Source organism: Tachysurus fulvidraco, chromosome 12, assembly GCF_022655615.1.
Source record: "Tachysurus fulvidraco isolate hzauxx_2018 chromosome 12, HZAU_PFXX_2.0, whole genome shotgun sequence".
NCBI classification, from domain to species: domain Eukaryota; kingdom Metazoa; phylum Chordata; class Actinopteri; order Siluriformes; family Bagridae; genus Tachysurus; species Tachysurus fulvidraco.
Genome location: NC_062529.1, coordinates 17,756,576 through 17,828,664, shown reverse-complemented (window position 1 = coordinate 17,828,664; position 72,089 = coordinate 17,756,576). Strand labels below are relative to the sequence as shown.

At 35.6% G+C, this 72,089-nt stretch overlaps 2 long non-coding RNA genes and 15 gene segments (V, D, J or C); all 17 read left to right on the top strand.

Annotated features, from left to right (window-relative positions):
* Positions 1–13,236: 13,236 nt before the first annotated feature.
* On the top strand, positions 13,237–13,866 carry LOC125146029. The segment is given in 2 exon segments: positions 13,237–13,294; positions 13,406–13,866. Coding segments are annotated over 2 exon segments (507 nt in total).
* Positions 13,867–14,722: 856 nt separating this feature from the next.
* On the top strand, positions 14,723–15,281 carry LOC125146074. The segment is given in 2 exon segments: positions 14,723–14,800; positions 14,906–15,281. Coding segments are annotated over 2 exon segments (369 nt in total).
* A 1,865-nt stretch (positions 15,282–17,146) lies between these two features.
* LOC125146028 lies at positions 17,147–21,060 on the top strand. The segment is given in 3 exon segments: positions 17,147–17,231; positions 17,343–17,672; positions 20,945–21,060. Coding segments are annotated over 3 exon segments (492 nt in total).
* Positions 21,061–22,032: 972 nt separating this feature from the next.
* LOC125146075 lies at positions 22,033–22,803 on the top strand. The segment is given in 2 exon segments: positions 22,033–22,163; positions 22,279–22,803. Coding segments are annotated over 2 exon segments (351 nt in total).
* A 116-nt stretch (positions 22,804–22,919) lies between these two features.
* LOC113659282 lies at positions 22,920–23,442 on the top strand. The segment is given in 2 exon segments: positions 22,920–22,992; positions 23,098–23,442. Coding segments are annotated over 2 exon segments (369 nt in total).
* A 6,231-nt stretch (positions 23,443–29,673) lies between these two features.
* Positions 29,674–30,307, top strand: LOC125146087. The segment is given in 2 exon segments: positions 29,674–29,784; positions 29,900–30,307. Coding segments are annotated over 2 exon segments (351 nt in total).
* Positions 30,308–30,698: 391 nt separating this feature from the next.
* LOC113659484 lies at positions 30,699–31,269 on the top strand. The segment is given in 2 exon segments: positions 30,699–30,765; positions 30,899–31,269. Coding segments are annotated over 2 exon segments (417 nt in total).
* A 1,984-nt stretch (positions 31,270–33,253) lies between these two features.
* On the top strand, positions 33,254–33,889 carry LOC113659483. The segment is given in 2 exon segments: positions 33,254–33,376; positions 33,517–33,889. Coding segments are annotated over 2 exon segments (387 nt in total).
* Positions 33,890–33,965: 76 nt separating this feature from the next.
* On the top strand, positions 33,966–34,608 carry LOC113659625. The segment is given in 2 exon segments: positions 33,966–34,114; positions 34,208–34,608. Coding segments are annotated over 2 exon segments (351 nt in total).
* A 3,287-nt stretch (positions 34,609–37,895) lies between these two features.
* LOC113659482 lies at positions 37,896–38,425 on the top strand. The segment is given in 2 exon segments: positions 37,896–37,974; positions 38,079–38,425. Coding segments are annotated over 2 exon segments (396 nt in total).
* A 10,423-nt stretch (positions 38,426–48,848) lies between these two features.
* LOC125145986 lies at positions 48,849–49,657 on the top strand. The gene is made up of 2 exons (XR_007144469.1): positions 48,849–49,431; positions 49,553–49,657. It is a non-coding gene; the product is annotated as an uncharacterized LOC125145986 (long non-coding RNA).
* Positions 49,658–49,990: 333 nt separating this feature from the next.
* LOC113659481 lies at positions 49,991–51,288 on the top strand. The segment is given in 2 exon segments: positions 49,991–50,087; positions 50,895–51,288. Coding segments are annotated over 2 exon segments (390 nt in total).
* A 7,513-nt stretch (positions 51,289–58,801) lies between these two features.
* On the top strand, positions 58,802–59,569 carry LOC113659480. The segment is given in 2 exon segments: positions 58,802–58,908; positions 58,998–59,569. Coding segments are annotated over 2 exon segments (438 nt in total).
* Positions 59,570–59,580: 11 nt separating this feature from the next.
* Positions 59,581–61,617, top strand: LOC113659615. Its single transcript, XR_007144471.1, has 3 exons — positions 59,581–59,737; positions 60,578–60,753; positions 60,842–61,617. It is a non-coding gene; the product is annotated as an uncharacterized LOC113659615 (long non-coding RNA).
* Positions 61,618–62,088: 471 nt separating this feature from the next.
* Positions 62,089–62,701, top strand: LOC113659479. The segment is given in 2 exon segments: positions 62,089–62,187; positions 62,270–62,701. Coding segments are annotated over 2 exon segments (384 nt in total).
* A 169-nt stretch (positions 62,702–62,870) lies between these two features.
* LOC125145985 lies at positions 62,871–63,821 on the top strand. The segment is given in 2 exon segments: positions 62,871–63,027; positions 63,116–63,821. Coding segments are annotated over 2 exon segments (447 nt in total).
* A 2,715-nt stretch (positions 63,822–66,536) lies between these two features.
* LOC125138325 lies at positions 66,537–67,220 on the top strand. The segment is given in 2 exon segments: positions 66,537–66,639; positions 66,729–67,220. Coding segments are annotated over 2 exon segments (486 nt in total).
* The last annotated feature ends 4,869 nt before the right edge of the window (positions 67,221–72,089 follow it).

Genomic DNA, 72,089 nt, shown 5'->3' with positions numbered 1-72,089 from the left:
CTATATATTTGGTGATCATTGTTGAAGGCAAAGGATGGAAATTCTCTCTCTCTCTCTCTCTCTCTCTCTCTCTCTCTCTCTCTCTCTCTCTCTCTCTCTCTCTCTCTCTCTCTCTCTCTCACACACACACACACACACACACACACACAGAACTTCATACAATAACACACACTGAACTTCATACAATAAAATGCAACCAGCTCTTTGTATTATTAAAGAATTTTAAATAATATCTTACAAAGACAGTCTTACTTAATAAACAGAGGTAAGTTGCAAAGTAATTAAACAGAAAAAAACTTCAATAACGCTACAACTTTGAGAGAGACGGCGGACTCTAATTACAAGCCTGTCACATGTGCGCTGTAACACCGGGACTGATGCTATCATTAGAGAGGACCATCCTTTTGAGCTAGTAACTCTTTTAACTTCCCCTATTTTCAACTGCATGCCAGCCAACAGGTGTTTTCACAAGATTGTTTAAACTTCATTAAAATCAAACGAGCGTCTACGCTCTCTAGTCGCCCTACAACCTACAGAACTAATGAACACTTCCAGATGGAACATGTGAATGCTAGATGCTTTCATTTCTAGTCACACAGAGAAAAATCGGGTGAGCATTAACAAGGACTTATTGGATGTGTGTGCATCAGAAGAATCATATTGATCTGAAAGCCTTTACCTCTAGACTCAGGATAACACCATCATACTATGGCATCAGGAGCTCAGAAGTTAAGTGACAACTAAGGCACAATATCTAATGCAAAAAATAGGTTGTCCTTCATAAATGATTGCAGTAATATCGTGTGACCTGGATTATAATGCAGATCTGAAAATTTAATACATCTTCAAGAGAAACACTTTGGGTAACATCTTGTACCATAATCATATGAATTTCTTGTACCAAAGACAGGAATGTAAATTGAATATGTCAGAAATATTTTCTGTCCCATAATATTATTGACTCTGTTATTAATATTAATAAATTAATAACAATTAATAATAATAATACAAATAAATACATTCACAAACAACTCATCTTGAAGTGGTTTTAAGATTTGACAATAAGTTCAAATTGCACCTTGACATTTCACTACACCGTACAAAATGCAGTGAATTTTCACGACTGTCCGTGTATAAGAAAAACTGAGATAGAGTCAACCTTGAAATATAGATTTTTATATTCAAAACAGAAAAAAGTTAAATAAAATTAGATCAATTAAAATAAACTGAGGTAATATTAGAAATATAGGAAGTGAATACAATGATGTTGTTAAGAATGAAATAAATATGAATATAGTATTGAAATAAAGTGCAAAGTGTGTGCAATTGGTGTGCATGATACAATCATGAGACAAGTTTCTATTATAACTTAAGTCATAGCAGTCATCTTTTATAAACAGTAATCTTCTGATAAGTTTGCTCAGCTGCTTGTCATGTTACAGAGAAGCCAGTAAGCACAAATCCCTTCGTCTATCAGATTCTCATCTGGCACAAAACTCACAGTCATTTACTGCTAAACCTTCCGTAAATGTTAAATATACAACACGCTTCACCATGTTAACAATTATATTGTTTTCCTTTGTTGAATATGAAATAATAGAATAAAAACATATTTCTTTTTTCATATAAATCTTTCTTTGTTGCCTTGGATGAATATGGGATTGTAAAATTTATCCATCATTATGGAGAAAAAAGAAAAACTTTTACCAGAAGGTAGATTGATGTTTATTGTCTTGCACAAGTTAGGAAATGTCGATGAAAAATGAGCTGAAATTGAGAATTTCCCAGGAATTGGAAAACGTTTTATGTGTTATATTTTGGTTAAGAAATAGCTGTTGGGACTTTTAAAAAACACAACAACCCTAATTAGTGGTTTAAAATAATAATCTAAGTTGTACAAGCCACAAAGGCGCCATCAGGTTTGAGGTGTTTGTTTTTTTTTTTTAAATTTTATCAAAACACCCTAAATGGTATAAAAGCTTTTCAAAAGAACTTTCGTCCATAACATTTTCAGTAGCAAATTGATATGAAGCTTTTATGTGTATGTGTTACAAAATGGTGACGCTGTGCAAGCATGTGTGTGAGGAGTGAAAGAGATTTTGAGTCGTCATGATATCTAATATAATGTAATATCTAATATCTAATCATATAACTGTCACATGAATCGTGTGTCATATATCTGGAACTATATAGTGTTGTTGTGTGTTAGACATACTGTAACAATCACACACAACAGACTGAACAAATACATATATTCAAGTGTATGTTTTGTATCCCAGAGAAGTTTCAGTCTGTTGTGTGTGACTGTTTGGATCTGAATTTTTACCACAGAGAAGCAACGAGTAACTTTATTCCAGTTGTCCACACAGAGGCAGTAGAGGCTTTGTACTGTAGTGTCAGAGCCAACACACTGTGTCTCATATCAGTGCTCACCAAGCACATGTCTCGAAGAATAATGTCTTTAACCAATTATTCAGGAAATTCGGTAACAACACCATAAGGCATTGTAAGTAAAATACCTACAGGATGATGAGACAAAACTGACAGTATATTTACTTTGGATCTCAAGGCCACATGGATAATCAGGAATGTTTTACCTTCTCAAGGACTCTAAAGTCAAATTTTAATCTTGTGTGCAGGCAAGAAATTATATTTTTGTTCTCTTACAAATGGTAGAATTTGATGACACAATTGGACCAAGTTTTTGGTTTTATGCTTTAAATTTACCTTGACCAGCATAAATCAGACACTTAAAAGGAATGAATGAATGGGTGGATGGAGGGATAGATGAATGAATGGATGGATAGATGAATGGATGGATGGATGGATGGATGGATGGATGGATAGATGAATGAATGGATGGATAGATGAATGTATGGATGGATAGCTCGTTGGATAGATTCTCTTGGTTTCGCTGATGATCTCAGCTGTAGAAATGTTTATGTTCTTCTGGGTCCAGAACATAAATTTTTCAGTAAAATAAAATTTCACAGTAGTGAGGATCTACAAAACAATATCTTTAGAAAGCAGAGCCACTGAACAGAGCTGAGCAAAATAAAACTTTATCATTCATTGATCCAGGTCCAGAAAGCTTTTTATCTTCTTTAGGGTGATCTCTGGACATCTGGGCATTAAGTTGGAATACAGCAGGCACACATTTGTGGGAATAATCAATGCATCGAGCATGTTTTAGTGAGGGAGGCGGAAACTAGAGAACCCAAAGGAAACCAGATGGAGAGTCACTGGGAGAACATGCAGTTGCCCACAAAGACAGTGACCTGAGGTCAGGATTAAATCAAGGACCCTGGAGCTGTGAGGGAGCAGCGCTTCCTGCTTCACCACCAGGCTGCTCAGTAAAACAATACTGAATAAATAAATAGATAAATAGTAATAAATAAATGTATTACTAAAATATACAATAATATAAAGCATAAATTCTCGATTTTTTTTCAGACATTTTGCGATTAAATATGTTTTCAGTGGAAATTCATCTGTGGAAATCCGATCTGTAATGATGAAGTTTGTTGTATAGCCCAGACTCCAGTATTTGGGTCAAAAACAACCCAAGACTCATAAAAATTAAGGAGGCATCTTCTATTTAAAAGTGCTAATATATTCCCATGCTTAATTATTTCTTAATATTGGCATTCCTAATTAAGCACCATAATTGGAAATCCAGTACCAGCAGTTACCATTACAGCTGTGTATGATTAATTCATACAAAAATTATTAATGAACACGGTCTATTTTAATTGCTATGTAACCACATTTATAATTGCTCACACCTCCTCCCCTGAAGTGACACGATAACAAATAGAAGTGTCATCTCAGTGTTTTAGCAGCTCATGTCCTTCCATCAAAGGAAACCTCATTGAACCTCATAGCCAATCTCGTTGCAACCGTGTTCAACACAAAAGAAATTAAGCCAGCATTTCATTTTCGATCTTAATTAATGCATCTGTTATCAAGGTTATCTTTTACTGGGACTGTCATAAAGAAACTTCAGGAAAAAAGCATGGGGAGGAGGAAACACATAAACAGCAGGTCACATTGTATTTTGCTTATCGAGCATTTAGGGGAAAGTAATTAAAGTATAAAACTTGCTGAAAACTCTTCCCAAATGAAATTATTACAGTAATGTTTCTGCTGTTTGTTGGATAATCTAACGTTTCTCACTTTTCTCATGCTGGCCAAACCTTCGCTCCGTCTGGCCTGTAATCGGTGCTGAAGTTTTATATTCTTTAAGGTCTTTTATCTTTTTAAAAGAACCACAGCATCTTTTGAAAGTTGTATGAGTTCACAGAGGTTGTCTGAAGGAGACTATAATTAATGTTTTCAGGGAGTGTAGAAAACTCCCCGAGTGCACTCCAACCTCTGCTACCGTTAAAGTAAGCTAAGTGCAACTCAACCTGAGACTAAACCTGACACCCAGCGTCAACTATAATAAGAAGGTCTCAGATTTTACCTCTGTGTTTCAACACAGCGTGCATCTATCAGGCTGTGCAAAAAAATATGCTTGACTTTCTCTGAAAATCTAACGGGCATCTAAACTAATAACAACAGGTCTGCTGGTTCTGCATGATAAGAGCAATCACTGGATAGAATAAAATACAAGAATGGATTCAGTAAAAAAGCATAAGTCACATCTAAGTCACAAATAAAGGCAATGTGGTAAATCTTACACAAGAGTCTTATAAACCTCAAATGTGAAATTTACAGCATTTTAAGACATAATGTATGTCTCACATTTGGATTAGATTCATCCGTACGCTTTCTGAGCCGCTTATCCTGCACAGTGTTAAAGGGAGCCTGGAGTGTATCCCAGGGGGCATGGGGTACAAGACATGGGACATCCTGAATGGGGTGGAAAGCCATCACAAGGCACAATAATGCACACACACACACACACACACACACACACACACACACACACACACACACACACACACACATGAATGCATGATTTTTGTAATGATTCTTCATCTTCAGGTAAACTCTGAAAATTTATTTTGCACATGCTATATTACCATAATTTGTTTTTGCATGTAATTTTCACAACAATTGATTATTTTTTAAGACATGATTAATTTAACTTCATGTGTGATTTTAACAATGATTCAAATATATTTACATGACATTAATTTTTAGTTGTTTTTTCTAATGGCTTGTTTATTTTCACCTCTGATGGATCTAATACGTTGTTGATTTATATATTTTTATTTCCCTATGATTCATTTACTTTCATATAAGATTGATCCAATAATACAATTATTTTCCCACAGGATTTTTTTTTTTATCCCACATGATTTATAATTAATCTTCACACGATTTCTTTCACTGATTTATTTTTCCCATCGGAAATTTCGAATTATTCATTTATTATTATTATTATTATTATTATTATTATTATTATTATTATTATTATTATTATTATTATTATTACTTATATAACGGTTATATTTTCACACTTACATAGTTTATGAAAATTATTCATTTATGATCGTTCAAATGCCATTTTCACCAATCACTCCTTCATTTCCTCATGTAACCTTTCCATCAACTTTAATCTGATTCTTTTATTTTCAGTTGCAAATTTTCACGTGATCACTCACTTTTCAAACGTTATTATGTGTAATTAAGTACGCATGGAATTTCAGGGAATAACATGCTGTAATGCACCTTTATGTTTTTTCCACATGATCACAATACTTACATATACAATCCCATGTGAAACAGGTGTTAATTTTCTGACCTAATCACAGCAGAGGAACTGTATTTAAAGAAGTCCTTGTGTTCTATTTCCATTCGTCTCTCTCTCTTTTAACACGATATGTGAAAACGTGTTACCATTCTGTTAACTGGATTTTCTAACATTGCGTAAATCATCTGCTGTAGAAAAATTTCACATGTCTTATGAAACTTTGGTCAGATTTGAAATGCACACAGTGCTTTTTCTACTAGCACTGGTTAAAAAAATAAAAAATAAAAGCAGGTGAAAACATGCAGCAAGCAAGGAGAGAAAATGATGAGCTTTCAGCCTGGCCTCTTTTGCATGCAAATCATATCTGAATTTCTCATTAGCATAAATGCATGAGCAACTCTAAATGCTTTTAATTTCCAATCTCAGAGAGCGGAGGAGTAATTTGTCACTGTCAGGACAAAAATCTAGAAGGGGGAGAGAACTGAAGGCAGCCAAGGACTCCACACCAAATTGGAATCATAGGCACATTTCTGATTTGTTAATTGACTGATGTGCAGTTCAAGCAAGCTGCCTTGAAGGTATAAATAATCACATGAATGTTCAAATCCAAAAAAAAAAGCTTTACATGCACTCTTACTCCAAGACATTATCTGCACAGCATTCTGCAAAATCAGACATTAAAAAAAAATCCTCATCTGAAGCATCATTGTCTCAAAGCACCTTTACAGAAGCATAGAAACAGAATAAAAATTTTAATTACTAACTATTATCTCTAACATTTATCCCCAATGAACAAGCCTGAGGCAATGGTGGCAAAGAAAAACTCCCTGAGATGATATGAGAAACAAAACCTTGAAAGGAACCAGACTCAGAAGAGAACCTCATCCTCATTTGAATGACACTAAATAATGTAATGTAATGTAAATAATGTCTTTTCTACAGCATTTTATAATTCCTTCCTGTCATTAATTTTTGGGCAAAAACTCTTATTTGATTACTTAATAATGCAATTTATATTAAAACTTTATTTTAAATATTTAAAGCGTTTAATTGTGTTTTTAAGTTGAGCATGATGCTAAAATTGTAGTTATAAGCTTTTATTACTTCTAAGTTACATGAGTACAAAACTAACAAAGCAGACTTGTGACACCAGACACATCTTAACAAACAGACAATTATGTATAAATTTAATTTTTGCCAGAATTTGTCAGTTCAGATTTCGATTTACCTCCAAGTAAGGCTCGATTTTAAAAAATGCAGAAGGTCTTAACATACATGTAGTAGTATATGCAGTTGCCCTGAGCTTCCTTGCAGATGATGAAGTCTTCTTTAAGTTCTTCTTATGCCGCAAATGTCAGCAACACCAGCAGCTCACACGTGGGCGCATGTAAAAACATTCAAAAAACAATTTCACAATTTTATGTAAGAAAACACAGCTGTGCAAAACAACACTAAACATGTAAAGTCAGTATCTGGTGTTATAACACTTTTTCTTTAAAAATACATCATTAGTCTCAGGTACCTTTTGTACACTTATAAAAGGAAAGTGACTAGCAAGTTTTTCCATGAATTTTGCCACATTTCATTTGAGGTAAAAGGGGAAAAGGTAGTCTATTATTTAATATGTTAACTTCTTTTCTGACAAACAAACATTTGGAAAGAGAATGTGTATTTTTTTAATTACTTAACGTTTAACATTTAACACAGTTAAAAACAACAGAGTTGTGAGCATCACAATTAAGAAATTAAAAAATAGCAAAATGGCAAATACTATCAACACAAATAAACACCCTAACAGCATATAAACTGCAACAAATCTGCAAATACAAAGTGCAATCAATATCAGAAGAAATATTCCACTATACTACACTATTCAATGTTCCCATAGTACTGGTTGGGCCAAGCGAATATAAAAAAGGAGGAAATTATTTCATAGTTTAAATAAATAGAAAGTCCGATCTCTATTTGACAGAGAGGCAGCAAGAAAAGTTTTTAGGACTCAAAGTCCTAAAATATAATGTGGATTTTTATAATGATATATAACACGATTGTGCAGTGCTTTAATAACAAGATCTTAAAATAAAGAGAAAAAATCAGTGTTTAAAACCTTAAGAATTTTGACAGTACTGTATCTTATTTATTTTAGACTCAATCTGAGCAGCGATTAGTGTCTCATAAACGCCTCCATTTTATCACACTTTTTTAATTAAGAAATTAAAAAAAACAAAACCCGTAAAGGGCTGCCTAACAAAAATATACCTGTATTTCTATGTACATCTATATGTGTTGCAATGCCATGTACAGAGATTTAACAGACAAATATAAAACATATTTTCTGCAATAATGCAATAATTCAAGCTTATTATTATATTATATTATTCTTTATGTTATGCTAAACAAACAAACATACAACAATTTTAAGCTTGATTCCCACTGTGGTTACCTCTTAAATTATGGCACGACCCAGACAAAGAACTTAAGTGTAGAACAACACTGCCTTCAAGTGGTTTATATGTCCATTACATATCCAGAAACTTTTAAACTTGCATATGACTCGCATGGGAGAAACTCAAACACAATGACAAGGCACATTATACATTATACATTAAATGCTGCAAAGGTTTTCATATATTAAGGTGTCTTCCTTAATGCATGATAAAATCTTAAATAGATATGATATCTGGTCTTATGCATGTAATTGGATTTCCTATAATGATATTAGTGCTGTATCTTTTACTGTCCTTCTTTTGATAAAAAAAAATAACATTTGTTCAAAGCATTTGGCAGAAAGCCTTATCCAGAGTGACACATTATACAACTGAGCAATTCAGGGTTGAGGGCCTTGTTCAGGGGCCCAGCAATGGAAGCTTGTTGAACCTGAGATTCAAGTTCACAACCTTTTAATTGGTAGTCCAAGACCTTAGTTGCTAGGCTACCACATCCCCATTCTTAAAGGCTATCTGAAAGAAATATGTATTATAAACTAAACATGAAAATGTTTGGAAGACATTTTGGTAAAAAGTGTTTATTTCCTGTATGTACTGTATGGAAACTTCTAGTACACCCTGGATATTTGTGGAGTCTTTGTGACTATTGGTGTAGATTGTAACATGGAGTAGAGTAACACTAATGTAGATCATGGTTAGGTTTGAGTGAATAAAGAGGTGAATGCTTTGGTGGTGCAGTGACAGTGCAGCCTCTTAGCTTCAAGGTCCCTGAGAGTTCCCTATTCTCTGTTTTTACTATCTGTGTCACATTTTGCATGCTCTCCACACACCCATGTGGGTTTCTTCAAAGATCTTCAGTTCCCTTTCGAGGGAATTCGACGCTGGGAATGACGTTTCAGAATGCTTCTTTGAGGAAGTGATGTCTGAAGCTCTGTGTGTTCACACGCCAATTAGGTGGCTCAGGATGGACATGTGATTAAGTGTTTACGTGCCAGCAAGTACATATAAGGGCATCTACTTCACATTACGCCAGCTTTTTTGTTTTCTGTAAGCGCAATGTGTATGTTGGTGTCTATTGTCTGCCTTATTGTCGAAGACTAGTGCAAAAGAAGATATAAATACTAGGGACTTTTCTTCCTTAATAAACAATCTTGAGGGATCCCATCGGGTGCATTATGAGCGATTGCTTTTTGCAATCTCCGCTCTCACTGGCTGCATTCCAGGTTGGAGTTAGGCATCTGTCGAGGCAACGCATCATCTTCGATCATGGAGGTTGCAGGTTAAGTTAGTGGTAAAGGAAAGAGAGAAGGGTGAGCCCTTTTTCTCGTCCTCTCTGATAACTCTGATATCTTCGCTTTGACTCTTGGAGCTCACTTTGCAATTTCTCCTGATTTAAACGAAGAACTATTATCACGCGTTGTCGTTAAGCTCAACCCATGCTTAGTTGGCTGTACTCCAATGAGCAAATGATTTTCGCAATCTCTGGTCTAAAATTAAAAGCGTGGTAGATTTGCAGGCATCACCCGCCTAGAATTTGCACCTGGCATGTCCAAGGTTATCCTGCACACCAGGGTGGGATATGTCCATAAGCGCCAAGGATGGCGGGTTTTCCAGTCATCCAGCAGGCCTACTGTCCTCCACCCCATGAGTCGGCAGGAGAGTCTGCATTTGCTTTGCCCAGTAAGGGTCTTGAGGACTTTTGTCCACTGCTCAAGCTCGTAGTGTAGCTCCACCTCCCTGTTTGTCTGTTTTGCCAGCTGGGAGGGGTAATCCAGTTTATAAACAGCACCTGGCACACTGCATAGTGGAGGGGTGTTCCCCTCGAAGATGTTTGTGTTGCGGCAGGTTGGTCCTCTCCGCATTTATCAGGTTCTATAACCTGGACTTCGACCCCAGTCCAGTGTCCCAGGTCCTGTTGGGCTATTGATGTTCTGTTTCCAGTCTTGAAGGGAAACTACAAGAGGTTACTGTGCTGGCCTTGCGCCCGACATCCACTCATGCTTCCTTCAGACAAATAGAAGCTGGAGTAATGTGACATAGATGCTCTTATATGGACTCGTACAGTATATGCTTCCTCAAAGAAGGTTTTCCATAGCGTCAGCCCTGATGCAGCATCTCGTTCCCTTCTCAGGTCACAGGTATCTTCCCCTTAAAAGGGCAATATCCTGAACTGACTTTTTTTAATCAGTGCAAAGTAAGAACACAATAATGTAATTCAATTTAATTAGGATTTGGATGAAGCACATTCAGTCAATAGATACGTAGGCTTACTGCTGAAGTAGAGCCGTATTAAATGATACTTTGTCAATATGGAACAACTTAACAATCCAAAAGAGTGCATTAAAACAATCTAAATGTCCAATCTATCAGCCTGAACTGAAAATGTTTCTAAAATATAAAGTTCAAATCAACTTTTTTTAATTTAAAGTTGACCCCATTATATTTTAAGTTGACAGTTTTTATTTAAAGTCGATTCTTTTTTTATTCAAAGTTGACTCTCTTTATTTAAAAGCAATTTTTATTTAAAATAGACTCTTTAATTTAAAGATGAATTTAGGAATAGTGAAGTTTGTGGGGGCACGGTGGCTTAGTGGTTAGCGCGTTCGCCTCACACCTCCAGGGTTGGGGGTTCTATTCCCACCTCCGCCTTTTGTGTGTGGAGTTTGCATGTTCTCCCCGTGCCTCGGGGTTTCCTCCGGGTACTCCGGTTTCCTGGAAGGTTGATTGGCATCTCTGGAAAAATTGTCTGTAGTGTGTAAGTGAATGAGAGTGTGTGTGTGCCCTGCGATGGGTTGGCACTCCGTCCAGGGTGTATCCTGCCTTGTTGCCCGATGAACCCTGAGATAGGCACAGGCTCCCAGCGGGTAGTTCAGATAAGCGGTAAAAATGAATGAATGAATGACTGAAAAGTCTGTTTGGTTGTACAGACATTGTATCTTTTACTAGATTTCGAGATTTATTAATACACACTAACCCTGACTGATGATTTGTAAAGAAATCAAACTTGTAAAGTATGAAATACAACACAGTTTATGCTGTTAAAGGAAGAATCAGTGTTTTATTCCATACTTTACAAGTTATATCACTTTTCAAATATTCAGTCAGTATTAATTGAATTGTTAATGACATCTTCATGGTTTTGATCAATATTATTGTGTAACACTTATTGTGTATATTACGTGTCATTTAACTGTGGAATTTATTTTATTAGTGCCAGCTGATGTGCTGTATTTGCCCATCCCCTACATCATATTGTACATTTCTTCTCATCACTAGCATCTAATAAACAAACCCTAATATTCAGTATCTGTTCATCAACATCCTGATTTTATTCGTTTGTTTGTGTAATTTTTTTTCTGGCACTTTTTTGGTCTTATTTAACTAATCCCATGAGACCTTTGGAGGTACAAACAAACTCAAATCACAAAGTTTCAGTACATGGGATATCTTGTTAGATCACACCTTAGCTGGAGACTGAATTCAGGAATATAGTTACTTTGACAGGAAATGGATACACTAACGGTGCATTAACCATAAAATCCTTAACACCGATACAGAATAATTCTGTGCAACATTTACACGTTGCTAGATATCTCATTCCTATTAAAAAAAAACACTCTCAAATAAACTGATGTTTTTAACCACATCTTAAAGGCTTATCAGTTTCCGCACACCTGCATTTAGACAAATTTACTGCAAGAGAAAAATGAAGTTTTTTAAACCTATTAGTGTCTTGTGCATTAGGCTAAACTGTCAAGTGTCTGGTGAATGTATTGCCATCTTTTGTGTTATTTACCCAAAAGAGTTAATTGCATTTTACATGCTGGCTTCTATAATATGAATCATTTTCACTTAGAATGAATACTGTTGTTAATGCACTGTGCTCACAAAGATATGTTTCATGGTCAATGTCTGTAATGGCCACTTGTCCAAATCATTATAGTCCTCACATTAACCATTAGTAATACACAGCAGCAGAAATAGTCAAACGTTTTACTGTGTATCATGCAGTCAGCTAGAGAATGGGAACGAGAGAGTGAGTGGGTGAGAGAGAGAGAGAGAGAGAGAGAGAGAGAGAGAGAGAGAGAGAGAGAGAGAGAGAGAGAGAGAGAGAGAGAGACCCTTTATTTAAAACGGTAAGGTGACAATTAAATGCCTCAGACAGGAAGAAAAAAAGAAGCGACACACAAGAACGTTGTTTTTAATTAAAGCACATCTGCATGCACAGCACTGAGTCAACATGGTTAGAGATCTCATCATATATCCTGCCACAGTACTGTCTCTCACAGCTAATAGCACAGCACATGCAAGTAATATTTTGAGCTCAAACCTGCAAGGACATTGCTTATATTTTTGTAAGCAGTGCAGTTTGTTTTTAAAATACACCGGTTGCAGATCTTCAATTAAATAAAAAATAATATTTTCTTGCTGGCGTGAATAATAACATTACCTGGGTTTGCTCCTGCATTCAAATACAAATTCAAATCGTACTGGTCACATACATGACTATTCACAGAATGACATGTACTGAAATAATGTATTCAACTGTTTGTGTCATAAAATAAACTAAAAAATAGATTTACAATAATGAATTCTATAAATTTACCTGTACAGGTGGCAAAGGGCAAATATAAATATAAAACCTTATATATGGATATAAATGGTGCATGTATAACGTGTTATGTTGCTTTACATGTTATGTTTGTACATTTGGTTCATCATCTTGTTGAAAATAAGATCTATCTATGTCCAAGGTGTGAAACTTCTGGCAGAGGCAACCATATAAACTTATTTCACCAAAAAGGCCACAAAACAGCTCTAAAGCATCAATAAAACACAGTTTCCCTCCATTATTGACACGATAAAAGGTTTTTATTTAAAAAAAGTGTTAAGAATGAGCAACATTATATATTTCTCAATAATATCTGTGCAAATACATTTTCAACAACCTAAACATGTATCTGCCCATGTGCTTTTCATGTGCTGTTACTTGAGGAATTCAAATGCAAACTGTATGAATATGTGGGTGGAGTTATGATGTGACATGTGAATAACTTTACACACTATTAGTTCAGTCTGTAACCTAAGTCAAGAGTCACTATGATCAGAGTTCTAGTCATTTTTCAGTCACTCTACTGGATTCAAGGTAACTAAAATACTTTACAAAGCACCTGAATGATTATCGGTGTAATAATATAACTGCTGTATAGGCCTAGAAACCAAAATAAAACAATAAACAATTTATATTTGTCTTCAGGAATCTCAGGGGCGAATGATGTCTCTCAGCCCAGCGCACTCTGGGTTACAATGGGTCAATCAGCCACGATAAACTGCACACAGACTAAGGGCTCAGGTTACAATCGGATGTACTGGTTCCGTCAGCATCATGGACAGAGCATGGAGCTTATTGTGTACTCTCCCACATACGGCACTCCAGATTTCGGAAACCACAGCCAAAGTAAATTCTCAGTCATTAAAACCGTCACTGAGAGCGGCTCATTTACAGTGAAAGATGTGGATCATAATGACAGAGGTGTGTATTTCTGTGCCGTGAGTGAACACAGTGTTATAACCAAAAGGCAGAGCTGTACAAAAACACACTGTGGGACTCAGCCAAGAGGACAAGTAAATGAACAAAGGGGGCAGTATGACACAAGAAAACTTCATAGCTCTGTGTTATTAAACGCCTACAAAATTGACAAATCAACATATCGCTAGTACTCCACAGAATGAAAGAAAAAGAGGAGTGATACATTTTGTTGGCTCTTAGCTTAGTGCACACTCACACACACACACACACACACACACACACACACACACACACACACACACACACACACACACACACACACACATATGATCAATGTACTCATCATCATATTTTCTGCCACAGTTTGTGTCTTGCGGGTAAATATTTCACAATTGTAACTGTTTATAAAATCTGGAAGCTACCAATTCTGTCATCCAGAATCCTCCTGATCTCAAAAAATATCAAGATGAGTTTGCTGTGATCAAAAGTCTACACACTGTAAATAACTATAATCGCATTCTATGGTACTAACACGGTCAGGACACAGGATTCAAATACATGGGGTACATTTATACTGTTTCTTTAAAGGCAGAGGCAGAATTTGAACCGAAAATCAAACTGAGTGGTGATGGGAGAAACAACGCTTCTTTAAACATTAACAGTGTTTCAGTGCTGTGTATTTATGTGCAGCTTATTACACAGTGCTGTAGATCAGCTAACTTAATTACAAAAGCCTTTATCTGATCCACGTTACCAACAAACCACAACACCTGCAGCTGTGGCTGGATTCGAATTAATGCCAGTAAACAACAAATAGACGCTTAGCTTTGAAGTCAATATTATTATTTGAATTTCATACAGTAATCACACAAGAGCTTTTATATCTCATAATAACAAATGTAAAGTAGATTCTTACATAATGTATACAGTAATACATAATGGTGTAATGGTGGATGGTGTATTTTTAGACCGTCTCTGTGGGTGGAGTTATGATGTCACATTCTTACATCACTGACCAGAATCTGAATAATCTTACAGTCTTAGTTCAGTCTGTAGTCTCATCATCAAGAGTCACTATGATCAGAGTTCTAGTCATTTTTCAGTCTCTCTACTGGATTCAAGGTAACTAAAATACTTTACAAAGCACCTGCATGATTATCGGTGTAATAATATAACTGCTGTACATGCCTATAAATGAAAATAAGACAATTTGTTATGTATCTACAGGAGTCTCAGGGGTGAATGATGTCTCTCAGTCCAGTACACTATGGGTTGCAATGGGTCAATCAGCCACAATAAACTGCTCGCACAGCATGGGTGTATCGTACGATCGGATGTACTGGTTTCGTCAGCGTCATGGACAGAGCATGGAGCTCGTTGTGTACTCTCCCACATACAGCGCTCCAGATTTCGGAAACTTCAACCAAAGTAAATTCTCAGTCATTAAATCCACCAGTGAACGCGGCTCATTTACAGTGAAAGATGTGGACTATAATGACAGAGGTGTGTATTTCTGTGCTGTGAGTGAACACAGTGTTATAACCACATGACAGAGCTGTACAAAAACACACTGTGTGTCAAGATGTAATAGAGATGCTCCAAGGGGGCAGTATGACACAACAAATCAGTCTGTTAAGGCGTTAAGGACTTTGCTTTCTGTTTTCTGAATGTAGAGCAATGCAGGATCATTGACAATGACATTGACCATGACTTCTTTGTGTTAGCGCTTTCCCAAAAACTTTTTACTTTTTAGAATTTTTAGTCAGCTAATGGCAATAATAACAACTTCTGATATTAAACTGATAACACTGATGAGATAAAATTTTACTGTACATCATGCAGTCAAAACAACAATGGTTCATAATACGAGGTCCAGAAATCCTCATAGTGGTGAAAGAGAGCCGGAGCTAAAGGTTAATAATGAACAGCATCAAAAGACTAAAACTGTAAGTAGAAACAAAACAGGAAAAACATCAGGCTACGAGCAAGACTATGGCAAACAAGGCTTCAATCAAACACAACATGAACAAAAGCAGGACAAGGTGCATACAGACACCAGAATAAAAACAGAGGTGTGGGTGACTGGGATATATGTCATGGGGATGATGGGATTTGTAGTCAGGTGATGATACGGCATAACCATGACAAGCACATCCCAAGAGTCTGGGATTTTTCTGTTTTGTTTTGTTTCTGTTTTAGAAATCACAAGCATATTAAAGTTATTACCTCTTATATTTAATAGTCTATTTGACTTTATTTTAATAGGTTTGTTTAAAAAACCCTTTATCTGATGCACATTTCCTTTAAACCAGAGCACCTGCAGCTTTGGGGTGGATTTAATTCATTCCCATAAGCAAGGAACTTTTTAGTCAATATTATTTTTCACTTATTTCCAGTAATCATATTAGGAGACTGATATTGCTGATAATATAGAGTTTGGGAATTCACTAAAAGGTGGAAATGGCAGAGTTGGCACAAGCTGTGACATTTTATTTAATTGTTTCTTGTAGACAGTGTAATGATTTAAACTTAAATCATAGAGGTTTTGTTTAATTCTGTCAAACTGTCCGAGACATACCGTAAATAAACACCTATTTTTGATAAAAAAAATTCATCAAACAATTTGAAACATCATTGTGAAAGATTTATTATGCATGACAGGGAATAGAGGCAGTCAAGGCAAACTGATCATGAAATGCCCAACACCTTATCTTCTTCCTCTTTCTGCTTTTCCGGTTAGGGGTCCCCACAGCGAATCATTTGTTTCCACCTAACTCTATCCTCTGAATCTTCTACTCTTGCACCAATGAACTTCATGTCCCCATTTAACACATCCATATATCTCCTCTTTGGTCTTCCTCTTGACCTCTTACCTGGTAGCTCCATCTCCAACATGGAGATGGTGGACTTCCAGCTCAAAGGGATGCAAGCTTGAATGACAGGTCCACCAAGCTGCCACTTCTGGGCCCTTGAGCAAGGCCCTCAATGCTCAGCTGTATAAAATATAAGATAAAATGTAATTCACTCTGGAAAAGGGTGTCTGCCAAATGCTACAAATTTATTTGGCTGGTCATTTGAATTGAAACATTTTAATTTAAACCTAATAATTAATATAAGCTTCTAATAGCAATGTTAAATACTGTACATTTTCTGTTTTTTTTATGTAGTTTTATAAAAAGTCCTTTATTAAATTTATGAATGAAGTACAGATAAATACATTATCGTTAATAAAGAACATCTGCATGACCACAATTTTAACAATGTATCTGTCATAAAATAAAATCAGACACTACATTGTTGTATAAAAGCTCTCTTAGACTAACAATGTTAAATGTTTTTTTTTCAGGTGTTTTGACTTTAATGCATGATATGCAAAGAATATGGATGGTGTATTTTTAGACCGTCTCTGTGGGTGGAGTTGTGATGTCACATTCTTACATCAGTGACAGGAATCTGAATAATCTTACAGTCTTAGTTCAGTCTGTAGTCTCATCATCAAGAGTCACTATGATCAGAGTTCTAGTTATTTTTCAGTCACTCTACTGGATTCAAGGTAACTAAAATGCTTTACAAAGCACCTGCTTGATTATCGTTGTAATAATATAACCGATGTATATGCCTATAAACCAAAATAAGACAATAAACAATTTATATTTGTCTTCAGGAGTCTCAGGGGCGAATGATGTCTCTCAGCCCAGCACACTCTGGGTTACAATGGGTCAATCAGCCACAATAAACTGCTCACACACTAAAGGTTCAACTTACAGTCTGATGTACTGGTTCCGTCAGCATCATGGACAGAGCATGGAGCTTATTGTGTACTCTCCAACATACGGCACTCCAGATTTTGGAAACCACAGCCACAGTAAATTCTCAGTCATTAAAACTGTCACTGAGAGCGGCTCATTTACAGTGAAAGATGTGGATCATAATGACAGAGGTGTGTATTTCTGTGTCGTGAGTGAACACAGTGTTATAACCAAAAGGCAGAGCTGTACAAAAACATACTGTGGGACTCAGCCAAGAGGAAAAGTAAATGAACAAAGGGGGCAGTATGACAAGAAATCCTCACTCAAGATCTGTTTCTTATTAGCTTTATTACACTATGATGAATGACCATATTTTTATGAACACATTTAACTAACAAACATTAATTATTAGAGTATAACAGTAGGGGCAATATATTCTCTTCAATATACAGTATATATACATTGTACAGTACATGGCGAGTGAATTCTTATAAAATCACTAATAATATTGTCATGAGTATGTATCTCGTGATGTGATTTCTCAGATTTTCAGTGTTGTGTCTTAACCTTCTCTAACCTCTGATATCTTATTTGGTTGTTTTCTGTAGACAGTGTAATGAACTTATGATGTAACTTCAGTTGTAGTGTTGTGTTACTGCTTCTGTCAAACAGATCTAGACATGAATAGCCTCATGCAAATGATTTCTCTCATCACCATCATCTATTCTTTAATCTGTCAGCAGGTAAATCTGTTCAACCTCAAGATGAAAACATTATACATTATACAATGCTCATTGTGCTCATTGGATAAACCTTATCGATGCTATCCAACTTCAAAACCCTGCTCTCATATTCCCATACAAAAGAAAAGTGAAATTAAAGCCATAAATATTAGCAAATGTAGAGCTAGGAGCAAAGACAAATAGAAGAAAAAAGAAGAGAATAGAAAAAGGAGCAGAAGAAATAAAACAACTGTTGAATAAAATAAAGAATATAAAGTTTGAAGAATAAAGAAATCATTGGATGAAAAAGAATCAGACTCTGTACCGAGACAGAAATGAAGAATGGATCAAGATCAAGAATATTAAAGTGATTAAGTGTTCTTTATTTCTTTATATATTTTTCTTTGCTTTCAAAACATTCATTCATTCATTCATTCATTCATTCATTCATTCATTCATTCATTCATTCATTCATTCATTTTCTACCGCTTATCCAAACTTCTCGGGTCACAGGGAGCCTGTGCCTATCTCAGGCGTCATCGGGCATCAAGGCAGGATACACTCTGGATGGAGTGCTTTCAAAACATGTATGCAATAATATTGCTTGTGTGCTAAAAGATAAGATGTGCTGAGTATGCTATATGAAGGCTCTCTGGAAGAAAAAAAGCTCAAAGAGGATACCGCTGACAGTAATCCGTAAAGGAAAACTCCAACACTCTTGGGGGAGGGACATAGTTAGTAAGATGATATTGCAAGCTTGTGCTGTTTGAAAGGAATGTATACCTTAAAGAATACATCTGGTCACTGACCACAGGGTTACCAGGTTTTGGGAAAGAGAAACAGAAAGGAATGTTGGTTTTAAAGTCAATAAGGATGCCGTATTGGTGAAAGGCTTGAAAATGTATAAAAGCTTGTCTTGAATTACATTGTGTGCGCATTCTAGTGTAAACGAGCTCAGTACATGTTATACTCTGTGTGCATCATAGAACAAATGCAAGCTTACACTTGGAGAGTGTTTCTTGGTTTGTTATAATCTTTGAATTTTAATTACTTTTACTTATTCTAATACTGCTTGATTATTGAAGGAGATTTTATTTGTAATTTTCTTTTATTTTCCTCTACAAACTGTATATTACACACATCTATCTGTATTACACTACTTTTAATAAAAACAAGGCCTCCCATTGTGAGGATCCTGAAAAGACAAAAAGGTCTAAGTCTGCCTCCTTTATTTAAAGATTAAAACAATAGATTATGTAGAAGAACTTGAAGAGGATCCTTTGTTAGAAGACCTAGGGACTTTAAAGGGCACCTGCATTCAAGGTAATCAACTCTGATAGTCGATCTTGTGTTTTCAACACTAACAAGTGCAAACAAGGACACATTCCTTAGTGGGATTGTGGAAGGGTTTCTTAAGCAATGCAAAAACATGTCACTAAGGGACACGTACGTCAGTATAAATTACTTCAAATGCAAACCTTGATTTATTGTGTTTTCTCACATAGTTTTCGCTATCATTGTAGATGTTTTCCAAACTGCATGATCTGCTCAGGAAGCATGGGAAATCTGTGTTGGGCGATTCAGTGTTCTCACAAGACTTCAGGCTAAGATCGCATTCTGTGGTACAAACACACCTGAGACAGAGAGTACCAACTCATGAGATACAATTTTCTTACAAGATCTCAACTGGAGCCTTTATGACCTTGGCAGGGAATGTAGACAGTAAAGGCATACTGACTACTGATGTCCTTGTGCATTTGTTGTAGCTGTATATCCTGGATTATTTGCTTAAAAATCCTTTTATCCTTTATTTTCATGCACTTTGCATTTCTCAATGTTAATAATAATAATTACTTCTAAAAATTATTGTAAAATTAAATTATTTAACCATGAGTAGGTCTGAGGTAAGATTTTAGTGCACATCATACAGTCCATTAGGTTGTCAAAACTCTGGGGATCCTCAGACTGGTTGTATGAATTGAGTGAGTTCGTATAAATCTCTAAAACAACAACAACAACAACAACAACAACAACAACAACAACAACAACAACAACAACAAAACCAATTTGACCTAGCAGAAAATGCTAGTTATAACATACTTAGGTACCATTCCAAAAAGATTCATATAGAAAGTGATACTTTTAAGAGGTATAAATAATTTTACCTTTTTTCTTCCAGGCTGCACAAACTTTGCACTAGATGGAGCCTTCTGATTAAAAATGCCAAGACAACACTATCACTGGAACACCAAAGGTGAGTGACACAACTGCTTCTCTTATATTAATGCAGAGCAAAGTCTCACATCAAGCACAAAGAGCCAGCATGTGTACTGTTCTCATCATATTTTCAGCCATACTATTATGTCTTGCAGGTAAACATAATATTTTCTCTAAAAATCTAGAACTAAATATACCAAAATTCACTTTCCATTTGATATTCCTTTTATTGCTTTCAATAATTATTTAATATTTCTATACTATATCATGCTTTCTTTTTTTCTTCATAGGGTCTGCTGTTTGTTCTGTAATCCAGAATCCTCTTGATCTCATAAAATACAAAGATGAGTTTGTTGAGATGAAATGTACAAACAATAAAAATAACTATGATCACATTCTGTGGTACAAATACAGCCAGGACACAGGATTTAAATACATGGGGTATCTAAATACTGTTATTCCAAACCTAGAGGCAGAATTTGAAACGAAGATCAAACTGAGTGGTGATGGGAGAAACAATGGCACTTTGACCATTAACAGTGTTTCAGTGAACGACAGTGCTGTGTATTTCTGTGCAGCTTATTACACAGTGCCTGAAATCAGCTCACGTAATTACAAAAACCTTTATCTGATCCACGTTACCATCAAACCACAACACCTGCAGCTGTGGCTGGATTTAAGTTCACATCAATAAACCACACAAAGTCACACTGTGTTAGGTAAAGATGTGTTTATACTGTATGTACACAGTGAGCAGATGGATGACCAAATGACATCCACATTGTTCCACATTTAATAAGTAATATCTTTAAAAATGTATGATAGTATGATTGTTTAATAATCATGCACTCAAGTCTTGAATTAATACTTACCTACATATGAAGTAATTTTCAGTTAATACATGAAAGAATCAAGAATGAAGAGCTTTCTGTATTAAACTAAGATAAACTAAGGTTATGAATGGTGTCTATAATAACCACAGGGTAGAGCTGTACAAAAACATGCTATGTGTATGTGTTAGGAAGAAATAGAGGCACCTCTAGGGGGCAGTATGACATAACTATATGGTACAACAAATATTCTCTGCATAAACTTATTTGTCATAAACTTAATTCCTATTTTACTTTGTGATCTACACAAAGCTGCATTTAGCTGACAGGTTTCTATTTGCATTCAATACACATTTTATATTTTATATCACTGCCCATGACATCACACCCAAGTGGAATCAAAGATTTGTCAGAGAGACAGGTTTTTGTTTGTTTGATTGTTTGTTAATTTTCTTACTCTACCCACCACATACTTTCTCTGTGAATGAATGTGAATTCTAAATTATTTTTTAGAAGGCTTAATGTTTTTTTTTAACTGGTTGAGAGCAATGTTCCTCATAAATGATTTTGTTTGATGAAGATAAATCAGAGCAAAAAAAGATGGGGAAAATAATTATGCACATGAAGCAACCAGCTAGAGGGAGACATTTTATTAGAAATGCCACACCAAAATAAATAGATAAAAGTTACCTAGAAATCTGTTTTTATCTTCATTCAGAACATCACACACAAACACACACACGCACGAATGCACGCACACACACACACACACACACACACACACACACACACACACACACACACACACACACACACACACACACACACACACACACACACACGCATACATACATACACGCATACATACATACATATACACATACGGGCACACACACGCACACATGCACAGCACAGACACTCAACATGGTTACTGCTCTCATTATCACGATACTTTTATATTTCACAGGTATTTTTATCCAGTGAATAATCTTATACATTATCAAGAAGCTCTTGCTAGATTTCTTAGTTTTGTTTCCTTTATCTTTCAATTTGTCTTGACTGCTCTCTTTTTCTTTCCACAGGTTCAGGCGTTTGTTCAGTCATCCAGAATCCTCAGGATATTATAAAAAATCAGCATGAGTTTGCTGAGATCAAATGTGCACACACTGTAAAAGACTATAACCGTATACTGTGGTACAAACACGGTCAGGACACAGGATTTCAATTCATGGGATATATTTTCATTGAGTCTCCAAATCCAGAGGCAGATTTTAAATCAAAGGTCAAGTTCAGCGGTGATGGGAGAAACAACGCTTCTTTGACCATTAACAGTGTTTCAGTGAACGACAGTGCTGTGTATTTCTGTGCAGCTTATTACACAGTGCTGTAAATCAGCTCACTTAATTACAAAAACCTTTATCTGATCTACGTTACAGACAAACCACAACACCTGCAGCTGTGGCTGGATTCGAATTAATGCCAGTAAACAACAAATAGCTTTGAAGTCAATATTATTATTTGAATTTCATACAGTAATCACACAGAGCATTTAGATCTCATAATAACAAATGTAAAGTAATAGATTCTTACATAATGTATACAGTAATACATAATGGTGTAATGGTGGATGGTGTATTTTTAGACCGTCTCTGTGGGTGGAGTTTTGATGTCACATTCTTACATCACTGACTAGAATCTGAATAATCTTACAGTCTTAGTTCAGTCTGTAGTCTCATTATCAAGAGTCACTATGATCAGAGTTCTAGTCATTTTTCAGTCTCTCTACTGGATTCAAGGTAACTAAAATACTTTACAAAGCACCTGCATGATTATCGGTGTAATAATATAACTGCTGTACATGCCTATAAATGAAAATAAGACAATTTGTTATGTATCTACAGGAGTCTCAGGGGCGAATGATGTCTCTCAGTCCAGTACACTATGGGTTGCAATGGGTCAATCAGCCACAATAAACTGCTCGCACAGCATGGGTGTATCGTACGATCGGATGTACTGGTTTCGTCAGCGTCATGGACAGAGCATGGAGCTCGTTGTGTACTCTCCCACATACAGCGCTCCAGATTTCGGAAACTTCAACCAAAGTAAATTCTCAGTCATTAAATCCACCAGTGAACGCGGCTCATTTACAGTGAAAGATGTGGACTATAATGACAGAGGTGTGTATTTCTGTGCTGTGAGTGAACACAGTGTTATAACCACATGACAGAGCTGTACAAAAACACACTGTGTGTCAAGATGTAATAGAGATGCTCCAAGGGGCCAGTATGACACAACAAATCAGTCTGTTATGGAGTTAAGGACTGATTTATGTTTTCTGAATGTAGAGCAATGCAGGATCATTGGCAATGACATTGACCATGACTTCTTTGTGTTAGCGCTTTCCCAAACACTGCACATTATTTCTATTTTCAAGATTTTTTTTTAGCAGCTAATGGCAATAATAACAACTTCTGATATTAAAATGATAGCATCAAATTGTACTGTTCATCATGTAGTCAAAACAACAATGGTTCATTATTCGAGGTCCAGAAATCCTCAAGAGTCCCAGAACAACATGAACAACTGTTAGAATAGGAGGTGAAATAGAGCCGGAGCTAAAGGTTAATAATGAACAGCATCAAAAGACTAAAACTGTAAGTAGAAACAAAACAGGAAAAACATCAGGCTACGAACAAGACAATGTTGAACAAGGCTTCAATCAAACACAACATGAACAAAAGCAGGACAAGGTGCATACAGACACCAGAATAAAAACAGAGGTGTGGGTGACTGGGATATATGTGATGGGGATGATGGGATTTGTAGTCAGGTGATGATACGGCATAACCATGACAAGCACATCCCAAGAATCTGGGACTTTTCTGTTTTGTTTTGTTTCTGTTTTAGAAATCACAAGCATATTAAAGTTATTACCTCTTATATTTAATAGTCTATTTGACTTTATTTTAATAGGTTTGTTTAAAAAACCCTTTATCTGATGCACATTTCCTTTAAACCAGAGCACCTGCAGCTTTGGGGTGGATTTAATTCATTCCCGTAAGCAAAGCTCTTTTTAGTCAATATTATTTTTCACTTATTTCCAGTAATCATATTAGGAGACTGATAATGCTGATAATATACAGTTTGGGAATTCACTAAATGGTGGAAATGGCAGAGTTGGCACAAGCTGTGACATTTTATTTAATTGTTTCTTGTAGACAGTGTAATGATTTAAACTTAAATCATAGAGGTTTTGTTTAAATCTGTCAAACTGTCCAAGGCATAAATAAACACCTATTTTTGATAAAAAAAAATTCATCAAACAATTTGAAACGTCATTGTGAAAGATTTATTATGCATGACAGGGAATAGAGGCATTCAAGGCAAAAATGCCCAACACCTTATCTTCTTCCTCTTTCTACTTTTCCGGTTAGGGGTCCCCACAGCGAATCATTTGTTTCCACCTAACTCTATCCTCTGAATCTTCTACTCTCACAGTAATTGACTTCATGTCCCCATTTAACACATCCATATATCTCCTCTTTGGCCTCCCTCTTGCCTGGTAGCTCCATCTCCAACATGGAGATGGTGGACTTCCAGCTCAAAGGGATGCAAGCTTGAATGACAGGTCCACCAAGCTGCCACTTCTGGGCCCTTGAGCAAGGCCCTCAATGCTCAGCTGTATAAAATATAAGATAAAATGTAATTCACTCTGGAAAAGGGTGTCTGCCAAATGCTACAAATTTATTTGGCTGGTCATTTGAATTGAAACATTTTAATTTAAACCTAATAATTAATATAAGCTTCTAAAAGCAATGTTAAATACTGTACATTTTCTGTTTTTTTATGTAGTTTTATAAAAAGTCCTTTATTAAATTTACGAATGAAGTACAGATAAATACATTATCGTTAATAAAGAACATCTGCATGACCACAATTTTAACAATGTATCTGTCATAAAATAAAATCAGACACTACATTGTTGTATAAAAGCTCTCTTAGACTAACAATGTTAAATGTTTTTTTTTCAGGTGTTTTTACTTTAATGCATGATATGCAAAGAATATGGATGGTGTATTTTTAGACCGTCTCTGTGGGTGGAGTTATGATGTCATATTCTTACATCACTGACAGGAATCTGAATAATCTTACAGTCTTAGTTCAGTCTGTAGTCTCATTATCAAGAGTCACTATGATCAGAGTTCTAGTCATTTTGCAGTCACTCTACTGGATTCAAGGTAACTAAAATACTTTAAAAAGCACCTGCATGATTATCAGTGTAATAATATAACTGCTGTACATGCCTATAAACCAAAATAAGACAATAAACAATTTATATTTGTCTTCAGGAGTCTCAGGGGCGAATGATGTCTCTCATCCCAGCACACTCTGGGTTACAATGGGTCAATCAGCCACAATAAACTGCTCACACACTAAGGGTTCAACTTACAGTCGGATGTACTGGTTCCGTCAGCATCATAGACAGAGCATGGAGCTTATTGTGTACTCTCCAACATACGGCACTCCAGATTTTGGAAACCACAGCCAAAGGTTTGTGTGCTAAAAGACAAGATGTGCTGAGTATGCTACTGTATATGAAGGCTCTCTGGAAGAAAAAAAGCTCAAAGAGGATACCGCTGACAGTAATCCGTAAAGGAAAACTCCAACACTCTTGGGGGAGGGACATAGTTAGTAAGATGAAAATGCAAGCTTGTGCTGTTTGAAAGGAATGTATACCTTAATGAATACATCTGGTCACTGACCACAGGGTTACCAGGTTTTGGGAAAGAGAAACAGAAAGGAATGTTGGTTTTAAAGTCAATAAGGATGCCGTATTGGTGAAAGGCTTGAAAATGTATAAAAGCTTGTCTTGAATTACATTGTGTGCGCATTCTAGTGTAAACAAGCTCAGTGCATGTTATACTCTGTGTGCATCATAGAACAAATGCAAGCTTACACTTGGAGAGTGTTTCTTGGTTTGTTATAATCTTTGAATTTTAATTACTTTTACTTATTCTAATACTGTTTGATTATTGAAGGAGATTTTATTCGTAATTTTCTTTTATTTTCCTCTACAAACTGTATATTACACACATCTATCTGTATTACACTACTTTTAATAAAAACAAGGCCTCCCATTGTGAGGATCCTGAAAAGACAAAAAGGTCTAAGTCTGCCTCCTTTATTTAAAGATTAAAACAATAGATTAGGTAGAAGAACTTGAAGCGGATCCTTTGTTAGAAGACCTAGGGACCTAGAAAACCGAAGTTCAAGGTAAGAGGACACCTGCGTTCAAGGTAAGACCAACTCTGATAGTTGATCTTGTGTTTTCAACACTAACCCGTGCAAACTAGGACACATTCCTTAGTGGGATTGTGGAAGGGTTTCCTAAGTAATGCGAAAACATGTCACTAAGGGACACGTACGTCAGTATAAATTACTTCAAATGCAAACCTTGATTTATTGTGTTTTCTCACATAATTTTCGTTATCAGTAAAGATGTTTTCCAAACGCTGCATGATCTGCTCAGGAAGCATGAAAAATCTGTGTTGGGTGATTCAGTGTTCTCACAAGACTTCAGGCTAAGATTGCATTCTGTGGTACAAACACACCTGAGACAGAGAGTACCAACTCATGGGATACAATTTTCTTACAAGATCTAAACTGGAGCATGAATTAAACAACTTTATGACCTTGACAGGGAATGTAGACAGTAAAGGCATACTGACTATTGATGTCCTTGTGCATTTGTTGTAGCTGTATATCCTGGATTATTTGCTTAAAAATCCTTGTATCCTTTATTTTCATGCACTTTGCATCTCAATGTTAATAATAATAATTACTTCTAAAAATTATTGTAAAATTAAATTATTTAACCATGAGTATATCTGAGGTAAGATTTTAGTGCACATCATACAGTCCATTAGGTTGTCAAAACTCTGGGGATCCTCAGACTGGTTGTATGGATTGAGTGAGTTTGTATAAATCTCTAAATCAACAACAACAACAACAACAACAACAACAACAACAACAACAACAACAACAAAACCAATTTGACCTAGCAGAAAACACTAGTTATAACATATTTAGGTACCATTCCAATAAGATTCATATAGAAAGTGATATTTTTAAGAATCCTGAAGATGCTAAATATGTAACTGAATTAATGAATTCACAATAGAATTGTTGTCAAGGGTATAAATAATTTCTACCTTTTTTCTTCCAGGCTGCACAAACTTTGCACTAGATGGAGCCTTCTGATTAAAAATGGCAAGACAACACTATCATTGGAACACCAAAGGTGAGTGACACAACTGCTTCTCTTATATTAATGCAGAGCAAAGTCTCACGTCAAGCACAAAGAGCCAGCATGTGTACTGTTCTCATCATATTTTCAGCCATACTATTATGTCTTGCGGGTAAACATAATATTTTCTCTAAAAATCTAGAACTAAATATACCAAGATTCACTTTCCATTTGATATTCGTTTTATTGCTTTCAATAATTATTTCATATTTCTATACTATATCATGCTTTCTTTTTTTCTTCATAGGGTCTGCTGTTTGTTCTGTAATCCAGAATCCTCTTGATCTCATAAAGTACAAAGATGAGTTTGTTGAGATGAAATGTACAAACAATAAAAATAACTATGATCGCATTCTGTGGTACAAATACAGCCAGGACACAGGATATAAATACATGGGGTATCTGAATACCATTTTTCCAAAGCTAGAGGCAGAATTTGAAACGAAGATCGGACTGAGTGGTGATGGGAGAAACAACGGCACTTTGACCATTAGCAGTGTTTCAGTGAACGACAGTGCTGTGTATTTCTGTGCAGCTTATTACACAGTGCCTGAAATCAGCTCACGTAATTACAAAAACCTTTATCTGATCCACGTTACCATCAAACCACAACACCTGCAGCTGTGGCTAGATTTAAGTTCACATCAATAAACCACACAAAGTCACACTGTGTTAGGTAAAGATGTGTTTATACTGTATGTACACAGTGAGCAGATGGATGACCAAATGACATCCACATTGTTCCTCTCTTCACTATTTAATAAGTAATATCTTTAAAAATGTATGATAGTATGATTGTTTAATAATCATGCACTCAAGTCCTGAATTAATACTTACTTACATATGAAGTAATGTTCAGTTAATACATGTACGGATCAAGAATGAAGAGCTTTCTGTATTAAACTAAGATAAACTAAGGTTATGAATGGTGTCTCTGTGGGCAGAGCCATGATGTCACATTATACACCATTGAGAACAATCTGAAAACTCTGATATAGTGTAACTTTAGTGCAAAGCCTCATCACTAGTCAATCTGCTGGATTCAAGGTAACTAAAGTCTCTCAAGCAACTGAAGGATTATCACAGTGATATAACTGTTTAGAAAAATAAATCAATTAACAGCAGATAAAATACAATATTTGTTAAAATAACAATTTCTTTATTTCAGGGGTGAATGATGTCTCTCAGCCAAATATAATCTCAGTTAAAATGGGCCACAGCCACAATAAACTTCTCACACACCAAGGGTTCAACTTATTATCTGATGTACTGGTTCCATCAGTATCATGGGAAAAGTATGGAGCTCATAGTGCTCAGTAATGCCTTTGGAAATTTTCCAAAGTATGGAGCTCAGTATGGAGCTCATAGTGCTCACTAAATTTTGACGCAAGCAAATTAACAGCCATTCAATTGCTGGGAAAATCTCTTTTACAGTGAATGATGTAGATTATAATGGCAGCGAAGCGTATTTCTGTGCTGTGAGAGACAGCAGTGTTATAACCACAGGGTAGAGCTGTACAAAAACATGCTATGTGTATGTGTTAGGAAGAAATAGAGGCACCTCAAGGGGGCAGTATGACATATATGGTACTATATGACTATATGGTAAAACAAATATTCTCTGCATAAACTTATTTGTCATAAACTTAATTCCTGTTTTACTTTGTGATCTACACAAAGCTGCATTTAGCTGACAGGTTTCTATTTGCATTCAATACACATTTTAGATTTTATATCACTGCCCATGACATCACACCCAAGTGGAATCAAAGATTTGTCAGAGAGACAGGTTTTTGTTTGTTTGTTTGATTGTTTGTTAATTTTCTTACTCTACCCATCACATACTTTCTCTGTGAATGAATGTGAATTATAAATTATTTTTTAGAAGGCTTAATTTTTTTTTTTTTCTGATTGAGAGCAATGTTCCTCATAAATGATTTTGTTTGATGAAGATAAATCAGAGCAAAAAAATATGGGGAAAATAATTATACACATGAAGCAACCAGCTAGAGGGAGACATTTCATTAGAAATGCCACACCAAAATAAATAGATAAAAGTTACCTAGAAATGTTTTTATCTTCATTCAGAACATCACACACAAACACACACACCCATGCACGCACACACACACACACACACACACATACACACACACACACACACACACACACGCATACATACATACATACATATACACACGCACACACACGCACACATGCACAGCACAGAGACTCAACATGGTTACTGCTCTCATTATCACGATACTTTTATATTTAACAGGTATTTTTATCCAGTGAATAATCTTATACATTATCAAGAAGCTCTTGCTAGATTTCTTAGTTTTGTTTCCTTTATCTTTCAATTTGTCTTGACTGCTCTCTTTTTTTTTCCACAGGTTCAGGCGTTTGTTCAGTCATCCAGAATCCTCAGGATATTATAAAAAATCAGCATGAGTTTGCTGAGATCAAATGTGCACACACTGTAAAAAACTATGACCGTATACTGTGGTACAAACACGGTCAGGACACAGGATTTCAATTCATGGGATATATTTTGAATGTGTCTCCAAATCCAGAGGCAGATTTTAAATCAAAGGTCAAGTTCAGCGGTGATGGGAGAAACAACGCTTCTTTGACCATTAACAGTGTTTCAGTGAACGACAGTGCTGTGTATTTCTGTGCAGCTTATTACACAGTGCTGTAAGTCAGCTCACTTAATTACAAAAACCTTTATCTGATCCACGTTACAGACAAACCACAACACCTGCAGCTGTGGCTGGATTTGATTGAATGCCAATAAACAACATAAAAGATATTCAGCATTTAGGTGACTGGCTTCTATTTGCATTTAATACACTGTAATGTGTAACAGCAACAGAATCCTCACATCATATGAGCAAAAGTTTGTATTAAGTAAAAAAATGGAAATATAGGGCTTAATTAATTCAGCTTCTGAACATAATTTTAATTAAAATAATTATCCTATATATCTTTATATCATAGCAGAATAATAAACAGACCAATAAACACCAAATAACCCTTATCACAGGATTCTTACCTGTTTATTTTGTCATCATAATTCATGCTAAGATTCTGAATGATGAATCTTTAGACTCCGTGGGTGGAGTTATGATGTCACATTCTTACATCACTGACTAGAATCTGAATAATCTTACAGTCTTAGTCCAGTCTGTAGTCTCATTATCGAGAGTCACTATGATCAGAGTTCTAGTCATTTTTCAGTCACTCTACTGGATTCAAGGTAAATAAAAATCTGAAGGAGAAACGTCTCTGTAATAACAAGTCTGCTATACATGCCTATGAATCACAATAGGACAATTAACTACTTACACATATTTGTTAAATGATTAATTGTAATAATTTTTTATGCACAGGAATTACAGGTGCGAACGATGTCCATCAGCCCAATACACTCTGGGCTAATGTGGGCCAGTCAGCCACAATAAACTGTTCACACTCCAAAGATGCAACTCACAATCAGATGTACTGGTATCGTCAGTATCATGGAGAGAGCATGGAGCTCATAGTGTTCACTACCAGCTATGGAACTCTGGACTTTGGAAACTTCAACAAGAATAAATTTTCAGCTATTAAATCAGTTCCTGAGAGCGGCTCATTTACAGTGAAAGATGTGAATTATAATGACAGCGCTGTGTATTACTGTGCTGTGAGAGTACACAGTGTTTTAACCACAAGGCAGAGCTGTACAAAAACACTGTGCATCTCAGGAAGTGGAGACACATAAAAGTGACTGAAAGCATAAATGTCATTAGGATATGTAAGCTAGTGTAATATGTTATAGCATGCATTATTATGACACCTATTATGATCAGTACTGTTATAAAGGTAACAATACAGTATACGTATGAGTTGTTATGATAACTCGTGTTTATGTCTATCATAAGTTTAAAGTGATCTCATAAGCCATGAGATGTCTGGTATAAATGTCTCGTATTATTTAATAAGGTTAACATACTACATATACAATATCTACAATAAGATATATGTGAAATATACTACATATCTACTTTTTATGTATTTGTTTAGTTATTTTTACCATAGAATTAACTCATGTTTAATAGATTCATGTTTAGCTCAAAGTTCTTGCAAAAGGATTGTCTCTAGTTAAATTTAGCTTTTATTTTTATTTATTTATTTTATTTTCAGCAAGTGTCCATAGTGGCTAGCTGTCAAAATTATTATAGCATCTACTTATTTTACTGTTCCTTTACTGCATTATATCATGCAGGCAGCAAGAAGGAGCTAAAAGGAGACCTTTCATTAGAAATGTCATCATAATCGGATGCACTGGTTTCATCAGCATCAACAGAGAGTATGGAGCTAAAGACAATAAAGACAATGGTATAACCACAGCGCAGAGCTGTAGTATCATCCTTGATCCTTCTGAGATCATAAAAAAATCAGGATGAGTTTGCCTAAAGGAAGGGAAAAAAAGAGTTATGAGTCATGAATATTTACGTTTCTGGAATGTAGATTCTTAGTTTGTAAGAATGAAATACTAACTTCTCAAAACTTTTACTTTTACTGTGCACAATGCAGTACGCCAGAGGGAGCCCTTTCATTAGAAATAACAGTGTAATGAAACAAACAGAATGTAGAGTTCCATCATGCTTTATTCAAGAAGTAAAGGATTGATGGCACTCTTCCACTTTCACAGCATAGAGGCTCAACATGCATACTGTTCTCATCACTCTTACTGCATCAGTATTGTTTTTCCCAGGTAAATATGATATAAATATAATGTTAAATACAGAATTCTCAATTAAAAAAAAACATGTAATATTAATTTAATTATAATATTTAGAAAATCTTTGCTTTCATTTTATATACCTGGATCACTCTCTTTTTCTCTTCACAGGTTCTCTTTGTTCCGTCATCCAGAATCCTCCAGATCTCATAAAAAAGCAAGATGAGTTTGCTGAGATCAAATGTGCACACACTGTAAATAACTATGACCGTATATTGTGGTACAAACACAACCAGGACACAGGATTTACACTCATGGGATACATTTATTCTGTTTCTTTGAAGCTAGAGGAAGAATTTGAAACAAAGATCAAACTGAGTGGTGATGGGAGAAACAACGGCACTTTGACCATTAACAGTGTTTCAGTGAACGACAGTGCTGTGTATTTCTGTGCAGCTTATTACACAGTGCTGTAGATCAGCTCATGTAATTACAAAAACCTTTATCTGATCCATGTTACAAACAAACCCCAACACCTGCAGCTGTGGCTGGATTTGATTTAATGCCAATAAACAACATAAAGATTTTTAGCATGTAGGTGTCTGGCTTTTTTTTTTTTATTAAAAAGTACTCTGAAAAGAACTGAAAAGACATTTATTTATTTATTTATTTATTTATTTATTTATTTATTTATTTATTTATTATTCATTCATTCATTCATTCATTCATTCATTCATTCATTCATTCAAAATGAATAAATCAACATTAATTTTATAAACAAACATTTAATGCATGTTTCAGTAACTACTAGGTCAGTTCCCAGAGATCGGGTTCGAGCCCGGCTTCAGGTGGTGTCTCTCTTATAAATGAATACTATGAATCTCAGTATAGTTCATCAACAGCATCAACAACAAAAATATTCAGATCACTGGATTTTAGGTAACTCCTACGCTAAAAGTTATTCAGTTCCGTTTTTTTTTTTTCACTTTGCTTAGTGCAAACAGGTATGAATGAATTTCATTGGGTGGAGTCCTGACATCTCATCCTACAAAACAAGAATATGTGTAAGATCAGTCTGTAGCAATGACATCAAGAGACATGATCAGCATTTTAATAGTGTTTCAGTCACTTTACTGGATTCAAGGTAACTACAAAATTTGCCTGATACCTCTGTATATAAATAATAAGCAGACACGTGATTATCATAGTATTACTACAAATGTTCATGGATAGATATAAAATAAACAGATAGCTTACATATAACTGTTTGCTGCTTATTCACAGGAGTTGCAGGAGCAAATGATGTGAATCAGCCACAAACACTTTGGGTTAAAAATGGACAACCAGCCAAAATAAACTGCTCACACACAAAGGGTGCAACTTACAGAGAAATGTACTGGTATCGTCAGTATCATGGAGAGAGCATGGAGCTCATAGTGTTCACTACCAGCTATGGAACTCTAGACTTTGGAAAATTCAACCAGAATAAATTTTCAGCTGTTAAATCAGTTCCTGAGAGCGGCTCATTTACAGTGAACGATGTGCATTATAACGACAGCGCTGTGTATTACTGTGCTGTGAGAGAACACAGTGTTATAACCACAGGGTAGAGCTGTACAAGAACGTACTGTGTGTCAGTCAGGAAGATGTGGAGACACCTAAAGAGGGCGATATGACACAAGAAATCTATACCACTGTGAATCATGGTTAGAGATAAAAATACAGTTGTTTCGTTAAGGATAAAATCTAATCCAGACATAATTTTTCTCTTTGTTTTTTTCAGAGCAACACCACACACACAAACGCGCACGCACACACTCACACACAAAGTGACTCAACATGGTTACTGCTCTCATTATCACGATACTTTTATATTTCACAGGTAAATCGATAATATATAATATTTCCATAATCTAAAAACAGTTCTTTTCCATTTTTTCCAATTTGTCTTGATTGCTCTCTTTTTTCTCCACAGGTCCTTCTGTTTGTTCTGTCATCCAGAATCCTCCTTACCTCATAAAATATCAAGATGAGTTAGCTGAGATCGAATGTGCACACACTGTAAAAAACTATGACCGTATACTGTGGTACAAACACGGTCAGGACACAGGATTTCAATTCATGGGATATATTTTCAATGCGTCTCCAAATCCAGAGGCAAATTTTAAATCAAAGGTCAAGTTCAGCGGTGATGGGAGAAACAACGCTTCTTTGACCATTAACAGTGTTTCAGTGAACGACAGTGCTGTGTATTTCTGTGCAGCTTATTACACAGTGCTGTAGATCAGCTAACTTAATTACAAAAACCTTTATCTGATCCATGTTACAGACAAACCCCAACACCTGCAGCTGTGGCTGGATTCGATTTAATGCCAATAAACAACCCAAAGATTAGCATTTAGTTGAAAATCGTCTTCTAGAAATAACTCTCAGGGAGAAAATACAAGACTCTAATCCAGAGGACGGACAGTAACCAGTAACCAGAGCTTAGGATTGAAGAAGGAACCGTGAGTAATAGATATAGATTGTGTTTTCTACATTGTCTATGTGGATAGGGACAAGTGATTTGACTAATCTTACACACTCCTACTCCAATCTGTAGCCTCGACCTCAAGCGTCAACATTATCAGGATTACGATAGTGTTTAAGTCACTCTGCTGTGCTCAAATGATCTTCTGAACTGTAGAGACTTTAAGTTTAATCACAACTCTGAAACTTAAGGTTAAAAAAGGGGATATTTTATTAAAGAATAATGATATGCCTACTGTAAAAGTAGTACATTTACCAGTAATTCTGATAGAAATCCTCAATAAATAAATAAATAAATAAATAAATAAATAAATAAATAAATAAATAAATAGTATAAGCATGTGTCTTATAATTTTCTGAATAAGCATATTTTATTGCCTTTTTAATAATTAAACTGGTCAATCACACTGTTGGTTTTTGTATCAGATTTACTAATATTGTAGCTTAGCACAAAATAACTGGATAGATTTACTCTTTCTGAAGTCGTCAATTCCTTCATTTGGACATGCAGGAGATTTGCTATTTACTCTGATATGTGAGTAAATGTGAACATGTCTATAGATTTATTTTAGATTCTCTAGCACATGTATAAACTATAAATTGCCAACAATTTCCTTTTTATCTTCTATAGTCTTTGCTGTCAGTATTGATGTTTTCCAGATGGAGAATCTTTTCAGAACCTGAATTATAAAAATACTGTTCCTTTGTCAGGGAACGGAAACAGTAATGAGATATTGAGCCTAAAACCCCAAACATAATGTAATGTAATGTAACGTAATGTAATGACAGTGCAGCTTATTTCTTTGCAATAGCTTGTATTTTCTCATTACCATACAAAAACTCTTTTAATATAAGCTGTTGCATATTAGGCTTATCAGGTTCTGAACACCTGCATTCATTCATTCGTACTAAGAATAAAAAGCACTTTAAGATGTGGAGTATTCTGTGCATTTATCATTATAGTGTTCAAATCGTGTTTTTTTTTTACATAGCACATGAGTACAGTGGTGTGAAAACGTTTTGCCACTTTTTTTTTGCACTTTTGTCCCAAAGCTTTAGAAATGGTGCAACAAACATGCAAAAAAAAAAAAAAAAAAAAAAATCAGTAAGCACCACTGTATAAATTTATTTATAGGATTTACAAATTAAACCAATTGCTTAAATAACTAGAGTAAGAATGTAAGTGATTTTTTCTTTTTCAAAGGTTTTCCCTTTGGCCTAATGGGGGCAGTATGATCTCACACTTACTGTATGTTTCGTTACACATTCTGTTTATGTTGTTCATGTCATGTGCTCCAGTGTGTGAGATTATAACTGACATGAGATCTGACTGATCAGATCATATCCATCTAACACACCAGCTCACAACAATGTTGGTCATTTTCCTCAAAGCAATCAGTCCGGTGCTTTTGCTCACAGGTAATAATACTATGATTGTGGAAAAAAAGACTTAAGGTTTTGCATTTTAATAAAAGTATTTTTCTCCACAGGTCTCACAAACGGGACGGTTGTTCAGCAAACACCTCATGACCTCATCAAGAATCAAGGAGAATCTGCCCAGATTAGATGCTCCCATCAAATCGAAAAGTATGATCGTATAATGTGGTACAAAGAAACCAAGAACAAAAACATCATCTTTATGGGATATCTATTATCCAAAGATGCAAATCTTGAGACAGAATTCAACAACAAAATCCGAATCTACGGGGACGCGTTTGATGGTTACGGCTCTTTAGAAGTTATCAATCTTTCCCTAAAAAGTGAAGGAGTTTATTTTTGTGCAGCATATTACACAGCACTGCGAGGCTCTTCTCTTTATTACAAAAACTAACGACCAGTTTTCACCATCATCTCTTCTGAGCTCTGAACAAACCACTACAGCTGATGTTATCTGTTTTTAAACACAGCTGTCTTTTGTGCCTGAAGAAAATTTGACTGTTGTGTTACAGAATATAAACTTTACAACTCACAACTCTCTTCAACTGTCATAAATTGTTGATTCATTTTTGTATAACAGCAATGGCTTAAAAACAAATCAGATGTTTTCTGAAATATTTGTTTTAATGTGTTATCATAAAAGATATTTTATAAAATAAAATGTCTAGTTAGTGATTACTGTACAGAGATGATTAATTAGCATTTTTTAAAGCATACTCTGGTGCTAGAGCTTTATAATGTTTATATAACTGTTAGTTTACCGAGAAATAAAAGTTTTAGGATGGAAGGTTTTGCAGGTTCTCAGCATCATTAGTGAGCTCTATTTTCTGTCATATAAACTTTGAATAAAACAAGCCAGATAGAAGAAGACTTTTATAAGTCGTATTATTGATGTTGATGAAGTTGTTCCACAACACTAAACAAATACAAACATAAAAGCAAAGTGTTTAGTAGTTTAGTAAAGAACAGACTGTTAGTACAGTATTGGCTAATGACACTAGAACAGAACACTCCAGGTTGTGCTGTTATGGAAATATAATCAGATTCCAGCTAGTAACAGTAACTACATTTTATGTTGGGCCACACCACATCACCCAGTCATTCAGTTTGAGTTTAATTAATTACATTTAGAGATTCTCGAGAAACTTGGCTTCCCTGAATTGTGGTGAAAATGAACTATTTCACTCTTATGGTTGAGGTTGATTTAAAGCCTGCAAGACAGGACTACACACACACACACACACACACACACACACACACACACACACACACACACACACACACACACACACACACACACACACATACACACACACCAGGGACAATTTCGATTGCAGACTTGCAGACAGGCTCAGTGTTAGCTCAGTGATTAAGGCATTACATTAGATTGGAAGGTTGGATCTCACCAAGCTGCCATTGTTTGGCTCTTGAGCAAGGCCCTTACACTCAGTTGTGGAAAACGCTAATATAAAATGTTTTGGATGAGGATGTGTGCCAAATTTTGTACATGTAAATGGTGTAATGTTGAAACTTGTGAATTAGGGAGGGGGCCGGTTGGGTTGATGATGCTGTAAAAGTAGTGTAACTCACAAGGGGGAGCCTGTGCTTCATCGTAAACATTTCCCAATAGAAAATGTGCAGCAGTTAAAATCCAACAATGATGTTTGTTTAAAAGCTCAAGGAAGCTGTCTGTGCTTCAGAAGCTTCACTGGGCCCTAAAAGGCAACATGATCAAAGTTCAGCTACGCTTTATTCTCTCCCTGCTCTGGCTCACAGGTATTGATTTCAGTCTTAATAAATATGGATTTGATAAAACTATTTAGATTTCCAAAGAATATCTGAAATCACTGTAATGTGATCCACTCTTTCTCTCACTATAGACATGATCCTCAGCAGTAATGTCCAGCAGACTCCTTCTGATCTGATTCAACCTGAAGGAGATACGGTGGAGCTCAAGTGTCTACACATCATACAAAACTACAACATCATATTGTGGTATAAAAACAGTGCAAACCACACATTTGAATTAATGGGATATCTCTGGAATAAAAAAGACTATGTAGAGCCTAATTTTACAGAGAAAATTGGAATGAAAGGAGATGCGAATAAGAACGGTTCTCTCATTATCAAGAATCTTTCATCAGCTGACAGTACAGAGTATTTCTGTGCTGCCAGTTTCCACAGTGACACATACGATTTCACCTCTGCACAAAAACTTTCCCTGTAAGGGAAACTTGACAATTCTTTTACACCTGTTTTGATCCGGTGCCAACACGATTATTAAACTTAGTGAGAGACTTAAAATTAGTGAGAGACAAAATGTCTTGTTAATCATTTTGTTGTGTGCTTTTCAAATTTCATTTTTCACACAATTTCTGATCTTGCAACATGTCTACACTGAATGCTCGCTATATCACAGATTTAACATATTGCATAACGTCCCATACTTTTATTGTGTTTAGGTTTTATTATATGCATCACAGATATATTTACATTACTTTTACAGCATTTGGCTAAAGCCCCTAAACAGAGTGATGTACAAAAGTGAATTTAAGACTCATTAATCATTGAATACATTATCTCTTGCTCACTAGGTTACAGACTTACAGATACCATGAGCCTAAAACACTGTTCAAAGTTTCAGAAAAAGATTTATTTATTTATTTTTAATAAATTCACATGTACAACAAACAGAGGAAAAGGTGCTAGTTCAAGTATTTCATGAATCAGTAGGTCTTCAACCGTCATTTGAAAATAGCCAGTGACTCAGCTGTCCGGACCGCTAGGGGAGGTTTATTACACCACCTCGGTGCCAGAACAGAAAAGAGTCTTGTAGAATACTTACCTCTTACCCAGTGAGATGGAGGGACCAGTCGAGCAGTGCTGGTAGCTCTGAGGGTGCGAGGTGCAGTGCGAGGAGTGCTGAGGGCTTTGAAGGAAGAGGGAGATGGTCCATGGTACAGAAAACATATGGTGCAACATATTTGGAACAATATGGTCCATTGAGCCACAGGGAGCATGTTAGGAGCTTCCATGACAGTTCCTTTTCAGACCACCAGAGGGGATGCTGGCAGCAGTTTCATTCTAGCCTGCTGTGTCGTCCCTTTATGGGTTGTGAAACACACTCCTTCCTATTGTTCTGTTATCCTGCCGTCTCACCTGTTTCTTGTTCACCTTGATGTACAGTATTGTCCTATATATGCCTGTCTTGTTGTCTCTGTTATTGTCAGTCATTGCTGTGTTCGAGCCATAAGGTTGGATGCTGTTGTGTTTATGTTTTCATGTTATAGTTATGTTTTGTTTCTGTTATGTTTGTTTATGTAAGTTTTAATCCTGTCAATAAATCAGTGGATCCTGCATGTCAGTCTGATCTGCTGTACCGTATATAGGTGATTGTGGCTAATGCTGAGATCCGGGTTCAATCCCCGTTTCTGCTGGCGTCTCCCAAACATCACAGAGCAATTTGACATCAGTAATATAAATATTTCCTCATAATAACACGATTATAATATAATAACAGTGTATTACCATTTACTAAGACTGATGTGGTGTTCGAATCTGTTAGTAGCAATGTTCCTCCAGTCTGAAAAATGGGAGGGATTTTTAACAATATGAATTCAAGTATTGATTTATGTCATATCCTGTATCAGCAGCAACAGACTGACTGGTCTCACTGTGGCTCCTTCAGAACATTATCAACCAACACAATGATCTGGATATTAACACTCATACATTCACTATACTGTATAAAAGGTAACCAAAACATGACACATTATAAATGTGCATCAGTCACATCAACAAGCTTATGAAAGGTCATGTTTCTTATTATACCATCATATACATACATTTGTTTTAATAGATCTGCATTAAATTTTAAGTGTATTTTTATCAACAGGAGTTGCAGGGGCAAATGATGTCTTGCAGCCTAAAGTACTATGGGCTGAAATGGGCCAACCATGTACAATAAACTGCTCACACACCAAGGGTTTGGATTATAATCGGATGTACTGGTTCCGTCAGCAGAAAGGAGAAAGTATGGAGCTTATAGTGTACACCACCAGCTACGGCACTTTGGAGTTTGGAAACTTCAGCCAAAGAAAATTTTCAGCTATAAAACCTGATCCAGGGAGCGGGTCTTTAACTGTAAGAGATGTGGATTATAATGACAGCTCTGTGTATATTTGTGCTGTGAGTAAACACAGTGTTATAACCACAAGGCACAACTGTACAAAAACACACTGTTAGTGTAAAAGACTAATAGAAAGCATCCAAAGGTGGCAGTGTAGTGCAGTAAATCTGCACTCTTTTGGACATACTGTATGAAGGGTGAAAATGTATTATGTATAATGTTATTTAGTAGAATTTGCAGCTATGTATACACACATTATTATACACACAAACATTCACACATTATTTTAGCTTGATTGAAAGGTGCTTGAAATTAAATGTATCATGAGTATCTCATGAGTGAACTTGCAACTTGAGTTCTAGTCATATCATGCACTTGCAAATTAGTGAGTGATAGAACGTAATAAAACACAATGTTATCCATAAAAATATGACTAAGAAAGAAAAAAAAAAGAAATCCGATATCTTCTTCTTTTCTTCTAACTAATGTCAGTTCTATAAATACTATTAATTCTCTAAATATCTATCTATCTATCTATCTATCTATCTATCTATCTCTCTCTCTCTCTCTCTCTCTCTCTCTCTCTATATATATATATATATATATATATATATATATATATATATATATATATATATATATATATATATATATATATATATATATATAATGTATTGTTTATTTTATTAGACTTTTAACCAGCAATGGATTTATTGTGTACGTATGTTTTGAAGCATCCCTTTCTTTGCATAATGGTCCATACAGACTGTACAGTGTTACTGTCAATGTTATTTTATGTATCTGTCCTGTAGTGTAGTGTTGTGTTGTGTTGTGTTGTGTTGTGTTGTGTTGTGTTGTGTAGTGTAATGTAGTGTATTGTCTGTCTGCACACTATGCACTTTATCTTGAGACAACACTGTTTTATTTCATTATGTACTGTATCATCTATATAGGTATATAAAATACACAACTACACGGGGGAAGTCCGGCCATGATTGAGCAAGGCAATGAACCCCCCAACTGCTGCATAAATGGCTGCCCACTGCTCCGGCTGTGTGTTCACTGCTGTGTGTTCACTGCTGTGTGTGCACTGCTGTGTGTGCACTGCTGTGTGTTCACTGCTGTGTGTTCACTGCTGTGTGTTCACTGCTGTGTATTAAGTCCAACTGCTGTAAGTCCAACTATTATGTGCACTTTGGATGGGTTAAACACAGAGAGCATCACTTCACGTCATGTCATACTACTAAAGTTACTAAAATACTAAATGAATTACTGTAGCTTTCCTGTCAGCTTGATTTTTCTTACAGTATATCACTATGATGTTTCTGGCTAAAGAATTGCTGCTTATTGAATTTTTTTCCATGAGCTTTTTTTTTAAACTCCTTACACAGGTGTAACAAACATGCCAAAAGTAGGTAAATCCTGCACGAACACTGTTGAAATACACCCAATATATTGTGTACAGCTGAAGCACATATTTGCATACTAACAGTGGTGAGGGTGGAACATCATAATGCGAACAAGCTGTACCTGTTCCTGTAACAGACTAGAGGGAGCTTCTCTGAAGCAGAAGCATGCTAGGACTTTGTACATTGCTTATTAGTATTTTTTATTTTAAATAATTACACTCATTTACATCTCAGAAACCCTTCAAGATGAGGACACAAATTGCTGTTATTTTGACCTTCTTACATTCAGTACATTCCATATTGGGTAAGTTAATAACATAATGTGACACACGAACAGCACGGTAATACAATTTCTTCTTTAATTCTATTCTATACTTCTGTAAAGCTGCTTTTAGACTATGTGAATTGTTAAAACCACTATACAAATAAATTGAATTGGAAACTGAATTAACATGGCTCTAAACAAAAAACTTATTTTGACTTTATTTTCCAGGACAACAGCAAAATTATGATATTCATCAAATTCCTTTGAACCTGCTGAGTTTTCCAGGAGAAAACACTGAACTTTACTGCAAACACAGTGATTCAGCATTTTCCATAATTTCATGGTATCAACGACCCCTTAATGATTCCTCCATGAGACTTGTTGCATATGTATACTTTAAGCGTCAAAATGTGGAAAGTCCTTTTGTGGGTAACTTTAATATATCTGGAGATGGTGAAAAGAGCTCCACACTCCATATTGTCAAACTGAGTGCAGCTGAACACACGGCTGTGTATTACTGTGCAGCGAGTACAGCACAGTGCTCCAGGTCCCCTCACTCTGCTACAAAAACTTCAACCTGTACAGTATATACTACATTGTGTGGTCTTTAATCCTACACGGCAACACAGCACTTACTGAGAATTAATGGATATACATCTCTACACATATTTCTCTCTATGAAATATTTTGCATATTTTCACATGGTTTGCCTTTATCGATCTATTTATATAATTGACATTTAACATGCCTTAACCAGCAATATCACTCAGGCGAGCCAAGTCTGCTTGACAAAATGGGAAAAATTTTCAAAATTAGTCCCATCTGAGGCTACTAAAAATTAGACTTTTGTCAGATTGAAAAAAATATTGCTTGGTCTTTTCCAAGCATTTTTTTTGGTTACCTTGCACCTATTGTAGCCTTAGGAATCTGTTCTTGACTCACAGGAAATGCACCCAATGTGAAGTTCTGGTGTTGTAGCACATCTGGCATAATATAATTGGGATCCCCACATAGACATTACAGCACAGTGGAATTCTTTTCTTCACATATCCTTAACCTCTTGATCCACCACTCCCTCATGTTCTCCTCAAGTTCCCTCCATGTTCCCCTCATGTTCCCCCCTTATTCCCCCCATGTTTCCCCCATGTTTCCCTCATGTTCCCCCCATGTTTCCCTCATGTTCTCCCCATGTTCTGCATTCTGAAATGTGTTTCTGTTCACTGCAGTAATAAAGAGCTGTTATTTAAAGTATACAATGGTGTTCCCAAACACATGTTCGTGCACAATCAGTGTGGGCGGAACGTCACGACGTGAACAAGCTATAAGTGTTTATGTAGACTACAGTACAGCTAGAACAGCTCCTTGGAAGCAGAATCACACTATGAGTTTTACATTTTAAAGTTGCAATTATATAATTCTATATCTTATGTCAGAAGATGAGGACACACATCGTTGTTATTCTGTCTGTTCTACATATAATTCTGGGTAAGTTAAAAACATAATTATGTAGAAATCTTACAGCACAATAAGATGACTTTATACCAAACGCATGTTATGACTTTTCTTTTCCAGGACAACAGCAAAACTATGACGTTCAACAAAATCCCTCTGACATGCTGAGAACTCCAGGAGAAAACGCTGAACTTCAATGCAAACACAGTTCTTCATCACTGTATATGATTCTGTGGTATCGGCAATCCTTTAACGATACTTCAATGCAACTTATTGCATACGTATACTACAAGAATCCAACTGTTGAAACTCCTTTCTCAAGTCACTTTAACGTTTCTGGAGATGGTTCAAAACACTCCACCCTGCATCTTGTCAAACTGAGTGCAGCTGAACACACGGCTGTGTATTATTGTGCAGCCAGTACAGCACAGTGCTCCAAGCCCCCTCACTCTTGCTACAAAAACTTCAACCTGTATATGCTACATTGTGTGGTCTTTAATGCTACACGGCAACACAGCACTTACTGAGTATTAATGGATACACATCTCTCTTCTTTTGCTTTGTGAAATATTTTGCATACTTTTCATATGGTTTGCTTTTATCGATCTATTTATATAACTGACATTTAACATGCCTTAACCAGCAATATCACTCAAGTGTGCCAAGTCTGCTTGACAAAGTGGGCAAAATGTTCAATATCAGTCCCACCTGAGGCTACTGAAAGTAGACTTTTGACAGTCTGGAAAATATTGCTTGGTCTTTTCCAAGCATTTCCTTCTTGGTGATCTTGCACCTATTGTAGCCTTAGATTTCTGTTCTTGACTCACAGGAAATGCAGCCAAAGTGATGTTCTGCTGTTGTAGCACATCTGGCATAATAGAATTGGGGTAACAAAGCCTTTATTTTCCCCACATAGACATTACAGCACAGTAGAATTCTTTTCTTTACATATCCTTAACCACTTGATCCACCACTCCCTCATGTTCCCCTCCATGTTCCCCTCATGTTCCCCTCATGTTCCCCCCATGTTTCCCTCATGTTCTCCCCATGTTCTGCATTCTGAAATGTGTTTCTGTTCACTGCAGTAATAAAGAGCTGTTATTTAAATGACCAATCTGTCCGTTCTCCTCTGACCTCTCTCATTAACATGGCAGACTCTGATAGAACTGCTGCTCACTGAATATTTTTTTGTTTTTGTTTTTTCACACCATTTTCACACATAAATCATTAACATTAAATCATAATCATGTAACAACATGGTAAACATAGTCCAATTTTGCAGAAAGTATACAATGGTGTTCCCAAACACATGTTCGTGCACAATCAGTGTGGGCGGAACGTCACGACGTGAACAAGCTGTAAGTGTTTATGTAGACTACAGTACAGCTAGAACAGCTCCTCGGAAGCAGAATCACACTATGAGTTTTACATTTTAAAGTTGCAATTATATAATTCTATATCTTATGTCAGAAGATGAGGACACACATCGTTGTTATTCTGTCTGTTCTACATATAATTCTGGGTAAGTTAAAAACATAATTATGTAGAAATCTTACAGCACAATAAGATGACTTTATACCAAATGCATGTTATGACTTTTCTTTTCCAGGACAACAGCAAAACTATGACGTTCAACAAAATCCCTCTGACATGCTGAGAACTCCAGGAGAAAACGCTGAACTTCAATGCAAACACAGTTCTTCATCACTGTATATGATTCTGTGGTATCGGCAATCCTTTAACGATACTTCAATGCAACTTATTGCATACGTACGTTACAAGAATCCAACTGTTGAAACTCCTTTCTCAAGTCACTTTAACGTTTCTGGAGATGGTTCAAAACACTCCACACTCCATCTAGTCAAACTGAGTGCAGCTGAACACACGGCTGTGTATTATTGTGCAGCCAGTACTGCACAGTGCTCCAAGTCCTCTCACTCTTGCTACAAAAACCTCTCAGGCACTCTACATGCTCTATCATGAATGCTATTTGCCTACGATTCTGTATTAAGATCAACTCTTTATTCCCCTTTATTACACAGGGCTGCTGTTGTGTATAATTATTTTTTATTTCAACAGATAGGTAAAAGTTTTCGTTCACAAAACGTTATTTTTTCCAACGTCTCTCTTTATGCACTAAAGACAAAGTTTGGCACCCATCAATGACTGATCAATAACTCTTATCTAAGAGGATTTGTTGTGAGATGCAAAAGTGCAAGTGTTCAGAGTTCTCTCCACTTTTTAGAGTCCCACACTCTTTTTTCCAACAATTTATTCCACACCCTCAAATAAATAAATTTATTTATTTATTTATTTATTTATTTATTTATTTATTTATTTATTTATTTATTTATTTATTTTTATTCAGATGCATGACTTGTGGACTCTAGATGGCGCTGTTGATTAACTCATATTTTTAATGGAGCTTTTGCATTTATCTTGCTTCACAGGTGCCCCACAAAATAACTGTGGTTTTTAACAAATAAGCAAGAACATTTCTATTAACATTTTCTTTCCTGTTTTAAGATGGCTTCCTGTTTTCTATTGGGGTTAAGCAAAGTATAAGCTGGCTATGTAAGAGGAAAACACACAAATGCCATGAACGGTTTTGTATTCGTCACCATCATTGAAAAGTTAACTTAACTTTAACAAGATAAACATCATGTTAAAACTTGATGTATATAATATACATCATCATATTATACCATATAATATACAGTTATAGTAATATCAGGCAATCACACTATTCAGTTCCCTTTTGAGTCTGACACCTTTCAAGTAGGAAATCAGCATTATCATTAAACAGTATTATCAGTAATTTTAAAAAAAGAAAGGCAAAAAAAAAAAAAAAAGCACACGCAAGGGTACAGATGGGGCTGTGTATGGGGAAATCTGTATATCTGAAAATCTCACTACTCAGACTGACGATGAACAATTATACTGTAAATATGAAAGGCTTTAAACAAGCAAACAAACAAATAAATAAGTTTACTCATTCTCATATAAAGACTTTGCAGAAAGTCTAAATGCCTCAAATGGCTGTGAACATTTTACACACTAATGCAGTGATGTCATATCCCATCTGACCGCTACCTTCAAATATGACTCATCTACATCAGATGTCACATTATTCTTCCATTAGTTACCATCGACATGATGCAATTTCCTTGTAAATTCATTCTCTTTCTCTGCTGTTTCTCAGGTAGTATTTCAGCATTTTTATATACACATGGAGTATATATTTTTTAAAGCACAAAGATTAATAGTCTTTATTGGACACACACAAAATAACTTCTTGTAATCTAACTTTTTTTTTTTTAACTTAGGATCCTTAATTTGCAAAGCTGTTAATCAGAGCCCTTCTGATGTCTTGTGTATGCCTGAGGAAAATGTGACTTACATGCAGCCACAGCATCTTTAGCTATGAGACACTATCCTCTTATCAAAGGACACAATCGGACACCAGCTTGAAACTCATTGGACATGTAAAATACACTAATGTTATCGAAATAAAAAAAGGATTCCAAGCCAATTTATCTGTAACTGGAGATGGAAGATCTTTATTTTCTCTACATATTTCTGAAGCAAGCCAAGTGCTACACAACGGGTTGTACTTCTGTGCAGCTTTCGGCACACAGCGTTACACATGTCCTCTCCTATAAAGAAAAACCTCACTTTCATTGAGTGTTCACCTGTTTAACCACATCGCTAGCTATGTTAAAAGAGAAGATTTCAATATCACAAATAGTGAATCAAATTTCCTTTATTATACAGAAGAAGAGATAAGCGCAAGGTGATGCTAAAGCACATCATTTATTCTTTTTTTTACAATCTGATTCAGTTTTTTTATTTGGAAAGTAAACAACATTTTAATTTTTCTTGATGTTATTCATCAGCAATCATTTGGAGACTTCAGTAAGAAGGAATTAGTGTTAAGTCTTTGATGAACTTGGAAATTGCATTGACCTGTTAGTCCTTATTAATTCCACTCAACTACAAACTGTTGTAGAAAGGACATTATTTACATTTACATTATTTACTGTCCAGTGTCACCCAAATGAGGATGGTTCACTAAGCACATCTGGTTCCTCTCAATTTTTCTTCCTCATATCATCTCAGGGAGTTTTTCCTTGCCACCATTGCCACTGTTGCCTCCTCTCCATTTCCAGGAAAAATTGTTAGAGATATATAATAACTATAATAAATTGTTAGAGATATATAATAATTGTTAATTGTGTTATACAGATAAATTAAATTCAAAATATATTGGTTGTCTAAATTATTATCATATTAATACCATTGGATTTCATCTTTCATGAGTACTTCCATGAGAACTTCATCTAAGTTACTAGACAAAATATTATAATACTGCAAAGATTTCCAATTCATTTGTCAGCTGAAGATTCTTGTCGTTTGGGGGCAGCATGCTTCCACACGTTCACTCTGTTATTCAGTGTATTTGTGGTACACCACAACAGATAAGAGAATGCAGCTCTACAGTACAGAGCAATACACATTACATGTTTGCTGTGGCTCAACGCCTACCCACGATGTTTAAAGTTTTCCTCAAACTAACCAGTTTGGTGCTCTTTGTCACAGGTAATTTAAGACTGTTTAATATTCTTCTCATGATTAAAACAATAGTATTTGTTACTTCTTTAATGAAAACCTTTCCATTTTCTTCACAGGTTCCTCAAATGGAAAGACTGTTCATCAAACACCTCATGGCCTCATCAGGAGTAAAGGAGAATTAGCAGAAATAAAATGTTCCCATGATATTCAAGGCCATGATCGCATTCTGTGGTACAAGCAAACACACAACAAGGAATTCTCCTTCATGGGATATCTTATATCTGAATTTGGAAGTATAGAACAAGAATTTAAAGAACAAATCATGATCAGTGGAAAAGCAAACTTGTATTACAGCACTCTTAACTTTACAGACATTACACCAGAGAGTGGTGGAGTTTATTTCTGTGCAGCGTATTACACAACAGCACAAATCCTCTTTCATCATTACAAAAACTGAATATCCTTTCTCGCCATCTCTTCTGAGCTCTGCACTAACAACTACAGCTGAGTTTTTCCTCAAGTCCAAAAGACTATAAGCATTTAGTGCTAAATATTACTTTTTCAACAGTAAATTGCAACTTTTATCAGTTATTAAATTGATTAGAAGGATTAGAAAATATTTTTTTACGATACGATTTAACCTCGCAAATATATTTAAAGTGAAAGCATTTTATTGAGCTAAAATACTGCACACTTACATTTGCAAGGTTAAATCATTCTGTTTATTTAATAATCCTTCTAATCAATCGAATAATGAATTTATTCATTCATTTATTCATTCAAGTGTATAAACAAAAAAAAAAACAATAAATAAAAAACATGTTTAAAAAAATAAAGTTGGAGCTTATTTCATTCTAGCCCAGACTATAGATTCTCTTGTGTCAAGTGATTTCACCTAAGCGAAGTGAAAAATCCCTGAGTTTTATATTCAAATCACATTCTTAACACATCTAATATTCAGCAATGATTTAAATAATACATATAAATCAGGTGAATTATTTCCTCAAAACTGATTTTTCATTTTTATTTTTTTAAGCACATTTATACAAGAAAACAAAGGAACCATAGAACAATATTAATAAAACTACATGACCATGTATTTACATACATATATTGATGAGAGCTGGAGGTCTGGGTGTGGAAATTAAAGATAGAAACGTTTTTAAGTTTTGACAGTCTCAGTTCTCCAAAAGTTCATTTTTACTTCAGAGCAAAATGTTTGTCAAGCACATTTCAGATCAAGGTAAAGAAAGAGAGGTGTGGCAGAAGGGAAGAAGGGATTGAAAGTGAATCGCTCTAGCGGTTACATTTAACAAGAGGTGCTGTTATTCATATTTGATGTGCATTATTGTGGGTAAAAAAGATAATGACTGGCATTTTAATAATAATTCTATTTTTACCTGCTGGTAAGGACATATAAACTTTTTTTTTTATTTATAATGCACCCAGATTTTCTAATAACTTTTGAGAGCATTCAAATAGATACAAGGATTCCACTTGTCTAACTAATTAACTTTTTGTTTTCAGCTTTCAGTGTAAATCAATCGGCTGATCTTTCTTCTTATGAGGGTCAGAATGTGACTCTTCATTGTTCTCAGATTGGTACGTCGTATAATAGCATGTACTGGTTCAGAAAGAGGCCTTCTGAATCCCTGGAGCTCATTGTGCACTATTATGTTAACATGGGCACACCAGAAGATAAATTTAAGCAGAAGGTTTCTGTCATGAAGAAAGGCAACTCTTTGGATCTAACTATGAAGGAGCTGGAGAGCACAGACAGTGCTGTCTACTTCTGTGCAAAACAAGAAGCACAGCATGACAAGCTAATCTTTAAGCTGAACAAGAACTGCAATACCCCCACAACAAACACACACTCAACACCTGTTCAGCTCACAAACCAACTACTCATGACCAAAAATACACCAGATAGATAAATCAAGCAGTGGTGAAGTCACTTCCTGTCATCTCGAATTCATAAGCAAGCGTTGGTGTGCTCTGTTCTAAGACAGGAAACAAATCAGCATAATGATTCTGCTCTTTTTATCTCAAATCATGCTGGATGGTAAGTGTCTACAGCTCTACCGAAGTGATTCTGTCTAGAATTTATTTTTGTTTTATTCAGAAATTCATGACAACCATTAAGAAGGCATTAATTAATATTCTATAACAGCACCAATGACATTAAAATGTTCCATATTATCAGAAAAAAAATATGGAATTGTTGATATGGTGAGATTTCTGTGAGGACATGTTTATCATTGTTGGAAAAAGTCTCCAGCACTATCGCTTTATAACAATCAGAGTGAAAGCTGTAATGTTCCTGGTCCTTGGGCTGCATTTTTAATGTTTTAGCATAAAGAATAGAGATGTGGTAGCCTAGTGGTTAAGGTGACTATCAGTTGGAAGTTCAAGGCCCAACAAGCTGCTCCCACTTGGCTCCTGAAAAAGGCCTTAAACTCCAATTGTTTAGTTGTGTAAAATGAGATAAAATGTAGATGTTAATGTCAAGAGAAAGATATAAAAGATAGGATGGTCAGTGACTGTTTATAACTGAGGTGAACAGAAACTAACATCTTTTGTAAATGCTCTTTAACAATGAATGTAACTATAATCAGTTAAAATCATTAAATATTTAATTCATTCATTCTTTTAAATTGTTTCCAAATTGCCGTATTGCAAGATGAATAAAGCACTGCAAGATGAGCTGTTATAGTAAATAATCAACATTAGGGTAGTAACAGATGTTTGTATCTGGCAACATCACACCAGGACAATGTCTCTGTTCTTTTGTCCTTTAACAGCACAGCCATTCCTGTTTTATTCCATCTATTAATAACTTATTTAATGTGCTTACCTGTGCTCTTTTTAGGTCTCGCGGCAAGTCATCGAGTTGAACAATCTCCTCCTTACCTGTTCAAAAATCACGCCGAATCTGCTCAATTCTATTGCTCCTATGCAGTCAAGAACTTTGAGCAAATACTCTGGTACAAACAGTTTAAGGAAATGAATTTAATGTTCCTTGGACATCAAAATATCAAATATACCTATTCGGAACAGGCTGCCAAAATAAACCTCGATGAAGACACGAACAGTAATGCCACACTTACTATTAACTATCTGACAGCAAAAGACAACGGCGTTTATTTCTGTGCAGTTCAGATTCACAGTGTGTCAATGTTCCCTTCTCCCTGTACAAAAACACATATCTCAGGATATATCTAATACATATGATCTACACTGATGGAGATCATTGTTCATGCAACTGTTGTAACATCTAAAGTGGTTCATTTAGTAAATATATATACATTTCCCCATTTGCACGATCTTATATGAATCTTCAACAAGTTTTTTTAGTACATTAAAACTAGAATTGCTAATGAACATGTTTTACAATTTGACAGGATGGTGTAAATAAAATACCTTAATTGGCTAAAGTTGAAATGGTTTAAATGTCATTATTTCCTCCACTGGATCTACATCAGAATGATTTTTATTTATTTGTTTGTTTGTTTGTTTGTTTGTTTGTTTGTTTATTCTTAAGCTTGATAATGGAGATCAATGTCTGACAAATGATCTCACAGAGCTTGCCAGATGTCACACTATTTCAGTATACAACACAATATTGTCATATAAGCTGTACATTGGGAATAAAAATAGAAGAAATTATATCTTGCTTTCCTACTGAGTACATATAAAGTATGTGTGGAACACAATTGCATTATGCCTATCTGTACTCATATCTGGATCTGTACCTGTATCTCAAAATTCCTCAAAATATTTCTATTTGTTTTTATATTAGATTTAAAACAGCAATGAATGTGTCTAATTGTAATTCAATTCAATTAAATTAATTTGTATAGCACATTTAATAATTTCCCATTGTCTCAAAGCAACTTTACATGTGTAAACAAATGTAAACAGAAGAGAGAGAAAAAAATAAATGTATGATAATAATAATAATAAGAAAAAATTAAAAAATTAAGAATTAAAATAAATAAGTGAATATATACAATTAAAGTTTAAAATAATTTTTAAAAAGATCCCTAATGAGCAAGCCATAGGTGACGGCGGCAAGGAAAAAATCCCTGACATGATATTAGGAAGAAACCTTGAGATGAACCAGACTCAGAAGGGAACCCATCCTCATTTGGGTGACACTCTACAGTAAATAGTGTAAATGTAAATAATGTCATTTCTACAACAGTTTATAATAGTGCTACTGAGGAACTAATGGGTCATTGTTACTCTGAGTTCACCACAGACCTGATTGCTGATAAAGACCAGACCATACAGCTGACTGACACAAAATTGGTTCAAAAGAAGGCTTGACAGTCTCCGGGCGGCTTCATTCACAACAATCCCATGAGACACTGGCTGACCATGCAGATCAATCCCTGCAAGTTGTTGCTCTTATTAACCCCTAATTATGGTCACCCTGTGTATTTTTTCCGGAAAGCTTTCTCTCGTTTATCTAACATACCTGAGTAAGCAAGCTAACCAAGTTTCAAAGCAATTTACAGCAATTTCCAGTTGACTACAGTAGCCATGTAGTACATTTTAGTGTTTCTAGTCTAATTGGTATTTAATGCATTGTGGAAGCAATTTTGATACAAAGCTGTGAGCTCGTATAAAGTGTAATTGTTATTACTTTCTTACAGGTTGGTCTTCTGTGGCCAGTGGTGTGCACCAGTGTACTCAACTTAATCACGAATATACAGGAATCTATAAATCTTTACTACTCTCACATACCTGGCCATAATATTATATTCTGGTATAAACTCACAGCAATTACACCAATCATTTACAGCTTCCTGGGTATTTGTATGTTTCCATATTCTTAATATGGCCTAAAAAACAATGTCAATTTGCCTGGAATGGAAGCAATAGATCGGGGAAATTCATGTAAAAACAATGCAGCCAATTCACTGTGTAGCAAAAAGTAAATGCATGAAAATCCCAATGCCCCAATAAAAACAGTTAAACAGTTACATTTTTTAGATGAATATCTATGGACAGTAAATGTTCATCAGAATTCAGCACATGGGAGGAGGAGTTGAAAGTGGTTTTGATGTCATTTCCTCCATCTGATCCTCAACATGTTTGTATAGCAGTCTGTGCTGCTCATCTCTTCTCATGCCATTATAATGAATCAATATGTTTAGTGTTACCATCATCCTGAATTTCTTGCTTCTCTGGATTTCAGGTACTATTCGTCTATAAAGTGATATGAGCTTGTAATGGAGTGAATTTATAAATATAAATACATTTATCACCCATCATATTTAAATTGACTTTCACCTTATTCTTCTATCTTTTAGTTTTAGCAGAAGAAAATGGAGTGTCACAAATCCCCAGTGTCTCCTGGCACCAGAAAGGAGATTCTGCTGAAATGAAGTGCAGTCATAATAAGGGTGGCACCTATTATCATATGTACTGGTTCAGACAGCGCCAAGGACAGAGTATGGAGCTCATCATGTACATAACAACCAGTGGACAACCAGATTTTGGCTCTGTGGATAAAAATAAATTTTCTGCTATTAAAAAAATAGCTGCAAATGGATCTTTAACTGTGAAGGATCTGGATACAGAGGACAGCGCTGTATATTTCTGTGCAGTAAGTGAGCACAGAGTTACAGAGTTACTGCACTGCTGAACAAAAACACCTGCACTGATGATACTGCAGTCACTAATAAAACAGGCAGAGGGAGTCGTCATCACAAATTAAAAGTGAACAATGTTCTTAATGTAATGCATCCAACATGACTACACACGTTAGAATGTATTTCTATTAAATCAGTTGCTATAACTATTTTGTCTTTTAATGACACTATACATGATGAATGTTTTAGTAAACATTTGGTGGATTTATTAATGTGATTAATGTGATTCTTTGGAGATAGAAAAGTAGAATAAAATGAATCATCTAACTGAATCCAAATATAAGTAAATAAATATTATAAGTGTTAAAAAATTTAAACCTAGCTTTCCAATTGAGTATATATGAAGAGGTAATTATGTACTCATTGTACTATTCAACTAAACTATTCAATAAACACTATTAAACTACATAACACACATAATTATTACCCACTTTTGTATCTTTCTGCACAAATCTATCTATCTATCTATCTATCTATCTATCTATCTATCTATCTATCTATCTATCTATCTATCTATCTATCTATCTATCTATCTATCTATCTATCTATCTATTCACTTTCTCTATTATTATTACATTTGGAGCGTTTCCTCATTTGCCTCATCATGTAAGATTTTAGTATAAATTTGCTTGTAAAGATGCCTTAATAATTGAAGAAAGCTTAAATACAAGAAATTATGTGAAACCATAATTCAACATGTGACATGAAGATTGCAATTGGCATTGATGTCATATCCTACAACCAAGATTAAAGCTCTGGGGTTCAGCAAGGCTCTTAACTCTCTCTACTCCAGGGCTACTCTATTAAAGCTGACCCTGCACTCTGATTCCACCTTTCTATCAAACTGGGATTTGCAAAATCAATAATTTTACTGTACTTTAATATACAGTATATATTACAAATAAAGGCACTTCTAATAAAAGCATCTTATAAAAAAGTAAAACATGCAGAAACTGGTGCTCATCTTACTACCTGCTACTGGCATGAATAAGTATGATGAGTTTTGTAATAAATTTGTTTTCCAGGGATTTTCGAGGGTATTTTAACTTCCATATTTAGATATCCAAGAAACCCTTATTGAGATCAAACTCTTTATACCACAGCATAAACTCACTGGAAAACAGCTGCACTTATGTTACTGCAGTTACTACTAAAACCAACAGATGGCATCCTAATGTAATAAATGATTCAATGAAATCCTTTTTTTTTATGGCCAGTTAAAATCACCCAATCTCACTATTCCACAATATTAGTATGTAGTCTGTCAAATGGCGATGGAGCAGTAACATGCAGTGGAATTTATGTGAACTTCTCAATTGAATATATGTCTGTAAAATACTGAGCTGCAAGAATTTATAAACCTTTATTCTGATACAGAGAAACAGAATTGTGTACTGCAACTGATTTAACCCTTGTGCAGACCTGGGGTCTATTTGACTCATCTGGACAGTTTAATGTGTCATAACTTGGGTTTCCTTCCACATATTTGCCTGATATTTACCAGGATTGTTCCAAATTATGAACTTTGCAAGTAAAATTAATTTTGTCTATTTTTGTTGAACTATGTGTTCATAAAATAAATACATTCCTCCTCATGTCCTCCCGAGTCAATTTGACTCGGCCACATTTAGTGGGGCAATAAGTCACACTTTTGCCCTTTTCAGCGCAATGAACATACATACAGACACAAAAATGCACACACAAAATGTCCACTAACACATGCACCCAAAAAACACACTCACACACCACACACACACACACACACACACACACACACACACACACACACACACACACACACACACACACACACACACACACACACACAAATTGGGCATTGCATTCCATTAGGCCTCCAGAAAAAAAGCTACACATTTGTAAATATTTCACACTTTTGATATGCCTTTGCCTAGCAGAGGGCAAAATATGATCTACCGAAATGATGCTACACACACACACACACACACACACACACACACACACACACACACACACACACACACACACACACACACACACACACACAAGCATTGGGCATTGCAATTCATTAGGCCTCCGGACAAAACAAAAACTACTCATTTGTAAATATTTCACACTTGTTATATGCATTTTTCCAGCTGGGGACAATTATGTCTATTTTGCCTACCAGATGCCATCTGATCACCCAAAAACGGTCTACACACACACACACACACACACACACAAACACGCACACGCACACGCGCACACGCACACGCGCACGCGCACACGCACGCACACGCACACGCACACACACCACACACACACACACACACACACACACACATTGTGTTTTCATATTCAAATCATATTATGCCATGTTTTTGAGTGGTGTGTGTGCATGTGTGTGTGTGTGTGTGTGTGTGTGTGTGCGCATGTGCGTGTGCGTGTGTGTGTGTGTGTGTGTGTGTGTAGACCGTTTTTGGGTGATCAGATGGCATCTGGTAGGCAAAATAGACATAAGTGTAAAATGTTCACAAATGTAAGCTGATCACACAGGATGGTGATCATTGTAGAATTTTTGATTTATAAGCATTCAAGCCAATTTGACCTGGAAAAAAACAAAAAAAAAAAGGTTTTATTATTTACTGAAATTAAAAATGGTTTCAAAACAATCTCCTGCCTTTAAATATACCAGCCTGTAATTGTGCATTAACCTTTGTGCCTCTATAGTGAAAATAATTCAAAATTTCAGTTTATTTTTTACTAGAAAATGAGGCATGTTTGCATATTATTGAGGTTTAATATACCAAATATTACAAAAAAAATTGCAAAATATATGTTAATATGTTGTAAACAAGTTAGACAAAAAAGGTGAAAAAAAGGCTATCAAACAGTATATACTTAATTTTTATAAGCAGTCAAAACAGACAATGTCAACTTGACTCAGCACTCCTAATTTGCATAGGAATTCAGACAAGGTCTGCAGAAGGGTTAAGTTCATCCTGTAAAATAGCAATAATTTATGCCAGTACTTGACTTTTTTATTTTGTGATGCTGCTTTGTGTGTGCTTTTCTAGTATTTTTTTTCTAAAATACTAGAAAAGATTGTGTCTGTTCAACTGTGCTCCTTCTTACAGGATAACAATATCTTTGAAGAGTCAGGTTCAGTCAGGTTTCAGGCCCCATCATAGCACAGAAACTGCACTTGTTAAAGTTACAAATTACTTGTTCTTAGCTTTGGACCAAGACTGCATCTCACTATTAGTTCTACTTGATCATAGCGCTGCATTTGACACTATAGATCACAACATTCTCCTAGATCGCTTACAAAATTACACAGGTATTCATGGACAGGCTTTAAGTTGGTTTAGATCCTACCTGTCTGATTGACACCATTTTGTAGAATTGAATGGCAAATCCTCTATTTTATTGTCAGTTAATTATGGTGTCCCTCAAGGATCAGTTCTAAGACCTCTGCTTTTCTCTGTATACATTCTTCCCTTAGGGGACATCATTAGAAGGCATTGGATTACAGTGGGATTTCTACTGATGCTGATGATACACAGTTATATATCTCATCAAAACCAGATGAAATAGCTAAAGTGTCCAACTTAACTAAGTGCGTTAATTTGTTAAACTCTGATAAGACAGAAATACTATGTATCGGTCCAATAACCAGTACACAGAAGCTCTCACACCAACTTTCATTTAGAGGGATGTACTGTTACTAGTAACTCGACAGTGAAAGACCTGGGTGTTATATTAGACAGCAAATTGTCTTTTGAAAATCATATCACCCATATTACAAAAACAGCCTTCTTCCACCGTAGAAATATTGGCAAGTTAAGAAACATCCTATCTGTATCTGATGATGAGAAGCTAGTTCATGCATTCATGACCTCTAGACTGGGCTATTGTAATGCATTACTAGGTGGTTGTCCTGCATCTTTAATAAATAGGCTATAGTTAGTCCAAAATGCAGCTGCCAGAATTCTTACCAGGACAAGAAAATATGATCATATAACCCCAATTTTATCAACTCTACATTGTCTACCTTAAGTTTAGAATTGATTACAGTACAAACTGCTGCTACTTATGTATAAGGTTCTTAATAGTTCTTCGTGTTCTCTGAGATCACAGAACTCAGGACTTCTGGTAGTTCCCAGAATATTTAAGTCTACTAAAGGCATTAGAACGATTTCATATTTAGCTCCCAAACTTTTGAATAGTCTTCCTGATAGTGTCCGGGGCTCAGATACACTTTCCCAGTTAAATGTAGATTAAAAACTCATCGCTTTAGTCAGGCATAAACATAATACATCCCAAAATATTGTGCTCTATTACATCAGACCAAATGAACATTATCATCTAGTCCTTGCTAATATTATGAACAGCATCTACGTTATTCCCCCTCCACTGCTTCTTTCTATCTACCTATCCCGAGGCATCCAGAAATTGAACCAGTTCCGATTGTCTCCCGTGTCATGAAGATTTTGGACCTCCATTGAGATGAGGCAGAGTCTGTGAGAATCCTGAGGCATCTAGAGATTTATGAGCTTCAGTTAGACTCTGCGATACTATAGAGGAGATGCCAACTACATGTGGTCTTTTGCATCACTACAACATTTGTTAAAATGAATATTTAAAATCACACCCTCCATTGTCACCCACATGAGGATGGGTTCCCCTTTGAGTTTGGTTCCTCTCAAGGTTTCTTCAATTCAGTTTTTCCTGACCACTGCTGTTTGAGTCACCACAGATGTGCTCATTGGGGATAAATACAAACATATTTAAATATATCTAATATTAATCTTGAATTTTGTATTAAATTAATCTTTCTATTATTCTTTATAATAACCTTTTGTTCTATGTTTATTTCTGTAAAGCTGCTTTGAGACAATTTCAACTGTAAAAAGTGCTCAAAATCAGTCTGAATGCATTGTTGGAACCTTAGTTTTTTGACAGCCACATTTAAAGCCCATTTGAAAAAGGACTATTGGTGATACAAGTAATCTACATCACATGCTGACATGCTTTTCTAACTGAGAAATCTTTCCACTTTCCATAATTTCTCTATTTCTCAACAGACATGCAGTTGTTATATTCCTCATATGGGGGCGCTGTGCTGTTTAAACATGAGGGAAACCTAATCACATGTTTTACTACAACAGACACTGCTGCAAATCTGCTCGATAGACATTCAGACGATCACCATGATCCGAGCAGCCAGTATTATATGGGTTCTAATGATATGTCCTGGAGGTAAACTTTTATTCATATTAATGCTGTTTAAGCACTTTTATATTAATGCCATTGAATATCTTTTCAATCAATATTCTCTCTCATTGCAGGTTTTTCTCAGAGTAATCGTGTTAAACAGAATCCTCCTGATCTCTTTGGCAACCATCAAAACTCTGTTAAAATCCAGTGTGAACACAGTGAACCAAGTTATAATCAGATCAACTGGTACAGACAAGACCAGGGACTGACCTTTATTGGATATCAGCGGGTTAAATCATCAACACAAATCGAAAATGATTTTAAGACTAAAGTGGAGATTGTTGGGGATGGAAGCAAAAACGTCTCTTTGACCATCAAAAATCTTTTATCCAATGACAGTACAGTGTACTTCTGTGCTGCTTATTACACAGTGCTGCATATCTGCTTTATTCAATACAAAAACTTCTGTGTAATTATTTTCAGTATAACAATAACACCTGCTCTTGTGGCCTGGAATTGACACATTGCCAGTGTTTTTAACAGAAAAGCCACACATACATTATTACAGGCAATAGTATAATTGATTGTTCAACAATCACAATGAAACTGCATTACAGACATGATATTAAAATTAAAGACAACTTTTGATTCAAATAAAATCATAGGATTTAATAATTACAAAGCAAAACAATTCAATATTCACCATGTGACAGGAAGACTTCAGAAGGGTTTGATGTCACTTCCTCCAGCTGCTCGTCAACAAGGTACATCTGCAGCAGACTGTAGAGCTCTTCTTTTCTCCCACAACCAGCATAAACCAGTATGTTCTGTGCTATAATAAGTCTGAATTTCCTGCTTTACTGGACATCAGGTATGAGATTTGTGTTTACAAACTGAATATAACTTGTAAATACAAATAAAATCATGAATTTAAATCATTTGTTGTACTTTAGTTTTAGCAGAAGAGAATGGAGTCATACAAATCCCCAGTGTCTCCTGGCACCTGAAAGGAGAATCTGCTGAAATGAAGTGCAGTCATAATATAGGTCTTGGCTATAATCAAATGTACTGGTTCAGACAGCGCCAAGGACAGAGTATAGAGCTCATCGTGTACAAAACACCCAGTAGTGAAGCAGATTTTGGCTCTGTGGATAAAAATAAATTTTCTACTGTTAAAGAAATAGCTGCAAATGGATCTTTAACAGTGAAGGATCTGGATACAGACGACAGCGCTGTATATTTCTGTGCAGTAAAAGAACACAGTGTTACAGAGTTACTGCACTGCTGAACAAAAACACCTGCACTGATGTTACTGCAGTCACTTATAAAACAGACAGAGGGAGTCCTCGTCTATTAAATGATCAAAATAATCCCTTTTTCAAAACTGGGCAGTGAAACTCAATATATGTCTCACTCTTCAAGACAATAATGTCAAATAGGTTGTCCTTTTTAGATGAAGTAATAACACATTTACATTGAAATTAATGTTGTTTTAATTAATTTTATTTTTTTAATTATGTAATTTAATAACCACATCCTACATGTCTTTTATTTTACTTACATTTAAAACTTACATTACTTACTTTACTTTACTTACAACAACGTGAAACATCCTCAAAACAAGTTTGTTCCTGATATCACTTACGTTATAGCAGTTATAAACTGTTATTCTCTTACAATATTCTTTTCATTTTCCATAATTTCTTCTCAGAAGAGATGCAGTTCTTATTTTCCTCATATGGGGGCGCTGTGCTGTTTAAACATGTGGGAAACCTGATCGCGTTTTACTACAACAGACACTGCTGCAAATCTGCTCAATAGACATTCAGACGATCATCATGATCCGAGCTGCCAGTATTATATGGGTTTTAATGATATGTCCTGGAGGTAAACTTTTATTCATATTAATGCTGTTTAAGCACTTTTTATTAATGTCATTGAAAATCATTTCAATCAATATTCTCTCTCGTTGCAGGTTTTTCTCAGAGTAATCCTGTTAAACAGAATCCTCCTGATCTCTTTGGCAATCATCAACAATCTGTTAAAATCCAGTGTGAGCACAGTGTACCAAGTTATAATCAAATCTATTGGTACAGACAAGACCAGGGACTGACCTTTATTGGATACCAGTGGGGTACATCTTCAACACAAATCGAAAATGATTTTACGTCTAAAGTGGAGATTGTTGGGGATGGAAACAAAAACGTCTCTTTGAACATTAAAAATCTTTTATCCAATGACAGTGCAGTGTACTTCTGTGCTGCTTATTACACAGTGCTGCATATCTGCTTTATTCAGTACAAAAACCTCTGTGTAAATATTCTCAGTATCTCATTAACACCTGCTCCTGTGGCCTGGAATTGACACATTGCCAGTGTTTTTAACAGAAAAGCCACACATACATTATTACAGGCAATTATACTATTGGTATTAAATCTAATCTATAAACGGTTCTATAAACTTCAAACCTGCCTTTAATAATGTTATACAAATTGTAAGTTTAACTGTAATAAATTACATCATTTTCTTGTATCCAAGTAACTTTTAGGTCAAGCAGAGATCAGTCAAACTTTTGGTTTGTTTGAATCTGATTTTCCCGAATCAGATGTTCCTCCCTCTCCCATATAGAGGAGTTTCTCAGATTCACAGATTCTCAGAAGATACACATGCTGCCATTGTCTCAGATGAAGAGCCAAGATGAACATCATTCTCATTTTTTTAACTGCATTATTCATTAGCCATATTAGAAAACAGTGAACTTTTACAATTTAACTCATTATGGGAAGCATGTGTAAATTTTGCGTATAACTGATTATTTCATATTTACAAAAATTGTTGAATGTTTTCATAAACAAATTTTTTTGCTCTTACAATGTCCATCGGATGTCTCCTGATTTAATTATGAATGAACAGAAATCTACAAATGTTTTCTGTTCTCAATCCATACCTGACCATGAGGTTATGCTGTGATACAAACGATCTGAAAACACACAATTACAGTATCTCAGATTTTTAGCTGCCAATTTTTAACTATTGTTGTTCAACAATTACAAATAAAACTGCATTACAGACATGATATTATAGTTGAAGTCACTTAACCATAAAATAAAATCATAAAATGTAATGATCGGAAAGCAAAACAATTCAATATTCAACACGTGACAGGAAGACCAGAAGGTTTTGATGTCACTTCCTCCAGCGGCTCGTCAACAAGGTACATCTGCAGCAGACTGTAGAGCTTTTCTTTTCTCCCACAACCAGCATAAACCAGTATGATCTGCGCTATAATCAGTCTGAATTTCCTGATTTACTGGAGTTCAGGTATGAGATTTGTGTTTACAAACTGAATATAACTTGTAAATACAAATAAAATCATTCATTTAAATCATTTGTTGTACTTTAGTTTTAGCAGAAGAAAATGGAGTCACACAAATCCCCAGTGTCGCCTGGAAACTGAAAGGAGATTCTGCTGAAATGAAGTGCAGTCATAATAAAGATTTTAGCTATATCCAAATGTACTGGTACAGACAGCGCCAAGGACAGAGTATGGAGCTCATCGTGTACAAAACACCCAGTAGTGAACCAGATTTTGGCTCTGTGGATAAAAATAAATTTTCTACTGTTAAAAAAATTGCTGCAAATGGATCTTTAACTGTGAAGGATCTGGATACAGAGGACAGCGCTGTATATTTCTGTGCAGTAAGTGAGCACAGTGTTACAGAGTTACTGCACTGCTGAACAAAAACACCTGCACTGATGTTACTGCAGTCACTAATAAAACAGACAGAGGGAGTCCTCGTCTATTAAATGATCAAAATAATCCCTTTTTCAAAACTGGGACAGACTTTTATTTTACTTACATTGAACAACATGAAACATCCTCAAAACAAGTTTGTTCCTGTTATCACTTATGTTACAGAAGCTATAAACTGTAACTACCTTACAATATTTTTTTCATTTTCCATAATTTATTTTTCTCAACAGACATGCAGTTCTTATTTTCCTCATATGGGGGCGCTGTGCTGTTTAAACATGAGGGAAACCTGATCAAATATTTTACTACAACAGACACGCAAGTACAAATCAGCACAATAGACATTCAGATGTTCAACATGATCAGAGCTGCCAGTATTATATGGGTTTTAATGATATGTCCTGGAGGTAAACTTTATTCATAATAATGCTGTTTAAGGACTTTTACATTAATGCCATTGAATATCATTTTGATCAATATTCTCTCTCATTGCAGGTTTTTCTCAGAGTAATCGTGTTAAACAGAATCCTCCTGATCTCTTTGGCAACCATCAAAACTCTGTTAAAATCCAGTGTGAGCACAGTGTACCAAGTTATGATCAAATCTATTGGTACAGACAAGACCAGGGACTGACCTTTATTGGATACCAGTGGGGAAAATCTTCAACACAAATTGGAAATTATTTTAAGACTAAAGTGGAGATTGTTGGGGATGGAAACAAAAACGTCTCTTTGACCATCAAAAATCTTTTATCCAATGACAGTACAGTGTACTTCTGTGCTGCTTATTACACAGTGCTGCATATCTGCTTTATTCAGTACAAAAACCTCTGTGTAAATATTCTCAGTATCACATTAACACCTGCTCCTGTGGCCTGGAATTGACACATTGCCAGTGTTTTTAACAGAAAAGCCACACATCTAATCTAATTTAAGAATTAATCTTTTCTTACAGAAAGGCCTTTTGTAGTTAACAATGTTTATCAGACTCCTAGCTGTTTTAATCAAGAATATACAGAACTCTACAAACCTTTCCTGTTTTCACTCCATACCTGACCATCAGGTGATGCTGTGGTACAAACGATCAAAAAACACACAATTACAGCTTTCTGGATATCTAAATACACATTTTCCATTTCCTGAAGACCTTCGAGATCCATGACCTCCTTCAGAGCAGCTCTAGGCAAGCTACATATGTACCTTCCAAATATACATAAATACATACATATATATATTAAAAAAAATCGTATTATCTGTAAATAAATAAATAAATAAGGCCTTATGATTAAATACATTTAGTAGATACACAATTCCTCTAAAATCTAATCTACTCATGTGGTACCTTTTTGTTTTGTTCACATTATATTATTACCATCTTAACATTAACATGGTAGCTGGTTGATGACACTGTTTTGTATTCGCATGTATACTGTACACTAATGATGTCAGGCACGTGAAACACGTTAGATCCAAATGCTGGTTTATTAGCCAAATTCCAAAACAGGCAAGGATCAAACATCAGGCAAACAGGAATATCAGAGAAAATCCAAAAACAGTATTCAATAATCCAGGCGTGGGTCAGGGCAGGTAGCAAACATTCATAAACACGAAAGCAGGCAAAGGTCAAAACAAGGCAAAAGACGGAACCGATAATACGCTCAGAATGCTAACAAGCTAACAATACTTCGTGACATCCAGGAGTTCTGAGTGAGCTTAAATAAACCAGGTGATTGCAAATAAGAAACAGGTGTGCTGAGTAGGTGGTGCAATGAATTTTGGGAAATAGAGTCCTGATGCTAAAGTGCAGCAAATCCTCTGCAGGCCAGCAGAGGGAGCCCTCATGGCTCTCTTAACAAATGACCCAGTGTTTTGTAAAGGTTTTAATTTTTTTTCTTTATTCTACTGTAAACCTGTTTCATACATTATAGCTTAGCATGTAAAGATGGCTTAATTATTAAAATGACTGTTTAAGTACGATAATGATTGCGAAATGAAAATTCAGCCCATGGCAGGAAGACTTGAAATGTTTTGATGTCATTTCCTCCAGCTGGTTCTACACAGTATGTATATAAAGCAGCCTGTGGTCTTCAGTTCTTGATACTTCTCTTGCCACATCGAACCAGTATGATCAGTCTTAGAACCAGTCTGATTTTCCTGTTTTACTGGAATGCAGGTACAATATAATCCACAAACTAAGAGTAAATACAAAATCATCTTTGTAAATCATTTGTTGTGCTTTAGCTTTAGCAGAAGAGATTGGAGTCTCTCAAATCCCCAGTGTCACCTGGCATCTACAAGGGGAATCTGCTGAAATGAAGTGCAGTCATGATAAAGATGCTAGCTATTATCAGACCTACACACTTGATCACTGGCTCGGAAATTTCCTTACATGACATTTATGATGTGTGATGTTTTGAAAATATAGTCATTATCTGGTCATTTTTTGGTCATTATCATTATTAGATGTGTTATGAACTATTTACTGAACTATTTATTAACTTAGTATTTGACAATTAAAAAAGGGTTTTTAAAATTCTTTATAATTATTTCTACTTATGTGTTTTATCATTTATTATATTACACAAATAAATCTTTTAGACTCACGTAGATATTTTGTTTTCCTTTTATAATTGATATATGGTGGATTTGAAGGGCAAGGTTAAGGATTAATTACAGTTTAGTATTTAGTATTCAACATGTGACAGGAAGAAGAATGAAAAGGTTTTGATGTCATTTCCTCCAGCTGATCCTCAATAGGATGTGTTTGCAGCCATCTGTGGTCCTCAGCTCTTAGTGCCTCTCTTGTCATTACTAACCACCATGATCATTGTTATAATCAGTCTGCATGTCCTGCTCTACTGGACTTCAGGTACTATTAATATATGCATATAACTGAATTTGACTTGTGAATACAAATAACTTCATCTTTGTAAATCATTTGTTGTGCTTTAGTTTTAGCAGAAGAGATTGAAGTCACTCAAATCCCCAGTGTCTCCTGGCACCTAAAAGGAGATTCTGCTGAAATGAAGTGCAGTCATAATAAAGGTGTTAGCTATAATAAGATGTACTGGTTCAGACAGCACCAAGGAGAGAGTATGGAGCTCATCGTGTACATAACAACCAGTAATCAACCAGATTTTGGCTCTGTGGATAGAAATAAATTTTCTGCTTTTAAAAAAATTGCTGCAAATGGATCTTTAACTTTAAAGGATCTGGATACAGAGGACAGCGCTGTATATTTCTGTGCAGTAAGTGAGCACAGTGTGACAGAGTTACTGCACTGCTGAACAAAAATACCTGCACTGATGTTACTGCAGTCACTAATAAAACAGACAGAGGGAGTTATTGTCTAATAAATGAACAAAATAATATAATCCCTTCTCTTTTATCAAAACTGAAGAGTTTGTCTCATTCACTGTATCAGTCATTTTTGCCCAGTCTCTTTCTTATGGAGTCATGAACGCTGACCTAAACTGAGGCAAGTGAGGCCTGCAGTTCTTTGGATGTGGTCGTGGGGTCTTTTGTGACATATTGGATGAGTCGTCTTTGCGCTCTTGGGGTAATCTTGGTTGGCTGGTCACACCTATGAAGGTTCACCACTGTTCCATGTTTTCGCCATTTGTGGATATTGGCTCTCACTGTGGTTCGCTGGAGTCCCAAAGCTTAGGAAATGGCTTTGTAACCTTTTCCAGACTGATAGATCTCAATTACTTTTTTTCTCGTTTATTCCTGAATTTCTTTGGATCTCAGCATGATGCGTAGCTTTTGAGGATCTTTTGGTTTACTTCACTTTGTGAGTCAGGACTTGTTTAAGTGATTTCTTGATTGTGAGCAGGCATGGCAGTAATCAGACATGCAGTTTGTCTGTTTATTTTTCTCATATGGGGCGGTGTGCTGTTCAAACTTGAGGGAAACTTGATCACATGTTTTACTACAACGTAACACAGCGTACTACACACATGATGTTCATCATGATCAGAGCTGCCAGTATTATATGGGTTTTAATGATATGTCCTGGAGGTAAACTTTTATTCATATTAATGCTGTTTAAGCACTTTTATGTTAATGTCATTGAATATCATTTCAATCAATATTCTCTCTCATTGCAGGTTTTTCTCAGAGTAATCGTGTTAAACAGAATCCTCCTGATCTCTTTGGCAACCATCAACAATCTGTTAAAATCCAGTGTGAGCACAGTGTACCAAATTATAATCAGATCAACTGGTACAGACAAGACCAGGGACTGACCTTTATTGGATATCAAGTGGGAAAATCATCAACACAAATTGAAAATGATTTTAAGGCTAAAGTGGAGATTGTTGCTGTTGGAAGCAAAAACCTCTCTTTGACCATCAAAAATCTTTTAACCAATGACAGTGCAGTGTACTTCTGTGCTGCTTATTACACAGTGCTGCATATCTGCTTTATTCAGTACAAAAACCTCTGTGTAAATATTCTCAGTATCTCATTAACACCTGCTCCTGTGGCCTGGAATTGACACATTGCCAGTGTTTTTAACAGAAAAGCCACATTTACATGATTACAGACAATTATACTATTGGTATTAAATCTTATCTATAAACGGTTCTATAAACTTCAAACCTGCCTTTAATAATGTTATACAAATTGTAAGTTTAACTGTGATAAATTACATAATTTTCTTGTATCCAAGTAACTTTTAGGTCAAGCAAAGATCAGTCTAACTTTTGCTTTGAATCTGATTTTCCTGAAACAGATGTTCCTCCCTCTCCCTTATAGAGGAGTTTTGAGCCTTAAAACTCTGAAACAGACTCTCCGAAGATACACATGCTGCCATTGTCTCAGATGAAGAGCCAAGATGAACATCATTCTCATTCCTTTAACCGCATTATTCATTAGCCATATTAGAACTTTTACAATTTAACTCATTATGGGAATCATGTGTAAATTTTGGGAATAACAGTGATTATTTCATAGTTACCAAAATTGCTGAATGTTTTCATAAAGGAAGTTTTTTTTGCAGCTAACAATGTCCATCAGACTCATCCTGATTTAGTTATGAATGAACAGGAATCGACAAATCTTTTCTGTTTTTAATCCATCCCTGACCATCAGGTTATGCTGTGATACAAACGATCTGAAAACACACAATTACAGAATCTGAGATTTTTAGCTGCCAATTTTTAACTATTGTTGTTCAACATTCACAATGAAACTGCATTACAGTCATGATATTAAAGTTAAAGTCAACTTTACATTAAAATTAAATCATAGGATTTAATGATCAGAAATCAAAACAATTCAATATTCAACATGTGACAGGAAGACTTCAGAAGGTTTTGATGTCACTTCCTCCAGCTGCTCATCAACAAGGAACATCTGCAGCAGACTGTAGAGCTTTTCTTTTCTCCCACAACCAGCATAAACCAGTATGATCTGTGCTATAATCAGTCTGAATTTCCTGCTTTACTGGACTTCAGGTATGAGATAGTTTACAAACTGAATATAACTTGTAAATACAAATAAAATCATTCATTTAAATTATTTGTTGTGCTTTAGTTTAACAGAAGAGAATGGAGTCACTCAAATCCCCAGTGTCTCCTGGAAACTGAAAGGAGAATCTGCTGAAATGAAGTGCAGTCATAATAAAGATGTTAGCTATAATCAGATGTACTGGTTCAGACAGCGCCAAGGACAGAGTATGGAGCTCATCGTGTACATAACAACCAGTAATCAACCAGATTTTGGCTCTGTGGATAAAAATAAATTTTCTGCTATTAAAAAAATAGCTGCAAATGGATCTTTAACTGTGAAAGATCTGGATACTACGGAAGCGTATTGCATTCACTTGAGAAAAAAAAATCTACTCTGTTTTTCTGAATTAACGACTTAATTATCTCAGAATTCTGAGATACATTTTTCATGAATAAAAAAAAATCTACTCTGTTTTTCTGAATTAACGACTTAATTATCTCAGAATTATGAGATAATTTTTCATGAATAAAAATTTTTTGCTCTGTTTTTCTGAATTAACGACTTAATTATCTCAAAATTATGAGATAATTTTTCATGAATAAAAAAAAATTGCTCTGTTTTTCTGAATTAGAGATCCCTCAAAATCCTGCGAGAAGCTCTCACCTGCACGAAGTAACGTCAGGCCACAGTTGCTGATGCTAATCAGCCTGACCCTCCAACAACAACAGTGCCAGGCCTACATGGGTTCAGTGCAGGTAATAGCTAAGTTATTATAGTTAGGCTACATGTTAATGCCAAATGATGTCAGCTAACTGTTCGCGTTACGACATGTAAAACGAGGTTATAATAGCTGTTTATAAACGTATGTTAACGATAATGTTACGGGGATAGTTTTTACTAACTACGTTAACTTAAGTTACGTACATCAACTGCAGTTGATAGGCTAACTTATGTAACGTTAAGCTAATATTTACCATTAGTCAGCAAAAGGAACCTTAACTTTTAAGGTCGAGGGGATAATAACGTGTGATTTTTTACGAGGAACATTATGTTAACCACTTTTCTTTCAGTTTGTTGGCTAAGATAAGTAAACCACGCTATTTGCTGTAACTTTAGTGCTTAATCTGTAAATCAAGAGGTCCTCGAACACAGCGAGCTCGGCTGCTGTCAGGGGAGTGAAAAAGTCACGTCAGAAATCCCCAGTGCATGCAGCACGTTCGACGTCGCGACATTACATAACAGTATACAACATTCAGAACTTTGCCAGTTTCAAAGCCAGCAGGGATACTATTCCGATTAAGTTTTGCACGGACGTTTAGTATAGTGTTCAGCGTGCTACACCAATAATAATGTTGAATATATTCTGACATTGCTTCGGTTTCTTTAGTTGTGCCCTCTCTTTTGGTTTGTCACTATGCATATGTGTCCTGTAATTGTTTTATTTGTTGATATGTTTCTAAACTACGGAAGCTTGATGCATTTAATAATTTAGTAACAAAGCTAGCTTTTTGAAGCTTTCCGAAACAAGTTATATATTTTTCAGAAACTAGATTGTGCAGTGATCACGGATAAATGAGTACATATAGCCTGTGTCTCAACACTATTGACCTTCTTGAGTCTAGCCTTCTCTACGTTTTGAGTAATGTTACTGTTTAAGATGGGCACATTCAAATGCTTAAGACAGTTGTCTTAGTGATAAGAAGTGATAAGAAAGGCCTATAGTTGCCTACCTATACAGCTGATGCATGAAACATCAATTTTTAGCAAGGTTATCACACTCCTTGGCCAAAATACATTTTTGAGATATTTAAAGCAATTATACTTTTGAGGGTACAGTCCTAAATCTGTTTATATTTATGGTGCAACACATATTTACATAAATGCTGCCTTTTTCCGACATTTGTTCAGGGCCAGCTATGGCTACGTCTTCAAATACCCCTCTCCCACAAGATGATGGTCTGTGGATGTTTCTTCAGAGCCGAGGGATACCTGAGAAAATATTCAGAAAATGCAGCAAGATCATGTAGGTGACAGCACATTCATTCCTGCGATATATTAATTTTAATTGTTTTACATTTTACTGAATCTGCAGATTATACAAGTAATCATAACCCTATCACATTTAGTGCCAGTGCTTCTGATTTCTTTTTTATGCCAAGCACACCTGTCTCTCCCAACAATGTTTTCATTTCTTCCCTATTCTAGTCCTGTAAAATAAGGTTTATAGGTATCTTTAGGAGTCAATTCACACTATATTTTGGTCTCTACCCTACATAAACAAGTAACAGTAGTTGTGCAGTAGCATCACCATTATACATTCAGGCAAAGTGCTGACTTGTATGTTTGAAATTATAAATAAATGCACAAAATAAATATCGTGCCCTTACAATTACTGCTGTCCATTATGTTGTGATTTGATATTGTTTTAAAAGGATGGAGTAATGTTTAGATGCCAGCACAGGCCTTGGTTGGGAGCTGAAGTATGGAATCAATATGGAATAGCAATATTATGGAGAACATAAAAGCAGTAATATAAGGGAGACACAGCATTTGTGGATGGGCGAATTCTGTGTGTGTTCCAGAGGTGAACAACATCCTGCTTCTGTCAATGTGCTTTTCTTGTAATTGAGGCAAATAGTTATGTAATTAAAGAGGAATACATGAAAGTAATCAGTCCCCTAACTTTGATGTCAAGGATTTTCACTGTTAATACACTGTATTTTCAGCATCATTATGTCACTCAAACTTCATTGTTATGGTTACAAGCATTTTTTAGACAGCTGTTTTTGTGTTAAATTACTTAATATTTTAGCTCCTTTTTATTCCCATGCGAAAAGAGAAACAAGCAAGTGAAGAAAAATAGAAATAAATTGCTGATTTGTAGCTACTGCTAAGAAATTAATTTTCACTCATATGGAAAAATAGCCATCTCTTAGATTTAAGATAACCAATATATCTTACTGTATTGTTTTGTTTTTATTACAGATTGACAGCTCGGTAGTTGGAGAAATAGATGATGCCACTATGACTGCTTACATTCCAGCATATGGTGATAGGATTGCTACAAGGCGTTTCTGTATGGAAAAACAGAGAAAGCGTGGTGATGATCTAAAAAGACAGTCCTTATTTGAAAAACTTAGAAGAAAGTTGGGCACATTGACAAGCAATAAAGACACAGATCAAGATTTTGAGGAGGAGCATTCTATGCAGCCAACAAAGATACATCTGAGAAATAACAAAAGGGCCGTGAAGATGACAAGGAAAATAGAACTAGGATGGATACACGACAAGAAACAAGTGAGAAAACGCAATGGTGGAGGAACCAGAGTTCTTGATATTTCCAAGAAAGCCACAAAAACAGAGATTCTATCACAAGCTAAAAAGCTATTTTTCCCAATGAGAAATCGAGAAAGGGAAGTGGGAAGAGTTTAGTCACAATATTGTTGACTTTCAGGAAGCATACCTTGATGAGGGTGTTAGTGTGGGAGAGCTCTATGAGACACATAAATTGGGGATTTTAAGATTTACTTGTTCACAGAGCACCAGACAAATGAAGATGAAGTGTTCACAGAGATGACAGAAGGAACTGATGAACATACAGATGCAGCGAGGCAAAATGAGCGACAGAAAAACACAACAGAAGATAATGAGCAGCTGACACAAAAAACACATGACAGTGAACAGCAGACACATACTGTAGAAGATGTTGTCTCTACTGCTGTAGAGATTGTTGATCTTACATCTTTGTGTGATACATCAGAGGTCATTTTTGGCCCTTTGCAAGGTGGACCATTTTTAGAAGATCTTGATGACACAATCTTACATGAGCCTATAGAAGAGGCACAGATACACATCAACACCTACAGCTCAACTCCTGTCCATTCTGACACAGTGCCTGCTGGCCCCTTAAGTCCTACTTATGAACCTTTGCATGTGACGGTGAAACTCCACAGAGTCAATCTCTTGGAGGAACTGATTACCCAATTCAAGGATGAAGTGATTATGTCCTACTCTGT